This window comes from Aphis gossypii, chromosome 3 (assembly GCF_020184175.1).
Source record: "Aphis gossypii isolate Hap1 chromosome 3, ASM2018417v2, whole genome shotgun sequence".
Lineage (NCBI taxonomy): Eukaryota > Metazoa > Arthropoda > Insecta > Hemiptera > Aphididae > Aphis > Aphis gossypii.
In genome coordinates this window covers 10,174,911-10,246,999 of record NC_065532.1, presented here as the reverse complement: position 1 = coordinate 10,246,999, position 72,089 = coordinate 10,174,911, and the positions used below count along the sequence as shown (strand labels likewise).

Here is a 72,089-nt window from a genome sequence, read left to right as displayed (position 1 = left end):
ACGCCGTCACAATATTATTATAATATGTAGGTTAACTCAAACACTTACACTTTTACTCTCCTTTAAACTTTACTTTTTTACTTTTCAAAAGGCTTTAAAATGCAAGCTAAGTTTTTTTATTTTATCGATGTATAAGGTATAATATATATATTACACATATTATATACCTATATATATTGTGAATAAAATATGTTTAATATGACGAAATATTTTAATTTTAATCTTTTATTTGATTATTTTTATATTTTTACTTTATTTTAACTGTTTTAATAAAATATAAATATATTATTTTCATTTATTTATGTAATTTTGTTTTTAAGATTGGTAAAAAATAAAGTGTAAAAGTTGTCTGGTCCGTGGGTTTAATAATATATTTATCGTTTACACTCGTGTAGCTGGTTCTAAATAAACAAAATATGAATATTATTTAATTTCATGGATTTAATAATGTAAATGAGCTGAACAATTATTCATGTATAGCTAACGTAAAAAAAATATGTGATAAATTAAATCAGTGTTTCGTAAATAGGACAAATGTAAATTTTATTATGTTTTATTAACGGTCATACGATAACAACGAGAAACGCAATACAAATATAATATTATTGTTACAACATAAACAACTATGATAAAACACATATTTATTATAAACGATGCGAATATCATATTATATTATTGTTACTTGTTAAATTGTATGTATAAAATATAAAAATGTATTTATATTATAAAGCGTGTTGTGCGTATTATTTATTTATAAATAAAACGTGCCACTGCTGACGAGAAAAAATTACAATATTGTAAAAAACAAATGTGCTGTGTGTTACATACGAGTATATAACATGCATAATAATAACAATAAATAATAATACAACAATATAGTACTAAGGTATATTAGGCAAACGCAAATTGCATCTGCTGCTGCACCAAGCACCGCCGTTCTTATAATATTATTATTATGTACACATTTGTATCTACTCTGAACACCGAACACGTGGACATTATATTTTATTGTGCTGTACTGTTGTACTGAAATTATTATAATATGCATCACATATAACCTACGTACGTCATTATGCACTGTATACACACAGACCTCTTAATTGAGTTATTCACTGCAACTTTATTATAATATTATGCTTTTTATTGTATATAATATAATGTTATAATGGTGTCCGCACGGTGTTTATTAGATGTACGTGCGGTGCGTATAGGTATCCACCGACCTACCTAACACCTATATACCGACTACCAGCTATCTGGTTATTATTATTTTATTGTTCGTCGGAGGACGCGAGTCCGATGTCCGAGCGTGGCCAGTGTTTGCAACGGGGGACCAAGATTCGAAACGCATAGAGGTACACCGTGGTACACGGGGGTATTCTATTTTTTAGGTTCTTTTACATAAAGGGTTGGGAGACCGTGTCTAATAACCGTCGAAAATTTCTGTATAATATACACTTTTTTAGGGTAACGAAAAATCGTGAATCGGTATTAATGAACTATACATATATTAATAATAATAAAATATACTACACCGGACTTCGGAGGGTCAGTACAATATTTTACCGCACTCGATATATGTAAACGCACGTACTCTCGTTTTTTTCCTATACATATGCAGCATGTCTGCATATTCTTAAAAGGGGCAGATTAGTATTAATAGGGTGCAGTGAAAGGAGTACACTAAAAAAAATTTTTTAAATAAAACGTCAGCTGAAATGTATATACACAATATATATGTTCACAAAGACGTCGTATATTATATCTACGGTTGTAATTATGTATATGTATAATAATAATATTGTAATATTATATTTGTATGCAGCGTTTACGGTGAAAATTCTGAATGCAGATAGTATTATAAATATTACATTTTAAAGTAATTAATCGTGTATATACCTTTAAAATACCACAAAAAAACTATTACTTTTTAGAAATATGCTGTATTTGGAAATGATATTTAAAAAATAATTCTACAATCTACTTATTTCATAAATAATAAATTTCTATCAAAAATATATTAATTTCACTTTATGACTACAATATAAATTAAAAAATTAGAAAAATCCACACTGTTAGAGTACTATAGATTCCGAAACGTATTTCAAACAATAATTCCATGAACAATTAAAGAAGAATTATTGTAAAAACCTACGTAGTGTATTTGTATGTATAGGAATATAAATTAGTCAATACAATAAATACAAGAATTGACAGAACATTTTTAAAATTATTAAAGTAACTAATTTTTAAAACGGGCTAGTGTTAATTTACTTTTAAAAGAACCGTAAAAAATCATTTATCCATTCAATCGCAGTAATAATAATAATTTTAAGAACAACACCTATATCCTTGTTAACCAAAGTAACAACCGTAACTACAACAGACGGACATATCACGGTTGTAAGTTATCTAAGCTTATATCTAGCTACCCAAAAAGTTAATACAAATTGAAATAATGAAAATAAGCTATGAATGGTTTTATTTTGATACCAAATAAATAATAATAGTACGTAAATTATTAAATTTAATCCCAAAATCAATAGTTAACACTTACTGATATGATTATAAAATACGAATTTTGATGGTCAAAAACATGAGCTCTGGAGTTACTCTTTCACAAAATGCGCGATCAATAAAAACGAATATTAGGTACCTACTCGAAATAATATATCGTAGTACATGTGTTATCATTCTCCATACAATATGTAGGTACACTTGAATCTATACAAAAAAAAATTAAAAAATTAAAACAACTGTCACTATAGGACATATAGGTATCTCAATAGTCCATAAATATATATAATATACATTGAATAAATAGTATCTTAAATAATATATTTATATTTTTATTAAATGGTATCAGACATTTTGACATTCAGGAAATAATGGCAATTTCTAGTATAAAAAGGAAATTTTATCATAGTCTACCTTCTATATTACAATGTTATAATTTCCTAACGCGCGATAGCGACGTTATCAGATGAATCTGTTTGTCTTGCATTTTGTTTGACATCGAGTTATATATTTTGTGCCAAAGATATATATCTTATGTATTAAAATTCCTTCAAATTTTAGAAACAATCGTACATTGGCTGCTTCAAATGAAAAGACATTTTTGAAATTGAAACTCTAATGAAAACGTATTTACGAAATACTATTCCTGAAAAAAGTATATTAGCATTTTATTCAGTAAAATATTTAACAATTTTCTACTCATACACGAATATATAATCTATTACTATTCTAAGCTATGAAGTTTTAAAATTAAAAAAATTGTTGGATCCCAGAAAAAAGTTGAAAATACATCACTGGTTATCTATATATAATGTATGTATTACATACAGCACATACAGACGTACAATATTATATACAATTGTGGTACATTACATTTATAGTTATAAGATGTGTGTGCGTGTGTGAGTGCACACTTCATGCGTGGGTCGTCTAATTAAACGTGGCTTTATAATTTTTCCCCTCCAATAGCAAATGTGGTTCGAGATTTTGACGTGCGTCTCAAGTGGCCTGTATATTATATGCACCGGAGACCGGAGAATGAACATGTGGCCGTTTTAAAAATAAGACCAAAAAACACCCAGTCATGAGGGTCGGTTAATAATAGTCCAGTCGTGAAAAACTGGTGGTACATCGACGAAAGGTGTTTGCGCGTGTATGTATATGTATATATTGTCAAAGGGCCAACAGTTAATTTTAATTACGTTAAGGGTTCACTATTGTGTTATTATACGTGTACGCATACGAATATAGTGTACATTACGTTCACGTATGCGTGTATTATGTACCTATACCTATGTATAAAAAAGTGCAAAAATAGTCGTCGGTGTATTATTATTTATGTATAGTGTGGGTCATTATGTCATTGTTTAAAGTCTAACAAATAAATTAAATAACTGCAGCACGTACCTACTTATTGAACAAAGTTAATGGACTGAGCATATTAATATATTAAATATGTAGGTAGCCCATTCTTAAAACAATAGGAAAACTCAGGGGTATCTTCATAAAACTTTATTCGAGTATTGTACCTCACCCAAACGTGTTTCTAAAATTTTAATTAAATATTATTGTATAAGTTTAGCACATGTTATGTATATGTTGAATTTTATCATTATAATTATTATAATTTATTATATAGTATAATCCTTAAGTTTTAGAATTAATAATTAAATTTTCACTATTATCGTAACGTAAACCAATAATAATATTTATAAGATACTTGTGTTGTGATTTTATTAAATGCACATTTTCAATTGCAATATTCGACAGGGATTTATTCACATGGTGCGTGTGGGGATCTTATCTACGCATGACCTTATTTTTTATTGACGATCACAGGTAGGACTGGTCTTCTTGTTGAGGAGTTGTAAATAATTATGATTATTTTCAAGTGCATCGTGGTTTATATCAGTGTAAATGGTGTACCTACCTATTGGTTTAAAAATATTATTTATTATCATATTTTATTTTATATGATTATTTTCAAGGGTAGTTGGAGTGCTTAAAAAGTTTCAATATGTTTGGTGTTTTTGTCAATCGGAAACCGATGAATCTCGAGTCTCGACACACCTTATATAGAAGCCCTTTATCAAAAACAGAGTAATAACGTGTCGATTTTTTATTTTTTATTTTTTTATCATATACAAAAATGAGATATGATCGTATGCTTATAAAATTACTTTAGGAAGTTGAAACTATCGTGGAAAATTTAGAACAGCTAATGTTTTAACAAATAAAACCTTACAAGATTCTTCTAAGTCACTACCTAAATATATATAATATATATAAATATTTGCAACATATTTACAAATCCTTGAATCCTGAAATTTTAAGCTCTCATATTAGTCATAGGCTTATACTGCACCACATTGAGATTCCAGTAATCTAAGAATAAATTATATTTTACAAATATTATTTAGACCACTGAATGAACAATAAATTTAGTTTTATATCTTTTATTATACTCTATGTATAGCCGCATGAGTCATATATATTGAATCAATATAACAGTACATTAGATATACATCCTATATAAATGAAATAGAAGGTAGGTAGGTACTTTGTAGTCGTTTTATAAGATTTAAATTTTAACATACGAACGTGCATAGTACAAACGCACAACAGTCTTGGAAGACAGTGTGTGCAGTTCAGCATAGCAAAGACTAGGACGCTTATCGCGTGGCTATAAAATATGCGTATAATATGATATGTTTTTATCTTGAAAACTACACATGGATTTCAAAAATTATATCAGGCGTCAGTTTATACGAGTCTATATTATTAAATAGAGTGTAGTGTTACAAGTATATAATATTATAACAATGCGACCATGGCATGTGCCATTTCCATCAATGTTGTCGTTACGATCAGCTACATAGGTACTGCGTGTGCTATATACTATTATAAAGCAGTACAAAACAGGGGTGAAGAGTACATATAAGTGCATCGTACGTAATAATATTCTTTTGAAAACTCGTTATTGTATAATAATGGTCACGAACGTGGTGTGATCACAATTTGTAAGATAATTGTTATCCAGTATTCATATAAATTATAGTTGAATGTTCAATAAAATATAAAATTTATTTTATACAATGTACGAATGGTTCAGTACAAGATTCTCATGTTCTTCATATAATTTTAAAAATGCACCGGTTAGCCATATAGCCCGTGTAGGTTTGTTTTTAACGGAAGAAAAAAAATAATATTTTTAAAATAAAAGGACAATTTAAAAGAAAATAATTATCATGACAGAACCCATTATTACTAATTAATGTCACACAGCATTATTGTTATTACAAACGGTGAACAATATCATGAAGTAATGAGTTGGTAAAAAAAAAGTTGAAAAATAAAAAAATGATAAAGTAATGTTGATTGTTGAACAATAAAATTTTACGATACAACTATATAATATAAACCAACAATATCAAATGTATTTTTTTTTTACTAAAATATTTTCAATGAGTTGCAATAATATCCGATTGCCGTTTGACAACAGTTCTTTAAACAAAAAAAAAAAAAAATCATACCTACCAATGTCTACGTAGGTACTCAGCTATAGTAAAATAATAATATGATGAATGGATTTTCGCGATTGCGTTTCGTATGTCTGCTTACTATATAGTATATACATTGTACATAATAATAAAATTGCAAAGTGCAAACTGTATAATTAATTTTATCATTCATACTACACACTCTTGTCATCGTATTTACGTAAATGTGTATCTATTATATATACATCATATTATGGTATACGCAAAACACGAATATTTTGAATAACGATAATGTATACAGTTTGCTGGATGCAGTTTTTATCGTTATAATAATAACCATATGGTATATTATGTTTAGACGCATAATTAATTCCTAGTTATTTTCTAATGTGCACTTCCGATAGACACGGAAGTCCGACGCTTACAGTTCATTGTCTGTATACGTATTATAGAAAAAAAAAGGAAAATTATCATCCGAGTCAATGAACCGCATATCATCGGCTTATATAGTCATAATATATCGATTGTGTTTATATAATATGAGACCATTAAAACCATTTCGAGTGTGAACGCAAAGGCCCTCCAGTCTAGTGTTTATGTGTTTTCATGTACAAATCAATTATTATTAACCAATACGGTTTTATGACGGTAATCATAATACGGTAATCTCCTGTGGAGATCTGCTTTATTTTTGACTCGAGCAAAACATCTGTGTGTTTGCGTTCTTTTGCTTTTCTAATTTTAATATATGTATGTATATTATATCATATACCTACCATAAAATCAACAACGACCAGCTGCGTCGAGATAAAGGATTGGTAGTTTTATCTTTTAAAATAAATAAAAGTAATACAAATACATATAATAAGTATAGTATTTTAAATGTGCATTTATATCTGTAAAAGATTAGCTTAAAACCAATAAATTATTCATGGTTGTAAAATATATTTTAAAAAATCCTGTAATTTATTTTCACATTTAGTATATTTTACAAGTATAAAAGGATACAAAATATGGTACCATGGTTGATAAGCGAAGATTAAAACGTGCTTACTGCTTGATGAAGATATGTTTTATTTATTTGACTAGATATTCAAATATAAAATATTAGTAAGTACGTATTAATAACTCAACGGGAAATGGTATCAAACATTTCGACAACAAACAGTTATATTATTATATTATAGTAGGCTTGTACACTTAGTTACAAACTTTTATTTCATAAAAGCCTTGTTGACAATGTTGACATTAAACTTTTTAAGTAAAAACACAGGAATCGCTCTTACGTATTACTTTTTTTTAGTTGTTAATTTTTTTTTATAAAAATTATTTAAAAATATTAATGACAAAAAAATTATACGCACAATTTTTTTTTACAAAATTCGTCAAAATCACGAAAATTTGCAAATTATTTCGTAGCTTAAATTTCATAAATTGTTTACATTTATACCTAAGATTTGAAAATTTAAAAATTGAATACAAAGTTGTTCATTAATATTCAATAATGTAATCAACAAATATATAAGCACTTAATATATAAGGGCTTATATATTATATTTTAACGAAGAATAACGATTAAAAAATATTATTAGTGATCACCGCGAACTAGAAACGTTAAAGTGTATTATTATATTTTAAATACAAAATGTGACAAAGACGTTTCCAAAACATTTAGATTAATATTAACCTAACCACTGAAGTTTTCACATCATTCTACGGTAATGGTCATATTATAATAAAATTGTGATAATATATTGTCCTTATAATACTTGGTAATGTATTATTAAATGAACGATGAATGGAAGCATTTTTGAAATGTAGATAGTTTATCCAACATATCGATATAGAAACATATTGTAATCGAGAACAGCATTCATGTGTACGGAAACTCGTATAGATAAGATAGTATTATAAAGTATAAGGTTTTTGTACGCCATACCTGTTTTCCAAAGTGTATCGGTCAAGAATATGTCATCCGCTAGCTAGTTTCCGGTGTTCTTATATAGTCGATGGTGATGAAAAATAGTTCTCGAAAAGGCAGTTTGTATGATACATGTAGACTAGGTTTTTTATGTTATACGCAATGTGTAACTCTCAGCAGACTTCGTGTGATTATCTTAACCGACTGATTCACGATGCTTGTCTGTGGAGAAAATTGCAGGGCCAATGACTATATTAATAATAATATATTATATTGATCGAATCATCTTTGACGATATCACGCCAAAAATGATGTATACTAAAGTTATATATATATAGGTATTTACTACTATTTATATAATATATATAACTAAAATTTGAGAATAATGCACATTGAATACATTTACAAAAATGAATTAAAATATAAAAAAAAAATGTGAAATAAAATTATTATATTTTGTATCAAAGATGAATGGAATACAGTTTTAGGTAAGACATCATTGTATTAGATCAAAGGGAAAAAATTCAAAAATCATCAATATCCTAACTCTACTCATTATGTATAAACCATCTATTTCGTTTGTGACACTTATAAATTATAAGACTAATGACTTAAATATACTTGGTGCCTCAAACCTCTGAGCACTGAGGTGTTATAACATCTGCTTATTATTATAGCCACCTAGATGTTACTGGTCAGTGGTATAATTATACGGGTAACATCTGAGGAAGAAGAATTGAAGCCCCTCGAAATACTCACATAGGGAAAACGACGTTCATTTTCTCCTTTACAACTCTCTTCTGACATGGTCATTTCTTCGTGGTTTCATATACAATTATTATTAAAAATTAAAGTAAAAACGTATAGTTTGATTGCATTAGATAGTTTTAATACTGCACAATTCATTTACTCATTTATAAAATGAACCGTTTGAGATGTATTAACAAATATTTTTCAAGCAATTATGTCTTGAATAATATCATGTCTCTTGAACACTAGGTATAATCATGTTATAGATAAACATTATACTGTATGATCATATGTAATCATCGAGAAGCAGGAAATCGATATTTAAATAACCCTCGCAGAATTTTTTTGTCAGATAGAGAGCTTTGCCACCATAATTCAAGCCCTTGATTAGGCCCTAATGCATTACGTACACGCTATCGTTCTAGGGACCTGCAAACTATATACACTGTATACGCGACGAAACCGCCTACTGCCATCAGCCCGTATACGCATAGTCTCTAGGACAGAAAAGCCCAACGAACCGTGTAAAATGATACAGCCGACCGATCTCCGAGACCATCCGTCGAAAACGACAGATGCAGACCTCCCGTATATTATATATCTCTCTATAATAAGTGCGTATATTATATGAGCGTGGCGCGGGCGTATCTCTGCGCGTAATAATATTAAACATTCTCTTCGGGTAGGTTTTTCGTCCTCTCGCTCTCTCTCTCTCTCTCTCTTCACTCTTTCTCTCTCGTTTTTCTCTCCTTATAGTGCGCACGTAACAGATGCGATGCGATAAGATAACCGACGCATATTTTGTATACGTATAATATTATAATACAATACATATACATATATTATAGTATCCGTGATAAAACACGATTGGTGGCAGTGGAGGTGGTGGTTCAGGACCGGTCCCTGTCCGCGTCGTGTGTCGCGCGCGTTTGCATAATGCGCCCCAGATCGGTCGTCCCGATAACCCACGACGCGATCCGTCCACGAACCGGTGGCGTTCGATCGACGTGTTATATCTCAAATCATATAAATATGTGTGTACGACCCGTAGGTACGTTTATATTATAATATTATACTACATTATAATATAATATATACACAGGGTGTTCCGTAGGTCCGTGTCGTCTACTGGTCCGGAGTGTTGTCATATAATTATTTATGAGACGACTGAATATTTTCGATAATTCTCGGGTTTTCAGCAGTGCGGAGTATAGGTGATATAATAATATTATATTTTGATACATCTAAAAGTAAATCATAAATGTCATATTAACATTAAGTCATATGTAACCTATTATTATCATAATAAAACAAATTATCTCGGGATAATGCTTAATATTTGAGTTGAATATTTAGAATTTTGTGTACTACAATAATATAAGTTAGGTAGGTCGTTTGGCAGCAAAAACTAATTTTGAAAATATTGATGAACGATACGAGACAATTGGAACATTTGGAACACACTATACATGTATAATACCTACCTACACAACACCGCCGAACGTGTCGTCGCACAACCAATGAGACGATTTTCGGTACGATTTTCATATAATAAACGAGTATATATATATATATATATATAATAAACACCGTACAGCATTATAATATATTATTTTATAGACGTGAAAGGACTAAACAAATGCAGCGACGCACATATTAAAATCGAATAAAACACCCGTCGACGACACGACAGCATTATTATTTTGACGGACGATAATAATAATATAATATATCTTACAACAATATAATAATATTCCTTGGGAATGACGACGACGACAATAATAATAATACGTTTTCCTTCTGACTCGCTCGTCAACGATGATCCCCGACGATATCGAACGTAGATACTATACATTACACATCGTGGTGGTGCATAACCTACCTTATGAGGTATAACAGTTCTTTTGACCCGCCAATCATTGCTGATCGATACGCGACTATATACATTATTATACGGGACGGAGACCTGTGACTGTATAGATAGGGTTATTCTTCTCATTCTTCTGTTGCTGCTGCTTCTTCTTCTTCTCTTTCTCGTTAACGTTTATATTATGATTATTATTGTTATTGTCTCATTTACATTCGAATGGGGTACTTTTGTACACCAAAGCGTATATTATATGTGTGTATAGGAAAAGAAAACAGACAAATTCGGACAATCGTATCTCGCGCGCATGGGTATACAATGCATAATATAAATTTATATTATAATAAAAATGATAATATATACAGGCCGTTTGTGTACAGTATAGGTACGCCACATATGTATGTTTTATCGACGATAAATCATGACTTATACCGTGTGATGGGCATATAAAAGGCGCATACACACAACGTATATTCACGAAACGGTTTATCTCTATATACATAATATTATATTATTATAGACTAAAGCGCGTATCGCATCGTCCGACAAAAACGCGGGATTACAATTAAATGCATTATAATATACGATATTATAATAATGTAGAATAGTCATCTTTTCCTTTTGAATGTCGCCCGTCGCGATGATACGCCGATAAATACTCGAGTATTTGTGTGATTTATTGTATAGTATAAATACCTATAGTCTGTAACACGATTTTGCAAACGGTAAAGTTAAGAACAGAAGAAAAAACTGTAACTGTAACATAGATAACGACAAAGCACAATTAAATATTTTTGTCTTATCGAGAACTTGGAATGAAAAATTTGTGTTTATTTATTTATTTTTTGGTAATATGACGTATGGTATCGCTTTTCACAGGAAAAGAATATCCAACGACTCCAACGTACAGTTGTAGTAAGTCGTAACATATTATATACTACTCATGTCTTATATAAGTAATAAGTATCTTATCTTAGGAATGTTATCACGCAAAAATAGAGTTAAAATATAGACACTGTAATATACTATGTAATATATATAGTATTGTTTTAATGCAAATTTGTTGGGCCTGAATAATCGGACGACTAAATATCGACTAAGTAGGTATATCGTACACATATTCAGCTCATCGTTTTTAAGTTTTATAGTACACCGATTTCGATGTCGTCCACAATATATATATAATAGTTTCGTTACATAAAAAATAAAAAATCGATGTTCATTGAACGGGATTATTTCCAACATGAATACCACGTTATATATATGAATACAAATGGATTTTGATTGGGTTATAATAATGAGTCCAAACTCGTTGAATCAGCACCTCTTCTATACATGGCGAAGAAAATTGTCAAATCTTCATATTATATTATGGCGTGCTCAATTACCCAAATAATATTCAACACCCGTGTCCCACGTGGCCACGTGGGTGGCTATTGTATGTACACAAGTTACATATAAACAAATTAAATGCAATGACAAACACCGTTTGCGAAAATAATAGTCTGATTTATAATTCATTACAACGCCATTGTAAGAAATAATAAAACGCTGATAATTAAGGAAAATTACGGGACTCTGTCGTTGGGTGGCTGAGCATGGAGCAAATGGCAGCTGCCAGCAGACGTATATACTAGGAGGGTGGCGTTATATAATTGAAAATTGAATATCTACAAGAAAGCAATAATATAGCAAGACCGTACAGATTTTTATTATATAAATATTATTATCCGTTATCCGTGACCAATGTTATGACTTATTTTTTTTTGACGCTAATATCTATACCTTGCCGTCAATATTATGTTGACGATAAAAGATGCATATTCGCCTTCAATAAATCGAAATATATTATTTATTTTAATTTGAACGTAAAACGTGTCTATAACGTGTAAATAAGTATAATAATATAATATACCTTATTAGTCCTGTGTTTAGTTTCAAACTTTTTTGGTCTTGTAAACGTGTTTTCTCTTTTGTGATTCTCTCACTGTACCTATATAAACAACGATAAAAAATAAATGTTTTTGATTTTAAAAACAATATTATATTATTTTGCTTGACGTAATTTGTTTAGATCATCTAAATTAGATGACGCAGAAATGGGCCGCATAAAAGTTCAGTGCATTTTTCAATACAAGTTATAATATTTGTTTAGAAAATGTATTTGCGTCACATACTGTATATATTATATACCCAGTGCATAATATAATTTCTAAAAAGGTTTATTTTTTATACACACATTTAATCGATGTACCATGTTATATGTGGTTCAAATGGCAATCGCGATACGTTTGTTATTATTTTTAATAATCTTATCTGCGGAAGGTCTAAATGGCGTTTCGATGACTTATCGTGTTGATAATTTTTCAATGGATAGATAATATTGTAATATATTATTATACTACACATTTATAAATAGCCTCATACACTGAATACACATAACATCACGGTGGTCTCGTTCGAATTTGGCACACTCTAATAATATTATACTGCCGCTCGTTAAGGCGTTACTGATGGTTATTTTTTTTTTTTATCTCTAAATATAAAACATACACGCCTCATGTCGGCCGCAGCATTTTCTCTGTATATATATAATAATATATTATATTATATATAGACCTCCGGACCATATGGGTGTTATGCAAGACCGAATGGTTTGTCATTAATTATTTGTTCAACTATATCGTACTATCTCGATCTCGTATCGATATATGATGGCCCGTGATGTATAAAATTACACGGTAGTTCGTTTCATTAAATTAGACATCGTACTGCAGTAAAACGGACCGGAAAATGTAATGTAAACAGCGGCGGGTACAATTTCCAAAAAAAAAAAATATCGTCCAAACCATGTCCAAACGGCTGGTTTGATGATAATTATGCAAGATATATAAATTATAATGTAAAAATATAATACAAATAGTGCAGTCTTTCGAGCACGGGGCGAACGGCAGACACGTTTTTGGCACGCGTGCGCCTCGTAAAGGATCCCCTTTCCGATTATAATATTATTTACACGAGTTCCATTTACGTACTCTCGTACATACGCTAAACAGAAACCGGTGTTTAACTTGCACCGTCATGAATATTACTCGATATACCTTTCGTTTTCATATGTATTTATATGTATATACATACCTACTTTCGACGACTGTGTAATAATACAATATTGAATTATATTATACAAATATCATTAATGCGAGTTCGTTTCGTCGAAAATGTAATTATGCAACGAATTTATACGCAAGCATATTGTAATAATAATTATGACGTTTATTTCGTACAGTCGTTTTCACTATAGTCCACTAGTGTCTAGTGAACGTATAATAATTGTAATCGTTTAATTCAATAAAAATGATGCTGCGACAGTGCCACTTGTGCATATTGCATAGACATGCAATGCTTGAATAGTTGAATACTTGGTAAACGTATTATGCACCACATTATATATATATATATATATATATATATGGTATTGTTAGTGTATGAAATTGCAGCTTTCTTGTATACCTATACACAAAATAACAATCTCGTTATTAGAACTTAGTAGTTATTCTATAGAATAAAGAGCATTCTTAGTTAAAGTACTGTATAAATACAAAAATACTTTTTTTTAACTAGTTATTTTATGTAAAATACATAATATGTATTACATATAATAAAAGTTACAATATAATTTTTGTATATTGATAATTATTAAATGCGATATAATGTTTATTGTATTTTTTATAATTAACCGTCAAAATAGTTACATACATATCTAATATTTTATAATAATTTCAATAATAATTATTAATAACATTATAATATAGTATAAATATTGAATTTTAAAAAGTTTATCATGTTTTTTTGATTGAAATAATTTTGATGCCAATCAAACTCAATAATTCACTCTTAAAACATTTTTCACAAAAAATACATTCTAATTCAAATATAAGTAAGTACGTTTAAAACTAAGTAGTTTCATAAAATATTATTAATAGTGTATGAAATTATAAATTTAAAATTTGTGTTGAATTTAGACATTATTTAGAAAAAATTGGCACTCAGAATTCCAATTTCCAATCGTTATTTCTTTTAACATATGCATTATTATTGTCTATTTACATGCATTTTACAAAGTGATTGAAATTTTAATGACATCATAGGTCACAATAAACTTTTCTGTACATTTATATAAGTATACAGAATTTTTTGACCTGGAGTAAAATTGATTTAGTATGTATATCAAATTTTCAAAAAGTTAAAAAACCTAAGGTGAAAGCACTAGTTAGTAGTTTCTATTTTGTCTACTGTTTAATACTTAGATTAATGAGCATATAACATACGTAATGCTAACATAATACATAATGTAGAATGATATATATCAGGTATTGATTATAAAAGAGTATAGAAAAATTTTGTCCGATTTAAATGTCAACAACAGTTTGAAATTTTAACAGATTTATCAAAAATCATTTACAAATAAAATTGTAGGTATCAGCTACGGTTAGTTTATTTATTTATTCGCAAGACACTAAAGCGTACATCGTAACTTACAAGTGATGAGTCAATACATGTTATATTATTATGTAGATGAGTACCTATAGGTACTCTACATTTATGCGTGTTTATGAACCACGAGTTTGGTACATAAACCACGATGTACGTTTAAAATTAAAAATTTCGACAGATTCACTATTGTTTTCGTTCGGTGTATGGGACTATGCGAAGAGTCCCTCTAGCGACCCCCCTCCTACCGTCATTGAAGTCTATGCACGCGCGGCAGACGCGACGCTTGATTGGTCCACGAAATAATAATTTTCAAAATTACCTATGTAATCGTCGGGCGTCGGCCCAGGTGTTTGGTTTTCCATATATGCTCATGTCTATGTACGTATATAAATATTAAATATATAGTATACTGTCCGTGTATAATAATAATATACACTCGGCGGTGATTATCATCAGCTGTCAATCACAATTTCGATAATACCGATAATTATTTTTTATTATTCTATGAGTCCTATATATGGGTACCTATATATATATTATATTATTATAACAAAGCGTTTTATTGTTCGGTCCGGGCACGTGGTGGAAGTTAATAACACGACGATGTGTATATAAAAAAAAAATACATATAATGTACCTCACCTACCCTTTTTATTTCCGAGGGTTGGCACAAAAGAGTTATATGCCCACACCGCGCTATCTGGTCAATTATTAATTATTGTTTTTCCAAACGTATAATATGTTTTACCCGTATAGTATATGATTTTCGTTTTATACGTTTTTATTTTTTTTTTTTTGCGGTCACGTCGGAAGTGTACGCCCAATAAGTCGAGACTATCGAAACCTGCAGCTGGACTTTGCGGTTTACATAACACACACACATCACCAATCTCGTTTTGGACAAAACAATTTAATAATAATAGTATTGATGTTTGAAATGTATAATATGTGTATTATATATATAATAATAATATATTAACTCTATTGTTTGAAAGTGCACGTATGTATAACATATAGTAGCACCACGTTTATTATACATAACGATATTGTTTTGCGGTTTCCGGTAAATTACACCTTGACTGTTTTTTAACCGTAAGAGTGTGTTAAAGTGGTAAAAAAAAGGTAATTTTTATCGTATATAAACCCGTGATTTTGGTTTTTAAACTCAACCCCTTCGGTTTCAGTAGTTATCGTATACTAGCTACACATAATATAATAATAATATTTTATAATATATATATATATATAGTATAAGTATACTACAATCGGCTCAAAAAGAAATTTGGTAGCCACATCGGGGCGGATCAAGCGGAAACGGGATCACGGCTATTATATTTGTATTATTCGTTTCACGTAGGTGGGTAAACAATCGATGTATAGGTACTCTTAAAAATCCGTTTAGTTTATGTGTTTTATACAAATCCTTGCAGCTCAAAATGTATGCCTTTATATTTTAACCGTCATAATATAGCATATAAATTCGGTTATAGATTTTTATCAAACATAAATAAATATTATAATATAAGAGCTCTCCTATACGATATAATAATATTTTGAGTGTATATTATATAAGGTTTATGTTTGAGTTTTTATTCATTTTGTTGAATAGTTGAGAACATGTACCACATGCAATATATTATATTATGCCGAGTTTACACTACATTGAACGAAAAATCATTAGTAAATTTAATAATGCTTATTTTAATATATGTACAAATAATAATTATTTTTTTAGGAAAATCAATAAATAATACCAGTAGAATTAATTATAATTAATTTAAGAAAGACGTACATTGAATTAATAAACAGTTAATTAAATTTATAAAAAAGCATTGATTTTCGAGAAATAGAAGTCGGTTTATATGAAAAAATGTTTATTGTAACATTAAAAAATTTTTAAGTGTTGATTTTTATTCGTAGGATATAATATATAATCTATGCATATAAACGATGATTAGTCAAAACAAAGAATTAGTTTATACTTTTTAAAAATAATTTAAAGAAGACAGTTAATCTTTCAACGTACAGATAATATCTGTGTTCTATTGTATATTTTAATTATAACAAATTTTAATCATAAATTCATATAAATATGTTATATATCGCTGTATATTATACTTTAATAAATAAAAAAACCTTATAGTGTATAAATCCTATATGAACTATGTGTGACTGATACCTGATACAAGAATAATAAAATATAAATATATATGTATAAGTCAGAAGTAATACACACATATATATATATGTGTATAAGAAGTTAGAGAGGGTTAGGTTTCACGAACACTAAGTGTATTTGTGTTTTTATTTTCAAGCAGAAGTGTTTGTGTAAAATTATATTGTAAATAAACTCCCATCATAATCTAAAATGGTTTTTAAAAATATTTCTAACGATTGCATTATGTACAAGAACTAATAAGAGTGTAGGGTGAACTTGAATTGTTTTTAAAACGTTGACATAAAACACTTGACGCAATATGCACACCAAAAGGCTTTTGGCTAAACAAATTGTTTTCAAGAGTTATTTTTTTTTAACTCGAGAATCGAGATAGTCAACATAATATAAGTATTGTCAAATTTAACGAGAAGAGGGTAAAAAAACGCAAACAATACGATGTTAAATAATAGTTATAAAAAAAGCATTATTCTTAAAATAATATAATACATTTTTTTTATTTATTTATTATAAGCAGTCTAGTGCCAACTGCTATAACCAGATACATTTCATGACTTTGCATATCGATTAATTTTACTCGGAAAATATTTTAGATAAGATATCAATCAGATTCAAATAACCATTTCAGTACCTTACACAGTTTTATTTTACAAATTTCTGATTATAAATACGGACAATTATTTTTTTATTATAAAGTAAATCATTGCATTGTATTTCTTTAGAATTCGTTTTATAAACACATTAATATTGATAATTTATACAAAACTATACATAGGTAAAAGGTATTTATTACATTAAAACCATTATTTAGTATTTTAGTTAATGCTTAATAAGTTGTAAATAATAATTTATTTTATAAAGCTGCATTTTTACAACTATTATAAGGTTATTCAAAAGTAATCTATTTTTCATTAAATATGTCTAATACTTCAGCAACGTATTAAAAAGTAATTGAAATTTTTAAAACATATTGATTTTTAATACCTTATTTATGTAATTGTTTTTTAATCTTTCCATAGAGTTAAATTGAACTAGAATCGTTTAAATAAATACTAATTCGATGTGTTTTTCATTTATACTTTTTAGAAAATTATATTTTTAATTTTTAATTTTTTTCATAGAAAATGTGTTTGGTATTTTGAAAAATATGTATATACTATATAATAAATATATTAAGTATTTAGGTACATATGGTTCAATACTACTAAACTAATAACGTATATATACTACTAAGGTGCATTATATATATACGTTTTATAAAAAAAAAAACAGACACTATAGTATACAGTCTAAAATATAACATGACAAAATAAAATTACTTTTTTAATTCAAAAAAGTAATAGGATTGTGAATTTAATGCAAATGTTTGTATTGCTACACTATATAGAAATATTAGAGTTTTTTACATTATTCACGTTATTGTTACAAAATTATATTTTTGTATATTAATAGTTATATTATACCAACATAATTGACAAAACTTAAGTATTTAACTGAAACATATATAGATTTATATGTTAAAAAAACTGTCATTACATAATTTGCTTACTTAAAATAGTTTTTTTAAATCGCAATGAATTGTAGGACGCAAATTATTTTATTAGTATATCTATTTGTATAGTTTATTACTATACGTCATGTATTATAGAATCGACAATTGACCATGTAAACGAGGAGAAATTTCAAATTCTATTTATGTATAAATTATAATGTACTTATATATAAGTTATAATGAACGTGTTCACGTATATATAATATATATATATGCAGTACACGTGTTACCCGGATATAGGGTGTCCCGCCAGCGTTAAAACTTTTTTTAAAACGATAGCATTGCACGGAACTCCATCTGCAACAGTCGTTACCCCGCTGCCTCAATCATCCCATCCTGGATAGTCTTAAAAAGCCCCAACACTACTATACTTATTTAGACTACACGTGTACTCCCGCGGTATCCTTCAGTAGATTATATACCATCATATTATAATATATTACGATACGTTAATGTGTTTTAAATTAATGTTTATTGTTATAAATTGTATACAATATATTATATTATGGTGGTTGTCGAGTGGCAGTAAGCCGCAGTAAATAATGAATATACAAATTATAATAAACTACAATTCGTTGAACCAGTAATATATGACTATATATAATAGTATAATTACTCGATTTCAGTTGTATGGTGTTTCTAAAACAACTTTATAGTCACAATAACCATTTCATATTTTAATTTTTAATTTTTTCATAAAATATAATCGTTCATCATAATGATGGTTTCAATCTTAAAGTATATAGATAACTGAAAGTATGCAATAGGTTAAGTACGTAATTATATTTAAACCACAGCGTATATAATTATTGTTAACGTAAAATATACCACATGCATTAGTATTCATTATTTCAAAAACATTTTGTTTTACATAAACTGAAGTTATCACAACATTTTTGAAAGAAAAAAATGGTATTTTTCTCGTTAACACTTTTTAAATTTTATATATTTTTGAATGATAACCTATAATATATTTTTAATTTTATACTCCCCCAATAGTGTCATATATTTTGATGAGTAAAAATGCTGGTTTACTACTTCACTATAATAATATCTAAAACAGTATAAAATCGTTGGAATTTTAATTTTATGTACATCAACATTTTCTGAAAAATATTCTGCTTCGAAATATGTAATCAAAAATATTCTTACGCTATTATCATTAAAAAAAAAATAATAATTAAAACTTTAAATAACGATGAAATATTATTTTTTAATATTTTTAAAAACATTGATTTTTTTGAAATAACGAGTCTTATGTTAAAAAAAAATCATCACATCTAAATATATATACTATATAGCCTTAAATAAATGTACCATCGTATACATATAACCGGAGGTATTGTGATAGTCGCGAGAACCAAACTGATATACGATCGACCGCGGGTTCCTGCACCTGGATTATTATATATCCTGCAGCGGCCTGCGGTTACCTATATATTTGTTTACGCCCACAGTCATATAATCTTCTTGCACTGAATGAGATTTATGAGATCTACGAACGATTAATTTTTAATAATTGTTATACACGAACGTAATATATATATAGGTGCACTTATAGGTTAGGACGGTTAGGTCCAGGTGTAGCAGCAGTATACACATGGGCGCCTGTCTGCATCTGCAGATTTAATCTATGACGGGGTAGAATCATGACGTAAACAAACTAAACTAATGAATCTAAGAAAATAATTTACGTATAATATTATTCTTAATTACTAGAATTAAATGTTTTTTACTTAGTAAAATATTAAATCTAGCATTGTTCTCCATATAGAGGTGAAATATCTTATAGGAGACTGCGAAATAGCAAGATTATACGTATAAATAGTGGTATATACTTATCCACAATTCACAAATAACAATTATGATACCTATGATCTATAATAAAGTACCACGAATGACACAACATTGAGGATTTAAAAATGTATTTAATATATTAAATTCGGTTATAATACGAGTGTAAATTATCGACAAATTTCGGCTACTTTTAAAACTATTTGATTTACATTTGTAAATGATTTAAATTCAATATGTCTGTGGTAAGGGTTAACCATATAAATAACGATAGATAACGAGGAAAATGTTGGAATAATATTTTATACATATTGAAATCAAGTCACGACCCATCTGTCGCGGGATTTAGGACGGTGTCGTACCACCCTTTCAGAGTCTCAGACGTAAGTATAATATTAATAATGTATGTAGGTATATGGTATATAGGACATAGGTATACACATTACACAGTACGATAGTATTACGCGGGTAACTACGACTTATTATGTTACGGCAGCGTGTCGTTACCCTTGCACGCCCGTGATTCACCGACGAACGTCGCGATACAGACGGAACACAAAAACACGTGTCATAAATATTATTATAATAAAACTATATAATAGTAGCAATATGTATATTACCCGCACCGTGGCGTCTCGTATACAACAATTATGTTGCCTCAGTAAATTTAAATTATAATCGTATAATAATATGTAGGTAAGTATGTATTATATACGACCGATGCATTATTGCAAAACGACCGATTTGTAATCGTATGGTGCGGTATATATAATATGCTGTCATTGTAGGGCCGTTCTATTATAACGCACAGCATTTGTCCTTAATATCTAAGGCTTTAAACAATGAACTGTCCCTCTTTTCAGACCGCGATTTGTTAAAACGTTTTAAAACAACACTATCATTTAAAATTGTAATAATGTGTATAACAGTGTGATCACATTATAATTGCCTAAAAGCTCGATTGAATTTATAGTCAGTATAGGTACGTTGTTTACATGCATTATATACTATAGCTGATGCCGCACGGCGTTGCCTGCGTGACAAATTTATTAAACTATGCCAGTAAATTTACTATGACGTCTTAAACTCTGATAAATGTAAACTACACATATTATTATCAGTCATTTGAGTGTTCAAATATGAAATACGGGTTAAAACTATATACAATTATAATGACTATTATAGAGTATGTATACTATAACTTAAATTTATAAATTTATAAACATTATTCCGACCAAGAAATACCTTTTCCAATTTTTAGCCCTTTTTACAGCTTTTAACCTCCTTAATGGATGAATTTTTGAAAAATACATATGGCATAGACGCAACTTGGTTGCGTAGCTAGATATTTTTTCTTGGGTAGGCCCAACATTTTGATATACAGATTATCAATTAATATTGTTATTAAATAAAAAAGTAATAGAATATCGTACGTTATATATTAATCATCCGCATATTATATTTATGCATTTATTTTATATTTTAAAACTTATAGTACCTACCTACTTATATTTTTCATATATTATATTACACATTTACGATATACGATATAAAACATTTATTTTTGGAGAAAAGTGGGTAGGCCCGGGAATACTAGGCCTACCCGCCGCCTACGCCACTATACGCAACTAAAATAAAATACTTCGCCTAGTTATTATACAATTCTACTTGGGTGTATAAGTAACATAAATTATATATTATATACTATACACTTATACATATATAATACAAAAGTACTATGTATATTCCAGTGGATTGCTATTCGACATTTACGCCACACTTAAATCGATTGTCCAAAAGATTTTATGAAAAGAATAATATTCCAGAACATAAAGTACTGCAAGGATGACGGGCAGATAACATAAATTTGTTATATTTTATCGATCGTGAGAACATTAAAACCGTTTGCAGCACAGAGAATGACGTTCGAAACACAGATTATGGTTTTGAATAAACGTGTTCACCCGTGACATCGTATGTCCATAACCCACCGCCTAAACACGCCTAGCCACATAATAATGCGGAGCGTTTATTATTATTTTTTATTTTTTATTTTTTTTTTATTGCAATGCTGTTCATTGTAAAGTGAATAGTGAAATAATAGTAATAATAATAATAACAACAACAATATCAATAATGGACTACGACGACTACGATGAAAACGAAAACGACCAAAAGGTTGAACGGAAATTGCGACCCGTCTTAAAATACGTCACATCTCTATAGCTGGCCGGTCGTGCAATACTGTAATATTATTATAATAACTAATGACCGATCATCTTGTGAACGCCAAACTCGACGATGCGTGCGACCCGCGAAAACGCATCGTAGGCCGTAACGTTACTGTAGAAGTAGTAGTAGGAATAGTAAGTGTAGTAGTATTAGTAGTAGTATTAGTAGTAGTAGTAGTAGTAGTAGTAGTAGTAATAGTATTGTCGCCGTATTTATTATAATATACGGTAACGCGGACCGCGCGAAGCGGTTACACGGTGTGGCGGGGCGGCGGCGGTGTACGGCGGCTTGCAGAGCGCGCGTCGGTCGTCGATTTCCCGCGCAAAACCGGTCGGGGCAACACTGTGCGCCGGCCGCTTGCCCCGCCGGTCCGCCCCCGGGAACGATCGACACAGTCGAGCGCGCGCGCGACCGTTATCCAACCGACCGAATTTCAAATTCAAAATCGTCAACGACCGTCGAGCAGCAGCCGCCGTCTCGCCGTCGCAGTCCGCGCGAAAACCTTACAGCTCGTATTTTTTTTTCCTCTTCTTTCGAAAAAAATATTTTCCAACCGTCGCTTTTCGCCGCCGCCAACCCATCGACCGGCTCGCCGATACGTTCTCCGGCTCCCACGAAACAACAATCCGTCGAGCAATCATCGTCGTCGTCGTCGTCGTCGCCGCCGTCGCCGAGACGCGAACCAGCAAAACTTACAACACACTAGCAGCACACGCACGCACAGACTTACAGACAGCCATGGTGTTATCGGACGTCAACGGAAACGGTAAGAAATCGGCGGCCGAACGGTGGCTGAGACAGCGCAACGGGCAGCGGGCGTCGGCTGTTCGGTGCATATTCGGTCCGCCCGAGAAGCGGGCCCATCTCATGGTGATCATGCGAAACGAGGCGGAAATGGAACGGAAGCGGATCGAGTTCGCGGCCCGGTACGAGCCGGTGGGCATGTCGCCGAGCGAGCGGCGCAACTTTTTCGCGGGACTGATCAAATCACCGCCGACGTCGTCGCTACATCATCACTACAACAGCGGTAAGTACACTCGTTGGGCGTTGGGCACTGCGATAGTCGGCGCGATAATATGGCCGCCGCGCGATCGGAGCTACACAGACGTTGTTGCGCGTAATATCATTATCGATAATGTCGCGCGCGCCGAGTTACGGGCGCGTCGGCGGCGCCCGCCGTTATTTTCCGTTCGTACGGCGGGCGAGCAATCAAACGCGCGGGAAAAATCGGATCGCGCTCGTCGGCCGCGGTTCGCGACGACGCGGGTGTCGACCGAAAGGCACGCGATAATACGTGTTTTATTCGTGACGAACAATATTAATATTTTTTGCCGATCGACTTAAATAAAATCCACGACATTGTTCGCCCATACCCGTTCGGTGGTGTGATTTCGTTGGCATTTAGACGGAAAAAAAATTTTTATAAGACTGTTAAATTGCATCGACCGGCCGATAATAACATCCAAACAAAACGTTTTGACTAACAACAATCGAACGCGTACGAAAAAAAAAAATATTTTTCGGCCGCTCCAAACACGTGCTCTCGGTCCCTACACACCTGTTGCTGCGCATCGATCTGGTCCCTCCGAAAACCGTTTTGGTTTCTCGTCGTCTTTGTCGGTAAATTGCGGTATAAATGTTTTTTTTTTTGCGTTCAGACAGTATGTGTGTGCAAATAAGAAGCTCTCCTCACTATACAGTCCGCTAGGTTAGGTGTCGTCGTTGTCGTCGTATTACGTAAACGGTAAACACACATATCGCGCGTCGTTCGAGGTTAATGTATTATTTTTGTTATTAATATTAAAAGTATTTTATTAAACAAATAAGAGTACATTACATCCTACCGAGCGTGTGTGTGCAAGCACGCGCGAGATGAACTTTTGTCGACAAAATAATCGCGATAACCACAAATAATATAGAAAAAAAAATTGTCAATAAATCACACTCACAAAGCGCGTTAGCCGTGCGTATGTTTGAAGTTGGAAACGACAGGTCGAAAAAAAATTGTTTTAAAAATGGAGGGAGATTGCGGTTGTACTCGTCTAAACGAACCACGGGCGTCGCCGTCGGCCCCGCGGCAGGTCCGCGTACGCCGTACATCGGTGGTAGCATGTGTAAGGACTCTAAGGCGTACGAACGTATTTTGCCGCCAAAACCTCTACGGTAGTCGCCCGCCACATCTGCCCCGGCTCGGTAATCCGACATGATAATATATTATATTATAAATTATACATGTTGTATACAATACGATCTCCGTCGGGATCGAAGTAAAAAAAAAAAAAAAATCCTTTTTTTTATGATTTTAGGTTAGGTATAATAATGGTTGTGTGTGTGTGTTGGTAGGTCGGCGTCGACATGACGGTTGGGGGTGCGGCGGGGGCGAGGGTCGGTTGAAATTTTAAAATGCACGAGACGTGCGCCGCGCGTACAACGACGATCGATATATACGACCGGTATAATAACGCGCGTTTTTCATTCTTCGCGCTCGACCGAAATCGAACGTGACACTTTTGAAAACCGGTATTTTTTTCGAAAAAACGTACGGCGACGAGACGACGTGTCATCGTGTCCGTAAACGGACGGCTGGAGTTTTTTCTCTCCTAAACCTCTATTGCGTATAATACGACACGTTATACATCGTTATTTGTATCGTACACCCGGAACGTTTCCTCGACGTTGGAATAACATTAAAAAGAGCACGCCGTTCATGACGTGCGTCGTGTCCGCGGTGCACGCGCACGTAGTTTTATTTTTCGAAAAAACCGCCGAACGACTCGTCCGGAGAGATCCAAGGCCTTCGTCGCCGGCGGAGGGGTGGGTGGTGACGATGAGCAATATTATATACGCGTAAGCAGCGAGTCGGCCGCGAAAGCGAAAGAAACGTTTGACGACGCGGTGACAAAAAATTGGCGGGAAACGTGTCCGTGGCACGCGCTGTGCGCGCAAAAAAAAACCGAACGCGAATACGTCGAAGGAATAAAAAGGCGGACGACGAAAGGGGAAAACAGCGGAGAAAAAAAAAATTTATTTCGAATACGAAACGAGTTTTGGACGGCGCACGGCCAAAAAACACTGATCGGCCGACCAGAGCGGTGTGTCCCTGTCGCGTCGCCGATATCACACGCGTCCGCGCGCGGAGAATGTCTCCGCCAAGGCCGTTTAAAATGTAATGCGCCGGCGACACGGCAGCTACCGTTTCGTCGGTGCGCGCGCGCTCGTAAATATAAATTGGGCGGGAAAAACTCGACGTACGCTCGCGTAGAATATTATTATGTTTTATGATCGGTCGTCGTTTATACACCACCTTCTCCACGCCGATCGACGCTGCTCGTAATAAAGCGTATTATTATTACTATTATTTTCGACGAGTTTTTTTTTTCCTACCTGCCGCCGACCTACGCCTCCCCCTCACCGTGTACTGCGCGCACCGTCTCATCTAGATTACGGTGAGCGCGAGCGAGAGAGAGAGACGGAACGCGTGCGCGCGCGCGTATAATGTTTGAATTATCGTTTTTTTTTTTCACGAATTTCGGTTTTTTTTTTTTTCATTTTGTTCGACGAGATAAAAAAAATTAAAAAAAAAAAACGTCGACCGGTTTACGTTTTATGGAAAACGAAAATAATATAAAACATTATTATCATATTAATATGTGCTCTTACCGATGTATGCATATTAATAATTTATTACTACGAACGTTACGCCGACGACGACGACGACGACGATTGTCGTCGCGGTGACGAAACAAACTGTTTGGTTTCAACGCAATCGAAATACTCGATCAGCGGCGGATTTCCTCGTATCGCGTACGACTGCCATTATAATAATGTATTGATTAAAAAAAAAAAAAAAATTATGTACATTATTATATTATTTTACGATAATAATATAATAATTATTATTATGTGATACTGTTATCGAGCAGTTTACTCTCCTCTCTTCGGTACGCGACTCGATGTGGTGTTGCAACGCGCACGTGATAACATATTTTTTATTATTCCGTTTGCGCGTCGTCGTCGTCGTCGTTATCTGCAGCAGCCGCGGCCATTCTCCGCCGATTATTATTATTTATTACGTCTAATATATATATTTTTGACATGTATTACAGTACAATATACTAATATTAATTATAAGTTATAACTTATAACTGTGTTATACTTGGATCGTGTACAATTTTTTTCACGATGATACGCTTTTTTCCGGTTGTAACACGTTGTCGTTTTCCAGATAAACACTCCGATTTGGGTTCTCGGAATCGGGCGGTCGACGACGACGACCTATCGGTCTGTTGTGTATTATTGTTACTTTTTTTTTATCATAGACAAAATAATAATTGGTCGTTTAACCTTGAAAAACAATAATACAACATAATGGCCTGTTTTGAACCGCGGTCTTTGTAGCTTGTTCTAGAAAACGTTCGTTTCCGCGCTCCGCCGTCCTCTTGCCTATATTATAACATTTTGTCACCGTGCGCACCATTAAAATTTCGACCGACCGTCATTGCGACTCGCGAGTTTGTAATATGTACATTAATAATATAGTTTTCGCTTCACTCTTTCTCTACAACCATTTGACATTATCATTCCGATTTCAGGCCTAATTTCCATAAGTTTTTTTCGACATAATTACACCGCGTTGTCGTAATTACACGCACAATTTGTCCGACTCGCTCGCCTGAAATCTAATGTAAGTCGTACGTCGTGTATTTGGAATAATATTATACTAAATATTCTTATCGTCTTGTGACGCAATCAATATTGTCGATGATCGTTCGCGATCGTAGTATAATATGCACCCAACAATAAAAGTAGGATACGAGGAAACCGGCCGCCGGACCTGAATGCCGAATTATTCGTTTCGATGGGTTTCTTTTGTCTTCGCATACAATCGCATTTGAACAGTTATCGCGGTGTCTTCTCTTATTGGCTGGGCAAAACGAAAAAAAAGTAGACAAAAGGTTATAGCCGTCATAAAGGTCTAGGTCACAGATAAACGTTTTATTGTTGCGCCGATGCTGCGCCTAACAACTGCTCCGTTTCCTTTCGTCGAATTCAGTAGGTATATCGTTTAAGGTCCCTCCTAATCCGTTAGATACTTGGGTGTAATATAATATGTTTATGATATACATATCATATTATATTATGTGCGAATGTAAAACGTGATGCGATTCCAAAGAGTAAAATCAATCGTGTACCCTTTGAGAGGGTTTGGTGGTTAGGGGAAAAGTGGTTGCGAGACAATATTTTATTTTAACTGTCCCGTACTAGAAAGACGTACCACGTCTGCGAATTGATGTACAATATATCCATCCCCGATAATGCGTTTCGTTCAGAAACACAATAGTGAAATGCATGTCGTTCCCTATACAGTATACACTGCAAGTGTAGTGTGTGTGTATTAGATGAAACACACACACACGTTTGAGCATATAACCTGTTGCCACAGAGGACAAAAGATTAAAAAAAAATAATAAATAAGTAAACATCCATATCCTTCTCACAAGGATTTAGTTGGAGAAAAAAAATTTGCAGATGGTGAACGCGTACACACACACACACGCACACACCGTACAACAGGTGGTTAATTTGCAGTCGAGCAGCTGCCGCTGCCGCGGAGGACGTTAAAAACGAGTAGATTTTTTTTCTCGCCCACCGTTTCTTTTCCGTCGTGTGTTACGCGTGCACTACACATATATATCATGATACGTAATATACAGTGTGTTTCCTGCGTTTGCGGATGTGCTCACCGCAGAACACGCGTCATTAGGATTAGGTCATCTCTGCGATTCTTGGTACATTGCACACGCGTATAGTTTTTCATATTTCCGTTGTCATATTTTTAAATTCTGTGTCCGTTCGGTTTCGTTTAATAAGTTCATATCACACAACTATGTAATTCTCTATAGGCACACAAACTTAATTCAATAAATATAATAATAATTTATAACTTTTTGTATTATATTATGTACCTAGGTATACAACGAGCGTTAAATAAGAATGGTTTGTCACCATAGCTAGCTTTGCAAGTTGTTTTTCAGGGATTATGTTTGAGTGTTTAAGTCTTCGGGTTTGTTTAATCAGGTGCACTCAACGATGCATTTATTGTTATGTATTGAATTTTAAATGGTTTTTTTTCTATTTGTTTTGTCGTTAGTTTTTTACACTTGAAATTTTTATAATAAGACGATCAATTTTGTAAATTTTGTTAGTTTCTTCAATTTTTGTCTTCTTTGGTGCAATGTTGCAACAAAATTTATCAATTGCTGTACTCAACACTGGGTATATTGAGAAAATGATATGTATGGAAAAGTGTTTAAGTCACTGTCGCCGTGTAATAATACTTATAACTTATAGGTTATTACTGCATATATGTATATACGTATAGATCGTTTTTGACGATTGAAAAAACATTATGAAATTATGTATAAAATAATATTATTAGTATATTATAGTAATAGTAGATACACGATATCAATGAATAATTTATAGTTTTATATTATGTATAAGTTGACTTTATGTCCCGGGATCTATATAACTAACCTAACTGTACTATGTACCTAATACTACCTATATACCGATATAACATACAAGTGTTTGTTTCACTGTTAAAATTTAACATACCTGCATATCGGAGCCGTTGTTAAAGGTTTTTCATATTAGTCATATTTAAACATTAACGTTTTGATGATGTGTTTTATTTTTTTAATAATTTCTCTAGGCATCAGAAAAAATTTGGTTTCTTGTAAAATAAGTAATTTATACACTAAATATATAACTACATTACTGTGACTAAATATTAAATGCGTAGTGAATTAAGGCAGTTTAATTTTTTGTTATGAAGTTCTGTCAATAGAAAAGCAATAGATAAATTTATAGTCTTCATAAATTTTGTTATAATATATTAATCATAATTGTGTGTAAATAATTGTGTTCTTTTTTCTTGCATTATTATTATAACATCTAACTGAATGTTAAGAAAAGTGGTATCATGTACACGGTATAATATTATTTTTAATGTATTTAAAAATGTATATATAATGTTCAAAACGTCAACAAGCCGTGTGCATCGTAATAACAATAACTCTTGTAACAACATAATATCAGTATATCACGCACATTTTTTTCTCTCCATATTATCTATATACGTAAATACGATTTTATATATTATTATTATTATTATTATACGCATTATTATAATAATGTTTTACAATTATAATAACTTCTTATCGAAAAAGAGCAGAGATAAACCAATATATGCATAAGCACACACACACACATATATATATATATAATAACTTAATAATTTAATATACGTATCATAAGAGAAAAAAATTATTCCCTACATAAAACTATATTATATAATTTACTACTATATATTAATATCTTTAGACTATACGGTAAAACGTCCCAAGTCCAAAGTACGTAATATTTCAATAACGGGGAATCGCCGTAAACATGTATCGTAAATACATCAGATTGTTTGGACGTTTAAATCGCACGAACTACGCTACAATTATTGTAATGTCAAGGTTTAAGCCGTCTAAAAATTAAAATGAACCAACAACGTGCTCTAACGCGGAAACTGCCAATTTTGTGGTTTATCAACGATTTCACCATCGTAAAAGTAACACGTTGTAACTTACGGTACCCAATAAATGAAATAAAGCTGTTTATAAAAGATAAATTATAATAATAATAATATGATAAACTACTATATAGGCCGACTAGTACATTGCGCAACCGATGTCATCGACATGGTTGTCATCTGCTCAGTGATATATATTTTGCTATATATTATTATTACCATCGTGAATTATTCTGCATTATGATAATATAAAAATTATTGATAATCTCAACAATAAATATATATTTTTATGGTTCCATATTATATTACACATGTCATAAACTATAATATAACATATCCCTAGCACGGCTGTAACATTGATGATTTTTAAACTCTAAATCTGTGTCATCCGCTGTTGTAATTGTTATTAGAAAATAAAATGGAGTCGTAAATTTAGATGCGTTAGATGCTTAGATGCGGTGAACGACACATATTATTTATTTATTTATCGTTCGCGTTTATGAAGTGGTTTAAACCATGACTCGCAGCCGCCGCCGCCGCCTCACTTTTATTTAACTAGGTTTTGGTGGTGTCCTAAGTCCAAATAAGTATGTAGTGCACATATTTATCATTCGCAAATATTTAAATCTTGTTATCTATTATTATTTATTAATAATAATTTTAAAACTGTCGGACGAAAAATCGGTTTATTGTCTTCGCCAATATAATAATAGTTTGTACTAAGTTCGGAAATTGTAAACACCGACGAAATAATATAATGTTCTTCTACGCGCGGATGGCTTGTAAATTATTTAATTGTATAAAGAAGGATCGTTCACAGTTCACAATCCATCAAACTAGATAATAAATGCTCTAGAAATATAAATTACTTTAATTTGTTTGATCCGTTGAAACTATAGTCCAAAGATTAAAGCGTGCGTATTGTAATTATCTTTTTATCCACTATTTGTCGAAAATGTTCGTCGCGTTATTATAAATAATTAAATTTGAAAAACAAACAAGTCCTATGTTTGTACAAAGTTTTATAAAATTAGTGCTGACTATCGTATTACAAAATGTCTCCATAACATAATATGTTTAAAATAAATTGTTGTTCTTAATTAAATGTAATGTAATTTTTGATTTCAGAACATAATACAAAAAATTCGAAAGCCGATAACCGCAATTACCACTACCAACAGCAGCAGCAGCAACATCATCATCACTATTATCAGCAACAAAAGCAGCAAAAGAACAATAGTTTCAATCAACCACCCGACGACGAAAGAAATTGACTACGAAATTGACTATCTATTGTACGAGGGGGGACGTATCATAAAATCGTAATCGATATTATAATATATTGTGTAACATTGTACCTAAATCGCAACGATCTCTAACCCCAAAACTCGTACAAATTTACAGAAAAGACCATTTGTCCGTTTCCTTCTACATCTGTCTACGTTATAAATCGTCTCATTTGTTACACGAAATCCGCGGGTAATTAAGGTTTTTGGGTGTATAATCGGGTTCTTATTATAATTAAAAGTATATTCATTTTTTATTTCATTTTCGTTCCGTTCAAAGTGTTTATGGCATACGGTTGTTTCGCGCCTGTAAACTACCACTTTGTACCTATATTTTAATACCTATAATATATTGTTTAGACTTATTGAAACTTGACGCTCACTACAGATCCACAACGAAATTTTTGTAATACTACACATATTATTTTTTTTATTATTACATTATATTGTTTACGTATTGTTGTCCTGGTTTTACACCAATACTTCTATACATATTGTGACGCTCGGGTGTGCATGTAAAATAAATATTATGTTATATTACTGCGAGTATTAAGCAAAAAAGGGAAAACATTCGACCCATGAATATTTTTACAATTTAACAATCGTCTTAGTAGTGAGTGTGTAACAACGTACGTAATAATTATTTGCTCCCTGCATCTACACGAACTCAGATAGAAGAGGTCAATAAAACTATAACAAACAACTCGGTTCAACTATAGATTCGAATAATAATCGTAAAATCATTTAATTTTATTACGTTGTACTCCTTTTTTTTTATCGTCTCGTCTTCGTGTACTGTCATCGCTAGGCCAAAAACGCTGAGAGTTTACTTATATATTTAATTTATATAATTTTTTTAAACTCTTATACCCCCTTTTTCTCTCTTTTAAAATGTATTCATCACCAGATACTCAATCGCAGCTATATATATATGTGTATATATATATTAGCTGTTAAAGAAATATTATATGCAATATAAATGCTAGTCTAATTTGTTATGGTGAGAAAAAAATATTTATGCGTTATTAAAGTAATGTATATTATACATATACATTAATGAGATTATTATATATTTATTTACAAATATTATTATTATTATTATTATTATTATTTAATTATTATATATTTTTTTTTCTAATCGATGAATTAGCGATTTTAATATGCATTTATTTATATAGATACCTATTATTATTTTATGTGGTTATTTACTTGATATATTAATATCATATACAGCCATAATGGACATTTTTTATTAGACATGAACACTTGTATTTATGACACAATAACTATTATTACTATTATTTTTATTATTTTAATTTTGACTATTTTAATTATATAAATTATTATAAAACTTAGACCGATATTAACGATATATTTAAATTGTAAGTAGTATATATTTATAGAAAGTAGTGTGTAGAAAAAGAATATAACACGCGGAAAGTGTCATTGAGAATTATATTATTATATTATATTACATACGTTGGTGTTTGACGACAAAATATATAACAACTTTTTGTGTTTTTAATTGTTCATTTTGTTAATACTACATTATTACTTAGTTACAATACGCTGTACTAACGTCGGAGACGTTTTCCTAGAGAGAATACTAGAGTAGTTTTCCCGCCAAAAGTTGTTCGCCGTACTGACGTTTTTTTTCGATTGTGTGACCGTGTGACACACAAGTCGCGCTTATGAAAAAGATAAAAAACAGTGTTATACATGTGTGTGTGTAGTTAACGGAGGGTCGGATGCATTTCCGCGAGTATAAAGAATAAGAGACTGTAAGAAAAAGAAGAAGCAGCAGCGGGTACGCGGCGTGCGAGGCTCATGGCTCAACGTGTGTACACAAAAGAAAAAACACCTTCACGCCCGTATTTTATCATTTTTATTATTATTATTTTTTTTTTACGTCAAAGGAGGAAGTGCGGACGCGTCGTGTATATACTAGGTGTATATACACGTGCAGTGCACGTTTGTGAAAATAATAATAAACGTATAAGTTAAAGAAGTATATAAAACGACTACAATGGGTCGCCTTCTCTATCCGTGTGCATTCGGGGAGATGACAAAACACATGACGTTCGCATCCGGTCGTACGCGCGCCCGTTATGTATGTGTGTGTGTGTACTGTGTAATACATGCCAGCCGTTGACGGTAAGTCACACGGTGTGTGTTTGTATTTAGGTATTATAGACTGGGCGCACGTATCCGGTTTTGCGGTTTGCGATGACATCGTCGACTTCAACCGTACGACGTCCGCCGCGAAATAAATCTTCGTCGTCGCGTCCCATTAATTATAATCAAAAAATAATATTACCCCAAGTTCCCCTCGTGTACGTCGCACACGTGTGTGGTACCTACTCCTACCGGTGTGCGTGTCAGTCGTACGTAGCCGCACTACACATTTCGGTCGCTGCGAATCGTATTTAGGACACGACTTTCAGCTATAACATTATAATATTTGTACACCGAATACGTCATACGTGCGATATGTCGTCTATATCATTACTTTTGAATGATCTTATATTATAATTTTAAACTGTGAGTTGCCGCATATAGGGCTTGCGGACGGAACTATGACAATACGCGTCTAGCTCTAGAAAAATGCGCTTGTAATACATATAGTAAATATTAGATCGTTACGCATTACAATAACAATATCCAATTATTAATATAATCTTATATAGCCTTGTATGAGTGTATATAATTTTCATGTATTAGAAATTCAAATTTCAAACTTTGTAAAAATTAAAACCGGTAAAAGACGTTATAATATTTGTATCTACTGCAATATTATGGTATTGTGCAACAGCTGTATGAATTTCAAAGTGTGTATTTTTTGTCAACCTGTTTAATTACAGAACGGGAGAAACTTAAATAAAAGTCGTTTTCACCTTATAGTTGTATTTGGCTATGCAGTCTCAAATTATAATATATTACACTATTACGCTAATATCTCAGTCCAATTCGTTTAAAAGAACTATCTCCTGGGCGTTGTATAAGTAAATATTAACATTGGCAACATTATTTAATATGTTTGATATTGATTATGTTTGTTCAAATTAACACTTATATTTAAATTATGTACATTATTGAATTGGTACCTATATTCTGAATATTATTCGTTTTACAATCGTCTATAATATATATATAAACTGAAATTGCGTTATTTAATAAATTACTTAAAACAATAAGAAATAACATTCATATAATTGGAATATATAAAGACAAATATTTTAAAACAATAGACATAGATCGAATGACAAGCAAAAAAACGATTATCGTCTGAGAACACATTACTTATATAATATATCTACGTGTATCTAGTGGTTATTCGTTAACTGTGGTATAAGCAAGGCAAGACTATAGTGACATAATATTCGATGGGGAGGGTTGTTATCTCAAACCCAATCATACTATTCAGCGAGTTGGCGAGAGCAGAACTATGGATGCAAATAGCGAGGTTTTATATATTAGTATATGTTCTGTATAAATAACTATAAGAGTTAAGATGCGTTTTTCCTATACACATTCAAACAGCTTCATTCTATAGATAGGTACCGACTATACATTTTAATTATGTCTCATACCGATGCTAGACACACTAGACACTATAAATTTAAGTAAAAGGAAAAAACTTATTTATACAGTTTGAAGTAGCTGATAACAAGACAGTACACAAGTATGCTAATAATGTAAGTACAACGTTTGATACATTTCAGGTTTTTGTACGTGCTCTGTATAAACGTACGTTACGTGACACAGATTACATTAAATTTGTAAAAAAAAGTTCAAGTCTTAATTTCTACTAGTTTAGGAATGAAAACACGCGCTGTACTTACGTAATCTTCGGAAGACGGAAGGTATGTTTTGTCGGATCAGAAGTATTGATTGTTCGTGCATTGACAAGTTTCACAGTGATTTCTTCACGAGTTTACAACGACAAGACCGATCGAGATCGAGAATCAGACGAAATGACGAATGCATGATGGACGCGTCGGGTTTTTCCGTATTTTAAGACTGAGCGATAGAAAATATTATGATTGGTGATTACTACTTGTCTATAATCTGTCCGCCAGTACCGCGGTTTAATAATTCTATACATAGGTACATGTTTCGGTCGAGCTTATACCGCGGTCGTACGCATGTTTATAAGACTTCTCCGGATATTAACCGCCAAAACAGCCGTGGCATTACAATAACTTATAGTATTTTCGATTTGACAAAATAGTGTGCACTGAAATTCCACTGGTACTGAACGAGTGTTGCACCCTTAGATCATATGATCTAAGGTTGCACCACACTTGCACTAGTTTTTTACAAATCGAATACATTTTTATGTTATCATGGAAAACAAAATATAATCGACATGGAAAGAAAGAAAATTCTAAATAGGAGCGCCGGATTTTGTATTATTATTCACTGCATTAATATTTTATTGAAATTTAAAATTATTTCACATTTTTTTTTTTTAAATATATTTTGTCAGCTGAAAGGTACTTCCTACAATAGTTTCTAGAATGTCGTCCAATTCTGATGTTGAAACATTTGACGTAAGTAGTTTTCATATAGGCCCAAATTGAATTAGAGACTTACCGTGAAAATCTTGGTGGGCCGTGTAAAAATTGGTTTGGTAGCTAAAAATTGGACCGTTATTATTTCCAAAAAAATAAATCTAGTATTTTTAGGTAGTGGAATAATAATATAGAATGTTATAATATAAATCAAAATGATAAATAGGAAATTAGATAATAATGTTCCCTGTTATCGAGAAAAACGGTTCATATTTATATAATGCACTCATTGCACTGACAAAATCGGTGGTGCAAATAATGCGCACTGAGTGCACACCAGTGTTGTCAGTGCAATTAAATCGAATACAAAACACCGCACCAGTTCTCTGAATATTGGTTAAATCGAATACATTTTTGCACTGAGTGCAAAAAGTGCGTCAAATCGAAAACGCTATTATTGACAATTATTCAACTTCGAACGGTTCGTTTTTATTATTTATTTATTGCTGCCGTGTAACTCGTAATAATTATTCTTTATATAATCCTCGGGATTTCCTAAAAACACGTTCTATATTGCGTTTCTCTGTATACATAGTTGTAATTAATGTTATTCGTATATTATAAATTATAATATTGTAGTATTAATCATATTTATATATCACAATGTTATTATTATTCCACTCAATCCACTCCATATGGTTAACCTGGTTAAGGTAAGTATCATCTTATATATGTATGTAAAGTAATTGTTATTAACATGGTATATTATATTCAAACGACAGATTTGATTATTTTGAAATACATTTATAAAGGCACCTGGATAATGAATATGGGTACTTGTCGTTTGTGAAAAGGGGTGATAAAGAAGGTACTCATAGCTGATGTTGTTGAATAAAAAACCGTAGACAATTTTTATTATTATCGAGTTTACCACGTCACTGCGCGTGTCTTATAAAGAATTAACACCACAATAGAAATTACGTAATATGTAGACGAGCCTATAAACATTAATCATAATATCTAATATTTTAAATGTACTACTATATCTCGTATGCGTAACGTCGATATCATTACACGTATTATGTAGGGATATTTAAATAAAATAAAAGTATGAATTAGTATTAATAATAATATATCACTAACATAAAGTAGAGTTCTTGTATAAATAACGATTAGCGTTCTATCTGTTAGAATTATACATAATATTATATTAGGTCGGTACAATTTATTTATTTTTTTATATCCAAGTTACTATATAATATTATACGACATAATATGTGTTTTGTATTAAATTTTTGATTTTCTGCAGAATGAATAAAAAAATTAAGTAAAGTATTAATTTAATAATTTTTTATCATAGTATTGTACTATTACTTTTTATTTCAAGGACTATGGAGTAACAGGCAACAGTAGATAATAATTTACGTACATAACTTTTAGGGTTTACTGTTTTTTATTATTCACTCCGTTATTAGGCATATTTTCACATTATAATATAGAGTACATACTACGGTACATTTATATCATACAATGATGTTTATTTAATACTTACAGAATTAGTAAAATGGAACACATAGTATTATAATTGTATTACAAATTATATAATATAAGTATAGGTATAAGTTAAAATCTATATTAATATTTAAAATAAAATCCGTAAAACACATAGACAACACATATAATTTTAGATAAAAATATAATTTAGATTACAAACCAACATATTTGATTATGAATTATTTGATGATTGTCTATAAATGCCTATCATAATTACATATATGTATATATAAATGCATAAACGTATAATGTGTGTACATGTACATTTATCATATAATATAAGTGACATAATACTTAAGTTTTGTCATTGATCACGATTCGCTTAAAAACAATATAAATATTTATAATGTTTTCAACATGATATCATTATATCAATTTTTTATTCATAATCATACATGGTAAAATATGGGAATATGGGATATTGCCGAGACTTATATATTATGCACATGAACGTTGTGGTCTTTATTACCAATGAATATACCTTGAGCGTATTTATATAATGTTGAATGGTATATTTTTCGCGTGTATAATACATTTTTAATTAATCTGATCGTCTAACATCACATGAAGACAAGTTTACTGGAATTTATAAATTTTCATTTTTTTTTCGTTATATAGGTACGTTTAAATTGTAAATGATCACAAATACATACATTATAGTACATATTATAATTCATACATTATAAATAATATATATAATATATCTGTGGCTAGATGCAAAACGGCTTATATTATTTTCATGTTAAAGCTTACAAAAAACCGTCTCATCAACATTTTTTAGATAATTTTAAGAAAAATTATAAAATAAATAAATACTATAACTGTATAGTATAGTTGTATTAAACAAAACCCAAAACCATGGTTTTGAAATGAATAAACATTTTTACTAATTTAGGACATTTTCATCCCGCGATTAAACTTGTTGATCAGATTTGCATCTATTTTTTATTATTAATCGTACTACTTTTTATTATAGAACCATAGTTACAAAATAGCGTGTTATATTATAAAAATTATTATTTTTAATTCTGTGGTATGTTTTATACATACGAATCTTGAAATTGTTAATACTACACATTTCGTACATTTGTACTATATAAAATCTCTTCTTTCTACCTATCCTATGTTTTGGCTTATAAATTTTGCAAATAAGGAATCCACTAACTTTAGCATTTACAGTTTTAGTTTTAGTGTTTAAAATTTAAATTATTTCCATATAATTTGAAATGTATACAATTTATCATTGCTCTTGATTCCGTTTAAATGTACATTATATAGACATACCTATAGTGCAACAGTGCATATGGGTAACATTTTTAAAGAGTTTTTAGAAATATGTATTTGGTTTGATTAGGTTTACGCTAAAACGCCAGCAAAAAGAATTTTAACATCTAAAATAAAATTGAAAAAATTGAAAAAATTGTAGGTATTTAAATTAATAGCAATGCGACTTAATTCAAAAACACGACTATTATTGCAACCGTCGAAATAAAACTTAAACTGATTCGAAATTAAATTAGTACTACAAGTTAATAATATATTATTTAGACAATATCTAACCTAGTAATAGGGTTGACCATACTTTTCATTAGTATTAATAGAATAATTTATGTTTGCTGTAGCAGATTCTGCAGATACAAAACTAATATTGTATAATTATATAATAGAATTGAAAAATTCGTGAACTTTGTTGGTAGAAAACAAGTATTTAGATTAATATTTTGGAATTTGAGTTTGCAACCAGATATTTAAAATAAAACTGAAATAGATTTCAAACCAAGAGGATGTCAGTGCATCAAAATTTGTTTTTCTCTCTGAGCCACATAAACAACATACCTAACAATTTTACATTAATTTGTATCATAGAACCAATCTTATGTTGTTAGTGTATAATAATAATTAATGGTATAATAAAATAATCTGTTGGCTGTTATCAAATTTAAAGTTATGGACATTATTTGTGTCTTGTTGTTTGTCCATTTGTTTGTAATATTCAATTTGTTTGCAATGTTTATGGACATTTTTAAATTGTAATATTTTACATAGGTACGTAGGTACTCGCATGATAACAAGAATAAAATTTCAAATATTTAATTAGCTATGTTATTTACTTTAGAACGAACTACAAAAAATATTGGGTATTGTTAGTCGGATTTGATTTAAAATTTTATTCCTCCACCCAAAATGTATTTTTATTATTTGGAAATAAATCCAATGTGGCAATGTGAAACGCATCAAAGACATTGAGCACACTTATAAATTCCAGAAAAACAGCTGAAATAGAAAAGTTAATTAGTGGACAGATGTAAAAGTTGAATGATTGCCAAATTATGTCGAGTTAATAGGATTTGTAAATAATATACATCGTAATAAACGTGCAGTACAACATTCATTTTTTTATCAATATTCATTTCAATTACTTGTATCTTTGACTTGGTTTATTTCGATTTAGAGTTATGAGTTATGACTATTATCATATATACCTATTTTCATAAAATACGGAAAATACAGCTCATAAATTATTCTATTGTATACATGGACCCGCGACTTTAGCAACACGTTTGACCAGCCAGACCTAGCTATAGGTGTTCTGGGCTTTATCTATAAAGAAACTAGAACTGAAAGTGTTAATTTCAACACGGTTTTGTAATATCACGATGAAAGTTCATCGAAACCAATTATTCGTATATGTCACCCGAAAACTATCCGATACCGATTCGGTAACGGGTGGTAACCAACTCGTATAGGCGTTCACGTGTGATAATTTACGGGGTGTAACTCGTTTATTTGACATTATCGCATTTGTAAAATAGACGAGTTACACTCTGTATACCGTCTAAGTATGGGGTGAAAAAAAATTACACAATATTATATACTTAAAATAGATGATAATATTATATACACTTCACGAAACGATGTAAAACCGGCGAAAGAGGCCCAAGGCCAACAATAATAATATATATAACGTCATATGGGCAATAATAATAATAATCGTATTATTATTATTATTATTATCATTTATCAAACGGCTATGAATCATCGTCTCCGCGTGCGGCGGCGGCGATGGCGACGACGCGAGGGGTTCGTCGCACGGGTGCAGTCGAGGTGGATTAATCCACATCGAACTATATAGGTAAGCATTAATGTACAGTGTACGTGCTCGCACGGGCGACGATCGATGACGATAATAATAATGGATCGGCGCAGAATAACACTGCAACGCGCGTATTATGAGTGCGTGTATAACTATATACATCATGATGAGTCACCGGGACGAGTCGGCGTGCGGCGAGGGGAATCTGTCCAGTTCCTTTCGTATGGCCTCGATGAGCGGCACGGCGGGGTCCTGGGGGGACAGGTTGGCGTCCGAGCTGATGAACTCGGCGCGCACGGCCGGCCGGTGGAACGGGCCGGCGCTCAGCGGCCGCGGCACGAACACCGACTGGTCCGAACCGGCCCACGCCTCGCCCGGCGACAGCGCCCAGCACGGGCTCCCGGCCGCCGGCGGTCCCGCGAATTGGTCGTCGTCCGCGGCCCGGCCGCTCGAGTCCGCCGACGTCTTTGGCCGGCCGGTCGGGCGTCCGCTCGACGTGGCCGAACACCTGTAACGTAACACGTGATATTATTATTACGCATAATGTCGCTATTATAATATTTTGTTTCGCGTCATATTTTGCGTACGACGTAGTTCATCGATACGCGCTTACAGTAATGGATTTATTCAAATTGAATAATTTTTTTTTTTTACGTAATTTATAACCGTAATTTCTAACGCTTTGTTGGTCGTCTACCGACCGAGGGCGTGTGTCCTGTTTGGGATAAGAAATCTCCTTTATTGACACGCTCGATTGAGTAAACTACTTTTTCAAAAATGCTAATACGTTTAAACGATTAGATTATAATATATAATATATTTGGACGAGTAGATTTTGAGTTATTCGACTTTTCGAGTTAAATTTATGCTAAAGATAATGGGTTTGGATATGATATGGGAGCTGCTGCAATGGTTTGAAAACTATATAATCATATTTAATATTATAACCTCTATCGACTTTTTATTATTTGTATAAAATAAAAACGGGCAGAATGTAATAAATTCTAGATTAGAATATTATATTACACTATTTTATAGATATTTGTATTCTAAGGACTATTAACATTAGTATTTATATTTTAATAACTATCAGAGATTATTAGTTCGAACACTTATTTTATATTAAAAAGATTATCTTTTGAAAAGTTTCCTGTTACAAGTTTTCTTATAAAATGATTTTTATCGTTACACTTTTACTTTTTTGAAAGATAACAGTAATTTTTAATTTCATACATATTAAATTCGTAACAGAATCTTTTCGAGTATTTCAATGTATGTGTTTAAATTTTAGTAGTACTAATAATAAATTAATAAGTAGAAGGTAAGACTCGGATTTTAAAGCATAATAAACAACTAAAAAAGCACACGATTGTTTTTAAAAAGTGAAAAAGAAGTATATTTATTTTTTAAAAAAGCAAAAAAAATATGTCTAAAAATTAACATGAACTAGTTATAAAAATTAATAAAAAAATTTGAAAAATTAATTTAAATTAAAAAAAAGAATTAATTATACCATGCATTTCTCTAGATTTGCGAAAGTAAAACTGACTATATAGTCCAACAGAATATTTATATACATATAGAAAACGAATTTACTACACCCACTGAATTGATCGGTGCATACTTCATACAAAAGTTACAATATTAAATCTTAAACTTTGAAATGGTCAATATCGATATTATAGGCATACTGACCGTATAGGTACTGCTTGCTATATGTAGATTGATAATCTATACATTTAATAAACAATTCGATAACGAAAACAATAATAATTCAATACCTATAACGCATTCTGGGTTTTTACGTTTCTTATTAACTTAATTTTTTATTATTACTATAGTAGCATAAATGCATAATAAACAAATAAAAAATTCTACACCTGAAATAACTGAAAAACGCTAAAAGAGTTATTTTTAAACCTACAAAAAAGCCAAAATAAATTGGTTTATTTGGAATCAGAACGACGTAGAACGAATTTATTTATAAAAATTAGAATTCTATCTCATATATAAAAAAAAGAAACGTATGCTTTAAAATCCGAGCCCTAATAGTAAGTATTTATACTTTTAATAACCAAGAAAGAATTTGTAGATTTCTATTCAAGAGAAAGGGTGATCTTTAGTCTCTATAGCTCACCTCTCTCGTTTCCGACCCTGTATGTTCGCATTACACTCACCTAAATGGAGCTGATTTTGATCTCTGTTCATGATTACTTATTGACGGGTTACTTTCATCGCTGTTCAAACTCGAGTTTCGACTACCGAATAACGTGAACGCATCGTCAAGTAATTCGTGAAATTTTTGACGCATTTTTGTGACGTTAGTGTCCATGGCGTTGAAAGCGTCAAAGCTCGAACACGAATCATCATCTTGTTCGTCTAAAATTGTTTAAAAATGTTATTAAATCATATTATAACAACGTTAAATTATATTCATGATTATATGCATGATACATTTCTTTTTTTTCATTGAACTTACTACTTTTCATTTTCATTTGTTTACAGTGTAAATCCCAAACTATAGGTCCAACCACTCCAGGATCTTGGCCACTAATACTTTCGTGTCTTGACATAGTACGTGTATTTTTATTTTCACTTACTTTAAATCCATCCAATACATCTGTTAACGGCCCAGGTATCGAGTCTCTAAAAAAAAAAAATACATACATATTGACAAATATACCAACACTACATCAATTAAATTAATAATTTTCGATTAGATTGATACATCTAGTCATAGAATTTTTTTATGACTGTTTTTTATTTCTAACTATTTGCCAATAGATATGAAAAGAAATATTTTTAATGATAACAATAATATAAAAAAAAAGTATAAATTATGTTTTATATTATGAATTAAGTCAGTGTTTATGGTTATGATTCTTCAAATCTATAAGAAAAATGTGTATATATATATTTTTTTTTATTATTATTTATTTTGTAATATAGTTTAATACAATCATATAAGTACTTTTTACACTGTGACTCCCTACAGCACCACAAGTTTAAAGGTGTAAGTAATTTTTATTATTTCTTTTAATACTGTGTATAATTTTGTGTTAAATCAAATAATAAAATACCTAGTCATATTTTTTTAAAACAATATATCAATGATTTTTATTGCAGTTATCAACAACCCTATATAATACTCGCAGCTGTTACCAATGAATTCATTTCTATTGTTATTGTATTAAGTTATTTAATATTCAATTGAAAAATAAATAGTTGTTGAGCAACTGGCTTGCACAAAATTATAATGATATACGAAGAAAATAAGCCGAATCATGCAATTATACCATATAACTTAATTACATATGTACAAAATGATATTAAAATATATCAAACAAATAACTATTAAATTTATTTTTGTTTGATGAACTTTCCTCGTAGTGAGTTAAACATAATATACGACAAAATAAGAGTAATAAGACTATACAAAATACGACTGTATGGTTATATAATAAATAATAATTATTTTATTCTGAGTGTTAATAGATAATACAAAGTAGGTAGGTACTAATCATGGTTTACATTTTATTTAAATCTTATTTCGACATAGTTCATTATATAATAATATTTATGATTTATTTGAAAATATAAATTCGAATGCTTATCAGTAGTCTACTTAGCTATAATATTCTGACGATAAATAAACAAAAACGATTAAACCTACACTAATTTAACTGCATCAAAAAAAGTTGAAATAATGTTAGATAAAATATTTTTTCTTAAATTTAAATTCTTCTGTTGTACTGTCTATTTTAAAGAATATAAATACAAATTACAAACTCACTGTAACCAGTTCATTTACACAACCAAGCTGTAATTCTGTTGTCTGGACTCTATATATAGAGTGTCTGTGCACAGACTGTGATGGACACCTACTTTAGTTACCGTATGTAGATTAATAATTAATTGAATAGGTATTAACATATTATATACCTACTCTTAATTTTAAGACCACGTCTACATAATATAGGTACTTGATATTTTAATGATTTTTACAGTTTTACAACTTTTTATGATACGTCTGCGTGGAGTAGCCGTCTAAACTGTATTAACAGTAGTAATGGCCCAATATAAAAATAAATTAATATGTGAATATTTGATTTCTATGTATAAAACAACTATCGTATCCGCATATACTGTGTAATGTTATTTATGACGTTCAATAAATTATAATTTAAAAAATTAAGTTGACCAGACAGACGGTTTATAAAGGATATATAGTTGCGGCCACATAATATTATTATTATATTAGCAGAATTATATTTACAAATGACTATAATCTACGTCTGTACATGTATGTGAGACGTATAGCTTATTGAAAAACTGTAGCAATAAAAAAACCAAATACGTAACAAAGATAAGTAAATATAATATATTATAAAGGATAATTTTTACTAGAAATAAAACTTCATAAAATAATGATGGCATTCCATTCACTCTAATAAAATAGCAACATATTTTTACTTAAAATGACATGAACATTTTAAACGTAATTGAAATAAAAACGTATATTTAATGTATTTTTTATGCTACAGTTTAATGTCAAATTAAAAAATTAAATTAATGAAATTTTTATTACATTATTATTCGATAGATGTGGATACAAAAAATGCTTTCAAACAGTAGCATTTACTAATTTAATATTAATTGTATTTTAATTCAATTTAAAAATGAATTTTAATGTAATAATAATTTTAGATTCTTTGTTATAAACATTAAACATAAATAAAATAATTCAAGTCGTAATTAAACACTAATCAATTTATAATGGTAAGCATTCTTTAATTGGATACGAATTTAGGATTGAAATTTAAAAAAAAAAACTATTTTAAACGGATATACATAATACTTAAAATATAATTTAAATTAATATTGTCTGTACCGAAATCTATGATTTGACGAAATACTGAAAATAGGTAAAATAATATTTGGATAATTGGGATGGTCGTTGGTGTAAAATATCCAAGATTTGGATATTAATTGTACAAGATACCTACAATATTACTTATTTATACTTATTTCATATTTGTTACACAAATAATTGATTTTGATTGAGCGAGTTCAAATTTTATCCCAAAAATAATTTTTATATTATAATCATCATTACTCTGCACTATTATACATGTCCTTAATTTTTATTATAATAATATAATTAATATAGGTATATTTATGTTTTTTTTACTAATTTAATGTAACAACTAAGAATAACATTCGGGTAAATGTAAATAAACTTTTTTAATTTTCAATTACAATTATTATTGTAGCTTTTTTCCGTTTAGTAAATGCATATCAACAAGTAAATAAGTACAATTTAAATATAAAATGTAAGTTTTATAATTTTAAATAAAGTTATTAATAATTTAATAACACTAAAACAAACGTAGTTCTAAATGACTTTGTTTTTATAAGTCCGCCTAGTTAAAACTTTTATTTACTCCTAATTATTTTATATAAGAACATGATCATGCGATAATGTTGCGTGAAGTTATTAATTCGTGTATGGATCACATTTGTTGTAAGTATTATAACGTTTTTTTTATCATGTGGTATAATTCTATAGGCAATGATTATTCATAAAAAAAAAAATACCACTCATGAAATAAAACAATAAATTATCATCTGTTGTTATTAAATTATTACTGTGTAATCCGTCCATAAGACTTACGGTTGATCATATTAGTATAATATTACTTCTGAGATGATTCACCCCGGGATACCAGGATCGTATCTATCAAACTACCTAACCGTTTAGTTTTTTTTTTTTTTATCATGTTAGTTTCATCTCAATGGCTACTTATTTCTCACTAAAATAAAACGCCCCGGGAATATTTTCACGTTGAGATAAAATCGTTCAACCCGTCTTTAAGGTGTTCGTCAAGTTTTAAATTATTAGATTTTTCTAATGAATAAACATTTTCAGTAAATATTATAATACATACAAATTACACTCATACTTGATCTTTGTTTTGTTTTTTGTATAGATACCATTTTTACACGAGAAAATATATCAATTATTCTTTCTTTGGATTATTTTTATTTAAAAATATTTTTTTTTTTGGAGTAGAAACATTATTTTATTCCATACTAAATATTGACTTACTAACTTTTGAAATTTATTAACTGCCTGCATCGAAAGCAATGAATTTGAAATTTTATTTCTATTTCTCGGCTTTGGTTCGGGCGTGTGAAGAGCACCGATATCTTCAGTAGACGTAGCTTCTGTTTTTACCTAAAAAATAGTAAATATATGTCGTCTTAAAATGTTTAGCAATAGGTACATTGGAAAATAAATAAATACATCGTGGTGAGGCGTTTGATCTTCACAGAACGCCATATTAGTCTTGTCGGAGCTAATGCTATTTTTTCTTCTTTTTTTCTTATGAGCAACGACTACGCCAGTTACGATTACCAGCACAATTATACATGTTGCGGTGACGAAAATCCAAATCTCGCCATAACTTATACCACGCACTCTTTGAAACTGTAATCCGTCCAGGTAAGCTGTAGGTATAAGAATACCAGGTTTTGAATTTTGAAAACTCTTGAAATATATTCGTTTAAATAGATATACTATGATGTTTTACTTACGGCGGGCTTTAATTTTTACAGCATATCCCAAATGATCCGCAGCTTCCCGGGTCGTGACAAGGCTCATGTCACGTACTGCCGTCGCAGCAGACACAGGATGGTCATTTACGCTAACAAAATAAACCAAATCCAATTTATTCAATACGGATAGAACGTCTACTTTGACTTTAATTGGTTTTTCGTTTGTATCCCATCTTCGATTTCGATCTGAGTTCACTTCGTCTCCGGTCCAATTCGAGTTTAGTCCGAGATGCCGAGCCTGTTGTCTGAAGGATGAACAAAATTATAGTAATTATATTATAGTTGATATATTACACGAATCGAACTTAATCGACTGTGATTCTACGGACAACTAATTCGAATATACGTATTTGAAGTAAGTATAGGATATTATTTTATTGATCAAACGTTCGCTTCGTAACAATGCATTATCGAAACTTCGTTTCATATCTGGTGTCAATCGGTAATCAACCACTATATGACTAAAAATTGAATCATTTCTATTTTTTACATATATTTTAGGTCATTGTAACTGCTCTATAACTATTGTTTATGCGACTTATATGACTAATTTCTATAGATCACGAAACATTTTAAAACTATAATACGTATATATATATAGATAATAATAATAATTATAATTGTATTCAGCCTATAACTTTTTGGAGTACACATAGTTACGATTATTATGGAAAATTATGCTGAATGTTCCTACTCTCATGGTGTAATACCATTGAATAAACAATTAATTAACATCCGTATCGAACATTTTTAAATATGTGCCTACCTGACAAAAAAAAACATATTGTTTCCGAAAATTAGAATCTATAAATTATATATACATATCAATTATGTGTGTGTTTTTTTATGGCATTCTTAAATTGGGATAAAATATTTGATTCGATTTAAAACTATCTCGTGTAAATTCAACTGAAAAAATAATTTTATTAGTCTTGATGAATAAAACGGTTTGTTCAGTCAAAGTTAATAACTAGTATTTGAATAATCATACTATAGCTTATGATTATCTCAACTGTTTTGAGTTTCACATACGTTTAATTATTGTTTTATGTAGGTACATCACCACTCGCGGTATTCCTATTGTCCGCGCGTAATGCGTATTAACGGATGCTGTACGTGTTAACAACTTTCATATATTTTAGTATGTTCTATTTTTAAAGAGTGTGCGTAATAAATAATTTAAATATGACGTATAATACCTAGTAAAAGCAATCGTGTAAAGGATGGCCAATTTTTCTTTTATGATTGGTATGGAAATATGAACATCCGTTGGCGAGTCGAAATTTAATTCTGTTACTATCCAATATTCTTTGTTTGGTATTTCGGCAGTTTGTGGAATGTCAATAACCCCAAGATGTGGCGTAATAGAAGTCGTCGGTTGAATGTTACAATCTTGCCCGCCTATACAATCCTCGGGATTTTCCTAAAATATTACATTTCATTAATTTATGTGTTTATTATAATACAATGGTCACCGTAAACCAAAGTCAATTAATTTACTGAATAAGACGGGATTTTTTTGGTAGTCGATTTTGGTGTCGGTTCATTCGAACCATCTCCGGAACCGGACCACAAAAATATTTTCAAATTTGTATAGTTGTGCATGGAGTCTATTAAATTATCTGAAAATAATAAATAAGTATTTAATGTAATTATATATTTTTTCAAAAATGTATCATGATTTCAATTTTAACAACATTGAAATATGTTAATAATAATAAAAAAAAATAAACAATATCGCTATAATACAATATATTAAGTACTCTATTTTATTTCGATTGTAAAAGAATTATAATTTTCTAAAACTCTACCATACTTTATACATTAATTATGTAGATAGGTACTATTTTATCTTTTACATTATAAACCAGTGCATTTTTATCTACGTTATGAATAAATAATGGTGATACAAATTATTAGCATATTACTAAAACGTTCACTCACCTTCTTCTTGTTCAACGCTCTGTAAATTGCAGCTAGTTAACATTATTATGTACACCAAACCTAACCACCTTATATCCATGTATACATTCCAAGACAATTGTTTGCATTTGGACAGGCAGTCTCATCAACCTCCATTGTATTATCCAGGATTGAGTATTTTGCAGGAAACGTTCGGTTTGATTGACATTTCATCCATTTATACATAGTAAAAATGAAACAAGTATACCAGTATATGCGCGTGCGCGTGTGTGTGCAATGCGTGAAGTAGAGTATCCATGGGCAACACACCCAAATAATAATAATTATTGTGCATATAGGAAATAGACTTCCGCACGACTGTAGTATATAGTTTAGTCGCTAGACAGTATGTTCTGTACGCATAACATTATAAATGAAAACCGTGTGAATCAGTGGTGATTAAAACCAATGTCGATATACATCATAATATATACAGGGTTATTTACCAAGCACGTTTACTCACCCTCCTCCTTTTACCTCTGATAATGAATTAATCCATACTCCGATTTTTGGAAATTTAAATATATACCTATACTTAATTATAGAATATATTTTCATTTACTTGAAGTTTTTTTCATACAATTTAAGGATTGTCTAATGGCCATGTAAAATTTTATTATTATTTTTTTTTAATTATAGATTTACCCCGATTGTTAAGTAGGATATTATTTGATAATGTTGATGCATCTAAATCTAAATTTGAAAAAGTAGTTGTTGAGTTATTTAACTTCGTGTATTAATGATAGTGAGTCCATGATTTTGGTTTCGAAAAATCCGGTAGCTATGACTGTTATGATAACATATATGATGACACTTCAATAATTAATATTTATCAACGAATGTCGAATTATAATAAATACTAGATCAGATCTTTTTTTATATTTTTGTAAAACAATTTTTATGGACATTTTAATAACTCGATAGCTACTTGCTTGTTTTTTGGCAAAGATACACCGACATTTTCATAAAAAAAAAAAACATTTTCATTTATTTAGCAATTTACAATAAAGAGTTCTCATTTAAAAAATGAAATCAATTTTCAGTGCAAACATACTCGATAAATCACTTACTCAATATTTATACATTTAGCTTAAATATTTATCAATGTGTATATAAGGGGGATAAAAATATTAAAACATTTAAATTATGAATGTGTATGTATTGCATATATTGTATTAAACTATTCACTAACTATATTAATAATCTAGAAATAATTAAAACTGCTATTGTAATTGTAATATAATTATCTATATCAAACCAAATGTAAGCAATACTTTCTATATTTTACAAACATTTATAATATTTTTGTAAATAAATAGAATTTAATCGTATTATATAAATTGGTTATAGGTACTAACCTTAATACAAAAAACAACCATGTCAATTTTAATTTCTAACCTATCACCTATAAAAGTACTTAATTATTTATTAAATTAATAATTAATTAAACTATTATAACATATTTAAAAAAAAAATTCTAAAAAATATGTTTGTAATGTCAAAAAAAAGATGCAAAAACAATTAAACAGCATATTATGCTGTACAATGTATACATATTAACCGATGAATATACTATTTAGTCCAAAATTATAAAAAGTCATAGCTTTTTTTTAAAAAAACCTAGTTGTATCTCAAACTATCGATTTAATACTTTTTACAAACACAATATTGTATATCCTACTTCTAATATTTCAAAAATATAGTCAGAAACATAATAACTATAATAAAATCATTTGAATTATTATAACAAATATAATTTGAAAAATTCATATTATACTAGTTCCTTAGTTCATATACAATATATATCCATAATTTTAGTTACTTAAACAGATTAAAATTTAAAAATGTTAAATGGTTTTATGAACTAAAACATAAACAACTAAGTAGGTATAATAATACAATTGATAAATTATAATCATTATAAAAAATATATGTATAACGCTGCAAGTTAATGTGTAAAAGAAATAATTACATTTATATATAATGGACATAAATTTCTTATAAAACCACACAATTATCATTTATTTATTGATACGCAATCCATATCGGTGAATTATTTAATTCTTCAATATACTATTAATTTTAATACCTACTGAAATTATGTTTTTTGGGAAGTAAATGGTACGCTGCACTGCTAACGTTTCCATATATTTAAGCAAATCGACATATTATTGTGAAGCTGTTTAAATTAATATACATAGTCAATTCAAAAGCGATTTTTTAACACGTTGTACCATACATTATAAAATATTCGACTACTAAATTATTAAATCTTGTGGTAGGTTTTACCTACCTATAGAAAATATATGATAAACTCTGTATGTTTGAAAGGTCATGTACACTATAACGTCATTTGAGTAACTGATAAAATTCGTCTGATTAGGTAAAATATAAAAGATCTTAATTGTAAGGTTAACTGTTTGGTACAATTTACAGACATTTTAGTGTAACAGTGTATAGGTACTACCATTAATCATTATATTCTTTAACTATTGTTTCTTTCTTCTAGTATATTATTATCATACGAGTTAATGATTTTACATGATACATTAAATTTTAAAAATTTTAACTTATATAATAATATACCTAACTGATATGTATTAACAATAGTATAAATATTGCGTATTTATTTTCTTATTAAAAAAAGTATATGGATAATAAACGAACAACAAAATAAGGATAACTTACTTGATACTTCTACTACCTACTTGTGATGAATTTATGTGCCCAAATCAATTAATTTATATTTATAGAAATTCAAATTAATCATAATAAAATCATAAATGCGATTACATATACCTTAAGTTAATTTTTATTATTTAATTCAATAGCATAGTACGTTTAAACATTTTTGAAAACAAGCATCTACAGGTCTATACTCGTATTATATACCATCATACCGAGCCGCCCTTTTATCACTTTTATCGCATATCCCAATCTTCCTTAAAATGAGAAAATATTTTAAAAGTAAAGTAAAAACCACTAAATGAATTATCTAAAATCTATAGGTACATTATAATAAATCTTCTCTTATGAAGTAAATTACTTCAAATGATTCATAACTTTAAAAGTCTAGACTCTAGATGATAGATACTCAATTCGAAAATTTTAAATAGCTAAGTTATACTATAAAACAAAAAGATTTCTAATAGTATATATTAAGTTTATCTTATTTAGATAAACTAAATTAAGAAGATATGTTAGAAATTACAATGATGTTCATATTTTAATGTAATAAATTCACACTTTTAAGTTTTTATTTTTTTTGTTATTGTAATACTAATAAAAATTTCTTTGATTTATAATGAAACGTTTTTAAAAATATTCAGTGTTTAAGAAATGCTAATACAAAATAATAAATAAAGTTATTAAATGTATATACGTACAATGAATAGGCGGTCTTTTTTAGATTAAAACCATTTGGCATTCCTATTACAATTATTGCAATAAAGTAATACTCATAAAGTCACGCGACGTCAAAATCGTGCCTGCTATTTTCAATAAATGTTTTCTATGATACTGCAGCTAGGCATTTTCAAAAACATAAAGCAATAAAATCGAAATCAATATTTCTTAAGTACTTTATCCTGTCAAACGTCTGTTGACGGTGGCCTATTTTTTTTATTAGTAAGAGACAAATAATAGATAAATTTAAAAATGTATTGTTTTAAAGTTATGTTTGTGATAAAAGTCATTTATTTTAAAAATATATTATACGCTGCACAAATAAACGATGCTTAAATCGTTAATCATTTATTATTGTATTCGATTGACACCGTACGATAAAATAGTTCTTGATTATTTAAACATGCTTAAGTTAATAATGTTTGTATTAACTACTGCAACGACTTAATAAATCATTCCACGGGCAGATTGAAGTTTCAAAAATTTTGGATGAATAATATAAAACAATATAAAGATTAACTATTATAAGCTTATAATAGTGTTTAATAATATAAAAAAAAAGAAATTTCAGAAGGCATTTTAGTGGTTTATAAATTGATTTATCTAAATTATTCACGTGCATTTGATGTAAATTTATGTGTTACTATTATATTATTTATAAACTAAAGATACATATATTGTAGTTAAATTTCAGGTTTCTCCGTACAAAAAAAGTCTAAAAATACAATCTTGTTGGAATAACGTTTTTTCTGTTTATTAATTATTTATTTCGATATTTTATATATTTTCCAGTCAAATGTTTAGATATTAATTATTTTATTCATCTTAGGTTAATACTAAGTGTAAACTGTAAAGATTACGATTTTTATTTGACAATATTCTAAATATTCTACTTAAATGAATAAGGTTTTAGGATTCTTTTTTTTTCTAAAAAAAACTGATAAAACATTTTCTGCTGTATAGTAGGTTTCGAATGTATAGTTTTGATCCTCGTTGAGTTGGTTACTATATAACAAATTAGTTAAATTATTTGAATTCAATGATAAATTTATAAATCATTTGTCGTTCCACTCAAAAACTAATATATTATCCATTATACTATAATTTGTGTGGGTTTACATTTTTTTTTAATCTAATAATATAGGGGAGAGGTTAGTGAAGGACAATGTGTGTGTAGTGTGTTAACCACGATTTAATTCAAAAGAAACGTATAAATTCATTATTATTTCATTAAAGTATACTACATTTTTGGACTCTAATATCGAATACTTCGTTGATTATTAAAATCAATTAATTCACAATCATTTTATTATATCAAAATAGAAATATTATAGTATGAAAAATAATTAAAGATATTATCCTCGTAATTTAAAATCGCGTTTTAATACCCAAGACCTAAATGCTTAACGACTCTCTCGTCTAGTGTATATTTAATGTTTAAATAATTTTAAAATAGGTTATATCGAGTGTACTATTAAATATCTGCAGAAAAGAATTAAAAATATATATATAAAGTAATTGCTAAATGCTAATTGAGTTAAGATTTAGTCACAATAAAAAATGTATTATTTTTATCGTTTATTATACATTGTTAATATACTTTAGAATACCGAAAATGTATAATTATTTTATTATTATTTCAAAGGATTTTAAAGCATAATAAGCAACTAAAAAAGCACACGATTGTTTTGAAAAAGCAAAAAAACATGACTGAAAATGTACACAAACTAGTTATAAAAACGAATAAAAAAATTTGAAAAATTAATTACCACGAATTCTCTAAATTTTCAGTAGTGAAACTGCCTTTATATTATCCGACAGACTATTTTTATGCATAGAAAACGACTCTCTACATCCACTGAAGTGATCGGTGCATACTTCATACAAGATGTTTCAAATTATAAAACACTAAATCTTAAATTTTGAAATGGTCGATATCGTTGTTATAGGCATACTGACCGTATAGTTACTGCTTGCTATAATATGTAGATTGATAATCTATACACTTAATAAACAAGCCGATAACGAAAACAATAATAATCCAATACCTATATAACGAATTCTTGGTTTTAACGTTTCTTATTAATTCATATTTTTGTTATTGCTACTATAGTAGCATAAGAAACATACAAAAATTCTACACCTGAAATAACTGAAAAAAGCAAAAAAAAAAAATTAACATAAAAAAAAAACCGAAAAAGCAAAAATAAATTGGTTTACTTTGAATCAGAATGACGTGAAACGAATTTAATCATAAAAATTAGATTTCTAGCTCATATATAAAAAAAGAAACATAGTATATGTTTTAAAATCCAAGCCCTAATTATTATCGTATAGATTGAAGCACCTACCTTGAATATTCTGGATATTCTTACAAATAAATGTTTTAATTAAATCGTTCTATATTTTCGTTAAAATATTTTAAAACTGAAAAGATAACCCTCAGTAATAATGCTCAAGTAATGCTTATGTTGCCTATTGATCGTATAATTATTTTTTCATATTTACACAATTATGATAAATTTGATACTCGTGTAATAATTAAATGTAGGTACTTTCGACCTAAATAAATAGCTATACCGCTTTAGTCGATATTTAGTACATATTATAAATACCAGGCAATAAATAGATTTGTATAAGCCTACGACTATAAAAACCAACACGCCATATGAGAATCGTTTTTTTTTTCATAAACTTTAGCTTTATATATAGTCATAACGATGAGTGGTTATTACGTCTACTTTGGTCTGTATACGATCAACTGTTATATAATAGGCATATTATAGTTAAAATACTTTCAGAGGATAGCGGAATAACATGAAATTATTCAATAAATACTTAACTTTTATAGGTACTATTCACATTGCGATTTCTTAATAAAAATATAAAACTTATACAATACTAGTACTTAACTAGCTTTTAGGACATATTGACATAAAGTAAATTTGATTTTATACGATTAATCTATTATAAAATTATATTTTAATTAATAATTTTTAAATTCTAAGCAGAGCGATGCATGAATTAGTTTTACAATTGTGTTTATATTTTTATTTTATTATTAAAATTTTTTATTTTATGTGTGTTGGAAGTCACTTATTAGTTATTATAATAGAAAAAACGTTCTGATCTTCAACTTCAAAAGCGGTTCTGATCGCATATTATATGTAGTTGATATTTTGGGATTTGGTTACTTTAAAAGTATACATTTTCGAAAAATTAATACGAGTTCAATAGATAATCGAGAAAAACGAAAAAAAATTAGTTTCCTGTATACTTTTGAGACCACGGCATCCGACTAGTTTTTAACTATCTAATATTTATAGGTATGTCTGAATTTTTAAATTATATAATATATTATGTATGAATTTCAATATCTGTACATAATATATAGGTTAAAAAACATACTACGTATAAATGTATAATGTCGTATAATCATTCTCATTTGGATAAAATGGGCAAACCCCTTCATTTCCTTTACGTGTTTGCAGTAGCAAAGTAAAAGTATTTTTTTGAGACTTGGGACTCTAGAATTCGTAGATAGTAAAAGTCAGTAAATAATAAAAAACTCATTAAAAATATAGATATATTAAAAAGTGCATATATTAGGAACTAATTTTTGTAAGGACTTCGTATGACTTAAACAAGTCGCACTTCTGTCCCGAGCTTAAATTTAGGCTTTTAGATATTTTTAGATTTTAAAAAAAAAGAAACACTAACCTGCACCTTTGCGTATGCACGCCGAAACTGAACTAAAACAATAACATTAGAACATGTAAGGTACTGTACTTACGATAAGGAACAATAAAAAAAAATGAAATTAATCGGAAGAGTGGAATTCAGTAACGATAAGTAACGACAATAAAAACAAAATAACGCGTAGTACTATAGTAGAATATTGTAATAATACTTTGACCCGAAATATTTCAAATAACCGATATGTTGTTTCAATAATTCAACCGATTTTCAATGTTTTAATATACTGTTCTAGACATTTTGTTTCAACAACGCGGTTGTATCAATTATTCGTGTTCCTAATAATAAACGGCATTTACTTACCTTTTTTAAGTATGGCCATGAGATGTATCAAAACATACATACTGTATTTAAAAAAAAATAATAGTTCACACTGCTACTGAGAGTTTTTGTGTTGTACTAAAATGTGTAGTAAAAAAAATAAAAATAAAGTAGTATGCCCCAATGTCTTCAATTGTTCGACAAATATATAAAACAAAATTTTTTTCGAAACTAAATAACATAATACATCCTGAATTTCGGGATGCATATTTGTTTAAAAATTATATTTAAAAGTCTTTTGTAAGTAATCAACTGTAACTCCTCGTGTAAAACATAACAATATCATACAATTTAACTGATTTTTTTAAAATTAATTTTCATTTATAATTTTTTATTTTGAAAAGTGAATACTTAAATACAATACTTAATGTAATGATCCTATAAGAATAATTAGAATTTATTATCGAACCGCAATGATTGTATACCACATATTTCAATATTATCCAATCTATAACAAATATGTATACATTATATGTAAATTTGTTTATGAAGTAAATATACATAACTTAATACACATTCAGATGCTATATCACAATTTGAAACCATTAATCTGAATACGTCATTATAAAAAAAAAACTAAATCAATATACCTATCATAAATAATAATATTATTGAATTGAGCTAGTTAGGTATTACACGTCGATTAAACATTTTTTATTTATAATATTATTTTGTTGATCTACGCCGCGATGTAGCTAAATTGCCTATACGTTGCGCCGAATAAGTCGGTCACGCATGTATTATCATACAAAATAATACAATCGCATAAGAAAAAACAGAGGTACAGTTTTTTAATTGATAATCTGATCTTGTCTTACAAAGGTTAAATACTAACATTTTTTCGTCAATTTAAACTTTTTTTTAATATTTACAATGATTGTATTAAATATAATATTAGTTGTTCTTAACAATAGAGTATTATTTACCTGTAACCCTTAGCAGTAATATTGGGTGTAGAACTTGATAAAATCAAGTCATCGGATCATCTATAAGTACCATGACTGTCTTGAATATCTTGCTCTTTTCAAGTCGAGAGGGTGAAGTATGTCCGGGCCACGAACTTGATATATATATTCATTGTAATAATAATCTGTTATAATCGGAGGACGATAATAGATTTTTTCAGTGTTTGGGGCAGGAGAAGAGTCTGATTTCTTTTGTGACACACTGACCATCGTCGGATCATGGAGCAATGTGTAACGTTTGAGCGGTGAATCCGGACTGGTCAGAACGAAAAAAAACTTCAAGTCCAAAACTTTGTAGCCTCGCTAGCTTCAACTTTACATTGCTTCTCATCCACACTCACACACACAAACACACACACACATTTTTATTTAATAATTATATTCATATAACTATATGAGCATTTCCACGTCTGTTACAATATTATAGGTATTTATTAGCTTATCGGCCAATAATATATTCGATTTATTTTTCAATGTATCTAATTCAAACAGCAATAGTTTATCGGTCGTCAGGTGGCTGGGACAGCTTGATTTTTAAGACTTGCTTCGCACTGACGTAATTGAAATTTAAATAATAAAAATTCTTTATTACTTTTATTGTACATTATAATAGTACAATGTGATGTTAAAACGTTATGTCGTCTACATAATATGTAGAATAATATATTACTATTTTACAATATATTATACAATACGTAGATATTCAGTAAAAAATGTTCCGTATTTGTGTTAACATTAAATTTGTAAAGTAACTATATTTATTGTAACACTAGTCCGTGTTAAGTACCTACCTAAATTTGTATATTAAATAAAATACTAATAATAAATCATTATTATTATTATTATTGTGTTGTATTTACTTACTTCGCCTTTAAAATATGGATAATTGTTAATATGTACTTAATTTATAAGATATCACATGTTTGATAATAATATTTATTTTACAACTTATAATTCCTAGAATTATCTATAGTAGACGGTAAAGTATTCCATTATTGAATAAGAATAATTAATTGGCAGGAATTTTATAAATGTGTGCATAATTTTGGTCAGGAGCATACTATAGGCAACTCATCGTTGATATGAGATTTCCTTATCAATAACACTGTCTCTATCGCTTACACTACGCACGTATTATATAATAAACAACGTCAACCACATAGACTCAAAAAGTGTACAATAACAATATACCATCCGTACTGTGAATTATATTTTACATTCTTCTGTTTTTGCTGATTACATGTTCATATTTTTTGCCGACATCATCCGATTATTGGCTGACAAACAACGAAATAAATAAAATGGAAAATTTATCTAAACCTACATTAAGAATACTATATGAACATTGCGTGAACTGGGTCGGTACACACCTAGAACGAATAACAGAGATAGAAGCTTCAATAAAATGTATATCGTACTTTTTAGCCGGTATTTATTTATTTATTTATTTTTTTATAAATCATGTAATCCATTATTCACTATAGCTTAGCGCATGATTGCAGGTCGAAGCAACAACTCGACGTTACTCTCCGAACTTATATATTCCATATCCAACTTCATGATGTTATTTAACGATCAAATCATACTAAGTGCCACCAAATCTAGTAATTTATTAACAGTCAGTGATAAAGGGAAGAAAAAAATATTTAGCAATGAAAATATCAAGTGTTTCATTACCATTGTGGATTTTATTGAAGTGTTCGAATTTGCTATAAAACCATGTGGCAACAAAAAAGCATGGATTATAATTCTACTCCTGCAGACTGCGAAGTAATTATTCGACTATAAAGCATATTATTTTTTATTTACCTTTTTGAAGTAGTTTAGTTGAGGTCTTAAACTATATATCTAATATGGCCTTATAATAGTTATAGGTTTTTCTAGATGCTCAGTTCTTAACTGTGCAGTTTATCTCATTGAAATTATATTATATATATTTTTGTATACGTTTAACTAACGTTTTTACCACTGCGATTTCGAATTTTACAGATGCGTGGCAGGCCTGTACCTTTTGCATGTGCAAAAGCTAATACTCGAATCGCCCCCTACAAAATTGTTCGATCTAAAATCTTATCGACTCAACGGCATTCCCGTCAGCACTCTTAGTTACGAACACATCGTGGCGGAGGTACAACGCACAACACATGCTTATTATATTAGTATCATCATTGGTCGTTGTGGTAGTCTGACTTAAGCCAGGTTCTACTCCCGTACAACTTAATTAATCATTACCCACTTCAGTTGTCCATCTGAGCTTATTATAATTATAACCAGAACTATGATGAATAACCTAATAATATTCATTTTCATACCCTTAATTGGTTTTTTTATATATACTTATACTTATACTTGTAATCCAACTGATTTTTATAAACCAATATTAGTTAGTAAAATAAACTAATTTAAATTTTAAAAAAAATACTCTGAAACTATTTACATGGTAATAGTGAAGATTTTAAATAATATATTATTTATTATTTCAGACGATGTATATAATAGAACCAATTATTCTCTTGGGCAGTATGTTTGTTTTTGGTGAGAAATCATTTATACCTTCGTCGATTTCCTTAACAATTAAATATATCAGGTAATCATAAATCGTTGTGTAAACTCATAAGCAACACTTACAAACATATTAATTAAGCAAAATTTTTCAATTGAAATTATTATTTTCTATGTTTTAGTCTGCAGAGCTTAAAGGCTTTGGAAAATCTAACACCTCAACAACGTTTGGTGTTGTCAAATCGATCATCCTGCTGGGTCACACTATTTTACCAAAATATCATTCTTTTGTCTATTAAAATGTTCGTAACTTTTTCTTTTGTAAAGTGAATACTTAAATACAATGTTCAATGCAATGAACCAATGAGAGTAAATATACGTCATTTGATACACATTCTGATGCTATGTCACAATTTGAAACCATTAATCTGAATACGTCATTATAAAAAAAAAACTAAATCAATATACCTATCATAAATAATAATATTATTGAATTGAGCTAGTTAGGTATTACACGTCGATTAAACATTTTTTATTTATAATATTATTTTGTTGATCTACGCCGCGATGTAGCTAAATTGCCTATACGTTGCGCCGAATAAGTCGGTCACGCATGTATTATCATACAAAATAATACAATCGCATAAGAAAAAACAGAGGTACAGTTTTTTAATTGATAATCTGATCTTGTCTTACAAAGGTTAAATACTAACATTTTTTCGTCAATTTAAACTTTTTTTAATATTTACAATGATTGTATTAAATATAATATTAGTTGTTCTTAACAATAGAGTATTATTTACCTGTAACCCTTAGCAGTAATATTGGGTGTAGAACTTGATAAAATCAAGTCATCGGATCATCTATAAGTACCATGACTGTCTTGAATATCTTGCTCTTTTCAAGTCGAGAGGGTGAAGTATGTCCGGGCCACGAACTTGATATATATATTCATTGTAATAATAATCTGTTATAATCGGAGGACGATAATAGATTTTTTCAGTGTTTGGGGCAGGAGAAGAGTCTGATTTCTTTTGTGACACACTGACCATCGTCGGATCATGGAGCAATGTGTAACGTTTGAGCGGTGAATCCGGACTGGTCAGAACGAAAAAAAACTTCAAGTCCAAAACTTTGTAGCCTCGCTAGCTTCAACTTTACATTGCTTCTCATCCACACTCACACACACAAACACACACACACATTTTTATTTAATAATTATATTCATATAACTATATGAGCATTTCCACGTCTGTTACAATATTATAGGTATTTATTAGCTTATCGGCCAATAATATATTCGATTTATTTTTCAATGTATCTAATTCAAACAGCAATAGTTTATCGGTCGTCAGGTGGCTGGGACAGCTTGATTTTTAAGACTTGCTTCGCACTGACGTAATTGAAATTTAAATAATAAAAATTCTTTATTACTTTTATTGTACATTATAATAGTACAATGTGATGTTAAAACGTTATGTCGTCTACATAATATGTAGAATAATATATTACTATTTTACAATATATTATACAATACGTAGATATTCAGTAAAAAATGTTCCGTATTTGTGTTAACATTAAATTTGTAAAGTAACTATATTTATTGTAACACTAGTCCGTGTTAAGTACCTACCTAAATTTGTATATTAAATAAAATACTAATAATAAATCATTATTATTATTATTATTGTGTTGTATTTACTTACTTCGCCTTTAAAATATGGATAATTGTTAATATGTACTTAATTTATAAGATATCACATGTTTGATAATAATATTTATTTTACAACTTATAATTCCTAGAATTATCTATAGTAGACGGTAAAGTATTCCATTATTGAATAAGAATAATTAATTGGCAGGAATTTTATAAATGTGTGCATAATTTTGGTCAGGAGCATACTATAGGCAACTCATCGTTGATATGAGATTTCCTTATCAATAACACTGTCTCTATCGCTTACACTACGCACGTATTATATAATAAACAACGTCAACCACATAGACTCAAAAAGTGTACAATAACAATATACCATCCGTACTGTGAATTATATTTTACATTCTTCTGTTTTGCTGATTACATGTTCATATTTTTTGCCGACATCATCCGATTATTGGCTGACAAACAACGAAATAAATAAAATGGAAAATTTATCTAAACCTACATTAAGAATACTATATGAACATTGCGTGAACTGGGTCGGTACACACCTAGAACGAATAACAGAGATAGAAGCTTCAATAAAATGTATATCGTACTTTTTAGCCGGTATTTATTTATTTATTTATTTTTTTATAAATCATGTAATCCAATTATTCACTATAGCTTAGCGCATGATTGCAGGTCGAAGCAACAACTCGACGTTACTCTCCGAACTTATATATTCCATATCCAACTTCATGATGTTATTTAACGATCAAATCATACTAAGTGCCACCAAATCTAGTAATTTATTAACAGTCAGTGATAAAGGGAAGAAAAAAATATTTAGCAATGAAAATATCAAGTGTTTCATTACCATTGTGGATTTTATTGAAGTGTTCGAATTTGCTATAAAACCATGTGGCAACAAAAAAGCATGGATTATAATTCTACTCCTGCAGACTGCGAAGTAATTATTCGACTATAAAGCATATTATTTTTTATTTACCTTTTTGAAGTAGTTTAGTTGAGGTCTTAAACTATATATCTAATATGGCCTTATAATAGTTATAGGTTTTTCTAGATGCTCAGTTCTTAACTGTGCAGTTTATCTCATTGAAATTATATTATATATATTTTTGTATACGTTTAACTAACGTTTTTACCACTGCGATTTCGAATTTTACAGATGCGTGGCAGGCCTGTACCTTTTGCATGTGCAAAAGCTAATACTCGAATCGCCCCCTACAAAATTGTTCGATCTAAAATCTTATCGACTCAACGGCATTCCCGTCAGCACTCTTAGTTACGAACACATCGTGGCGGAGGTACAACGCACAACACATGCTTATTATATTAGTATCATCATTGGTCGTTGTGGTAGTCTGACTTAAGCCAGGTTCTACTCCCGTACAACTTAATTAATCATTACCCACTTCAGTTGTCCATCTGAGCTTATTATAATTATAACCAGAACTATGATGAATAACCTAATAATATTCATTTTCATACCCTTAATTGGTTTTTTTATATATACTTATACTTATACTTGTAATCCAACTGATTTTTATAAACCAATATTAGTTAGTAAAATAAACTAATTTAAATTTTAAAAAAAATACTCTGAAACTATTTACATGGTAATAGTGAAGATTTTAAATAATATATTATTTATTATTTCAGACGATGTATATAATAGAACCAATTATTCTCTTGGGCAGTATGTTTGTTTTTGGTGAGAAATCATTTATACCTTCGTCGATTTCCTTAACAATTAAATATATCAGGTAATCATAAATCGTTGTGTAAACTCATAAGCAACACTTACAAACATATTAATTAAGCAAAATTTTTCAATTGAAATTATTATTTTCTATGTTTTAGTCTGCAGAGCTTAAAGGCTTTGGAAAATCTAACACCTCAACAACGTTTGGTGTTGTCAAATCGATCATCCTGCTGGGTCACACTATTTTACCAAAATATCATTCTTTTGTCTATTAAAATTGTTCGTAACTTTTTCTTTTGTAAAGTGAATACTTAAATACAATGTTCAATGCAATGAACCAATGAGAGTAAATATACGTCATTTGATACACATTCTGATGCTATGTCACAATTTGAAACCATTAATCTGAATATGTCATTATAGAAAAAAAGAACAAAATCATTATACCTATTATAAATAATAATATTATTGAATTCAGTTAGTTATTACACGTCGATTAAACATTTTTTATTTATAATATTATTTTGTTGATCTACGCCGCAATGTAGCTAAATTGCCTATACGTTGCGCCGAATAAGCCGGTCAGACATGTATTGAAGGGTGGGCCGTGGGCGGGAATAACATGCTATGTAGAAATTCGGAAATTGTTCAGCAACAACTAAATACGAAAAAAAGTATATGTATATTTGTATTATGTTTCTAAGTTTGTACTCGATGATTCTGTACGATAAAAGCATTCTGGAAATTATTCGATTCTTAAAATACATCGGGAATGCTTCATAGCACATTATTCCCGCCCACCGTTCTATTATCAAAAAATATAATATAATCGCATAAGAAATATTAACATGTTTTTGTAAATTTGATTTTTTTTTTTTTTTTAATATTTACAATCATTGTATTAAATACAATGTTGATTTTTCTTAACAATAGAGTATTATTTTATATTTACTTTTATTCCTTAGCAGTAATATTGGGTATCGAACTTGATAAAATTAAGTCAGATCATCTAAGTACCATAACTGTCTTGAATGCACTGCTCCTTTCAAATCGAGAGGATGAGGTATGTCCGGACCACGAACTTGATATATTTATTGTGGTGTTCGTTTATAAAATCCATGTTTGCGTGTATTAGTATGTACCCAAACGACCAAACATAATCCGTAGGTCTCGACATGTCGTTGTCCGCCTGATAATGAACAACGAACATGGCCAGTGTCTCTTTTTTCACGGATCTTCGTTTTAAAATATTTTCATTTCAACGAATGCTCGTTTCTTGTTTCATGTCGATGATTACTAATTTCGTTGGTCGTTATTTACGTTTGAATGATAGATACAATCTAATTATAATTTTCTTATCTATTTATTGTACTATACTATCTAACGCATCATTTGCATGATTATGCGGTTAGAAACGGTTCATGGGTTCCAGTTATTGATATAATGTAAAAGCTGATGAACATCATCAATTATACATAATATGTGTACACGTATTTAGTTATTTAGGATTATTGTTTTGTAGCTTTCTGAGATATATTATATTATTATTTGTACGAATGAATGGATATTGTTTAAATACTTTTCAAAGCAATTGAGAAACAGATAAAACTTTATGAGAATAACAGAGTAGATACTTACAACACAAATCCAATTGCGTGTTATGGCAGTCGTGAAAAACCATAATGCGTCTATGGTTAAATATTTCCATCATTTCTAACCGATTTGTTCTGAGGAAATCATTGATAAGGACATAAATCTTAACTCTTCAATTATTAAAATATTTATTTAGATAGATAGTAAATTCAAATACCTCATTGTGACGCAAATATGGTAAATACTCTATAAAATACGATGATTATTTTATTTATACACAAATAAAATAGCTTATTTTAAAATACGTTAGACATGTTTTATAAATTATGTAAATCCATATTGTAATATTGGTCGTCCGTGGTGCGAATGACAACAACTTAGATATCACATGTTTGATAATAATATTTATTTTACAACTTATAAACCATAGTGCCATCTAGAGTAGACGGTAAAATATTTCATTATTGAATAACAATATAATTATTTGGCTAGGATTTTTATGTGTGCATAATTTCGGTCAGGGGTATACAATAGGCAACTCATCGTACAAATCGGCCATCGTTGATATGACATTTCCTTATCAATAACTGGCTCTATCGCTAACTTCACGCACGTACCATATAATCAACAACGTCAACCACAAAGATTCAAAAAATGTACAATAACAATATACAATCCGTACTGTGAATTATATTTTACATTCTTTTGTTTTTGCTGATTACATATTCACATTTTTTGCCGACAGTATCGGCTGACGAACAACCACATTAATAAAATGGAGAATTTATCTATACCTACATTAAGAGTACTATATAAACATTACGTGAACTGGGTCAGTGCACATCCAGAACGAACAACAGATCTTGAAGCTTCAATAAAATGGATATCGTACTTTTTAGCCGGTATTTTTTATTTTGTTTATAAATCGTGTAATCCAATTATTCACTATAGCTTAGCGCATGATTGCAGGTCGAATCAACAACTCGACGTTACTGTCCGAGCTTATATACTCCATGTCCAACTTCATGATGTTATTTAACGATCAAATCATACTAAGTACTGCCAAATCTAGTAACTTAAAAACAGTCAGTGATAAAGGGAAGAAAAAAATATTTAGCTCTGAAAATATCAAGCGTTTCATTACCACTGTGGATTATATTGAAGTGTTCATAGAAGTATCTGCTAAAAAATTATGGGGCGACAGAGGACGATGGATTATAATTGTACTCCTACAGACTGCAAAGTAATTATTCGACTCTAAAGCATATTCTTTTTTATTTACCTTTTTGAAGTAGTTTAGTTGAGGTCTTAAACTATATATCTAATACGGCCTTATGATAGTTGTAGATTTCTGTAGATGCTGAGTTCTTAGCTGTGCAGTTCATCTCGTTGAAATTATTTAATCTTTCTTCTTAGATAATTCTAAATTGAATTTGTATAGGTAAAAAAAATTTTTAAAGATTCAACCAGTTTTATTAATTACATAGATATTAAGATTACAACTATACGTTTTTATAGTTTATCACAATATTAAGAATATTAAAAAATATTTGATTTATATTTAAAAATATATATATATATAATATATGTGTATATATTTCAAATAACAAATGATACATAAAATAAACATAGAAACATAAATTTATAAACAGAATTATACACCCTTAGATGCATTGATATATAATTTTTAATATTATAATTATTTTGATTTTTCACCGCCAACACTCATGAATGAAAGATATGTATTCCAAGCTAATGACACTATTTGTACTGTTAAAACCCTGTATTGTTGAGGAACAATGGAGAAATTAAATGTCTGTACAGCTGGCCAAATCTATAAAAAAAAGAAAATAGATAGGTAATAGAATAAGATATTAAAAAAAAAAAAAATTGCATTAAAAGTATTTACCAAATAACTAGTAAGCATAACTTTCACATAGTTGTCTTCTAATTTATTTTGTATTTGTGGCCATTCGTCACCACTAAACACTCTGCTCATTATCATTACAGCTCCATTAATAATTGGTGATGCAATTGTTTGATCAACTATTATCTTTTTAGCTATTATTGGTATGGTGTTTTTAGTTCCAAATCTGTCCAACGATTTATACCACATAGTAAGTGTTGGTCCTACGGCGCACCCAATAGATGCATAGCGAATAGTACGTAACCAATCGATTTCATCGGGTTTACGCTTTTCTACTGCGCTCTGAGCCATTAAATCCCCAAAACCAAACAATAAACCTAAAATATATAATGAAAATAATAATTATATTTATACACAGTGTTACACTGGTTACATACCTGTTTGAACGAGGTTGGTCCGTATTGGGTATGTGTGGCTGTAAAATCTGTACCATTTTAAAAAAGATGCCATTTGTAGTGTTCGTCGTTGACTGTGATTTGTATTCTACCAATACAAAGACTGATTACTGTTGGTTTTCACCGCTTTATGTTTGGTTTTATCTATGGCTTATTTGCTTTCGATTTTAATGGCCTGAATCACCTGTGCAGATCAAAGTTAAACGTTTATAGTTTTCCAATTTTTTTTTTTTTTCAGTCGATTCGTTAGTCAATTAAAACGGTGTTTGGATATATAGTAGATTATTACCACATGGTCACCATAAATTTTAATTCGATAATTTGCTTATTAATCAAAATTCAATATTCACGGAGTTGTTAATAATTGTATCTTAAACTGTTCTGATAGCTACTTGTTAGTCGTTACTTCTCAGTTGTTGTAACCGGTTGATTAAATTGTTTCGTCTTATCTAAAACGTTGTCAGCGCGTACCGTGTACAGAGCGTTCCGAATAAGATTGGTAAATTACTGTTTGGAACACAAAACAACACTGTTCGGTTATGATTAAGATGGTCACGTCACGTGGGATGGCTATTGATTATTATTTATTATAATATTTTAAAATGTTAAATGTTGTCTTGATTTCGTTTAAAAAATATATTATTTTTGAAGGATTCTCATCCTGTTATTCGTACACTGTACGATTTCACCGTGTAGGTAGTCGTTGTGGTACCAAATCGTAACCGTAGATAGGCGTACATCAGTCACTGATGTATGATATATCTACCAAATGTTTTGAATAATCGTTTTTGTATTTTCTACTCGATGATTAGGTATATTCATTCCTACACTCACGCCTAGCATGTTATTCAATTTATGCGCACACCTACTACATACATATTATATTATAAAATACTTCTTAGCCTGTTGGAATTATTAACGAATAACTTTCATAAAAATGTCGAAAATGGTTTAAAATTGACCGTATATTTTACTTTAGAATTTAGACCCACAATAATTGTTATATTTGTCTTGCAGTTCATAATCTGTTTGGTATTGACACGTTATTTAAAATATATTACATAATAGTATTTTTGTTACGGTACCTATCAGCTGTAATCTGCTATTTTCAAATCATTCCCGTCTGGCGGTCTCGTATAAAGTTCGAACTTAACCGACTTATCTATTGTTATTTAAATACATATGTCTTACCATAGTGTGTGTGTGTGCGTGTGTGTGCTAAAGCACCGCGAGCCGTAGACACGTATCGAGAGTTGTTGCTTGTTGGTGTTCAAACACTTCACTCTCTCCTCAAAAAAAAAAAAAAAAATGTTTTATAAAAACATATTATAATTTTCCTTTTTTAACACCTCATTCATCCCTCAAATGGTTTTTCGACTTTCCTTGTCTGCTCGATAGACGCAAGTAGCTCTTCTGTTTTGGATATTTTGATTCGTAGTTCGCACTAAAAAACATATAGCTCAATTAATGCCAAATACTATATTATAATTGTATTGCTGTTACCATAACAGCTTTTGATTATTGTTTCGTTGTAAAATATCATTAGAAACATCGAAACAATACGGTAATTATTATTTATTTTGGCGAGATACACATTTTATAATTAAATCAAATTGTTAAAAAAATACAGAAAAATGTTCCACATCGGAACAGTTGAATATTGTGTCTTTGCATGTCGTGCTGTACATAATAAATATAATATTAATTGTTAACTCGTGTGCTAAAAATATTTTATTTTTGTATACGTTTTACTAACGCTTTTGCCGCGGCGATTTCGAATTTTACAGATGCATGGCACGCATGTACCTGTTGCACGTGCACAAGCTTCACATACTCGAATCGCCCCCTATACAGCCTTTGGACCGAAAATCTGTGGGACTCAAATGTAACGACTCTGTCGACGATGTCATAACGCTACCGTCGGGACGGACCATTCGCAAACTGGATCACGGTAAATACGATATAAAATACGCCGTTGACGAGTAGTATTATTATTTCTTACCTATGTATAATGCGTATTTGCGTTCGGTCTCGATCCGATTCGGATCGACGTGATCGATGACGTTTTTTCAATTGTCAATACTTTACCGATTTTCTTTTCAATTTTCAGCACCTCCGATGAACCGACGCACGTGGGAAGCCCCTCCGAGAGCGGACAAGCTCAACGGCGTTCCCGGCAGGACTCTTAGTGACAAACACATCGTGGCGGAGGTACAACGCACAACACATGATTATTATATTAGGATCATCATTGGTCGTTATGGTAGTCTGGCGTAAGCCGGATTCTATTCCCGTACAATTTAATTAATCATTACCCACTTCAGTTGTCTGTCTGGGTTTTTATTATAACTATAACCAGAGCTGTGTTTTTAATGCACTAAAAATGCATGAAATATGCATAGACTATTGTGCATTCGAGAATAGGAAATATGCAAAAACATGCAAAATTATATGAAATTAATTCACGATTGTATGTATGGCCCAAAAGGTACCAATGAATGATAAGTGTTTAATTTTAAAATAATATTTTAATTAATATAACAAAATAATAACCTGGAGTGGGTTCTATGGAAAAACTTTAACTATAAATTATAAAATATAAAGCCTCTTAAAAAAAAGTGGGATCCAGTGTTATAGACCTTATCTCTTGATATTATTTTATTTCCATGCATGTATAAAATCAATAATATTGAGAATAATAATAAAAGTAAGACTAATTAATTCACTCTGCTGTGTTATAGGTGTAGCTTATAACTGAAGGGTACTTTCTTTATTGCAATTTAGTCGAAAGTAGCACTTAAATTAATTAATATGCATGGTTGAAATTAATTCATATTTTAGTTTAATAAAGCTTAAACCTTGTATGAATAACCTAATAATATTAATTTTTATACTCTAAATTGGTTTTTTTTTTTTATATACTTATAAATGTAATCCAGCTGATTTTTATAAATCATTATTAATTAGTATAACAAATTAATTTAAATTTAAAAAAAAATACCCTGAAACTATTTACTTAGTAAAAGTGAAGATTTGAAATATTTTATTATTTTTTATTTTAGACAATGTATATAATGAAACCAATTATTCACTTGGGCAGTATGTGTGTTTTTGGTCAGAAATCATGGAAGCCTTGGTTGATTTCCATAACAATTGAATATATTAGGTAATAGTTGTATAAACTCATAAGCGACACTTACAAATATTTGAATTAAGCAACATGTTTCGATTGTAATTATTATTTTTCTATGTTTTAGTCTGCAGAGATTAAAGTCTATAGAAAATTTAACACCTCAACAACGTTTGGTGTTGTCAAAACGATCATTGAACTTGGCTATGTATATGGTGAGATCACCATTCTTCGAGAACTATTCAGAAAAACATATCCGTTTATTCTTACAGTGGTTTGTTAACTCTGTGCCGTTGGTTGGTCCACTAATGCGCCCTTTCCTAGAATACATGAAACAATGGCAGGAAACATATTTTTACCTTTGGTCTGTCTAACTCGTTATTGGGGAAATCATGTTATTCGGTTTTACACATTTTTATAAATTTAAAAAAAATAAAACAATGTTTAGGGGGTGATTACTATTGATCTTTTTTTTTTATTATTGGTATATTTGTTTTGGTATGAGTTGTTGTATACGGTGATTTTTTTTATATATATATAAACTATAATATAAATGTTTTGTGTAGGAAACGCTCAATTACAATGTAATTTATTCATTTAAGTTTTGTAATTATTTACTATTTGTATTATATAGGTACTTACTATTTTCATTGACAGGGTTTAAGTGCTTTATATAATATTTTAACTATTTAGTAAAACTAGAAAAGAAAATGTATTAGTTAAGATAATTTATTGAATTTTTTCATTTAATTAAAGGAGGTAAGAAAATCAATCTCATTATAACTTTATGATGTGATATTATATACCTGACTGTTATTTACTATGGACCAATTAAACATAAACATTCCAATATTTTCCTATTAATTTAGTTATTTTAAAGGTATATTATTGCAAATCGGTAATTAAAATAAATAATAAGTATATCTTAATTTATGGTGGGATTTATATAGATATAAGTATAATTTAATATAAGTTATATAATTATAAAATATAGTAGATAAATTAGAAGTATACTTGATTTTCGTTTTAATAAGTGTTAAAATTTACCGAGCACATGAATTATGTGCGTAATATATAATATAAAGTAAGACTTGAATTTTAAATATACTTTGTGAAATATTCTATAATTTCAACCATTGTGTATAAGAGTGAATAATATGAACATAGATTATAAACAATGATTGAATTGAAGGAGGACGATGCCTTACTCGTGTTAAAAATAATGTTTATTTATGTGTACTCTTCCTAATTATATCTTAAATCAATAAGGTGTTTAAATATTCAGATGTGCCCATTTTTTTATACTTGCATTAC

The 72,089-nt window shown here is 29.9% G+C and overlaps 5 protein-coding genes and 1 long non-coding RNA gene across 9 annotated transcripts; 4 read left to right on the top strand and 2 right to left on the bottom strand.

The window, feature by feature from the left end:
• Window positions 1–23,144: 23,144 nt before the first annotated feature.
• Window positions 23,145–33,196, top strand: LOC114126511 (myb-like protein I). Its single transcript, XM_027990470.2, has 2 exons — window positions 23,145–23,830; window positions 31,514–33,196. The coding sequence occupies exons 1-2, from the start codon at window positions 23,542–23,544 to the stop codon at window positions 31,657–31,659; spliced, it is 435 nt and encodes a 144-aa protein (XP_027846271.1). The 5' UTR covers window positions 23,145–23,541; the 3' UTR covers window positions 31,660–33,196.
• A 7,418-nt stretch (window positions 33,197–40,614) lies between these two features.
• Window positions 40,615–50,376, bottom strand: LOC114126503 (uncharacterized). The gene is made up of 9 exons (XM_027990457.2): window positions 49,396–50,376; window positions 48,952–49,073; window positions 48,651–48,874; window positions 47,431–47,696; window positions 47,141–47,343; window positions 46,947–47,071; window positions 43,313–43,479; window positions 43,011–43,212; window positions 40,615–41,341 (listed from the first exon to the last, which is right to left on the bottom strand). Exons 1-9 carry the CDS (start codon window positions 49,472–49,474, stop codon window positions 41,005–41,007), a joined length of 1,725 nt encoding a protein of 574 aa, XP_027846258.1. The 5' UTR covers window positions 49,475–50,376; the 3' UTR covers window positions 40,615–41,004.
• Window positions 42,350–44,192, top strand: LOC126551245 (uncharacterized). The gene is made up of 3 exons (XR_007605114.1): window positions 42,350–42,884; window positions 43,339–43,407; window positions 43,960–44,192. It is a non-coding gene; the product is annotated as an uncharacterized LOC126551245 (long non-coding RNA).
• An 8,623-nt stretch (window positions 50,377–58,999) lies between the features above and the next one.
• On the top strand, window positions 59,000–64,100 carry LOC114126505 (peroxisomal membrane protein PEX16-like). Of its 3 annotated transcripts, none has more exons than XM_050202751.1 (5): window positions 59,000–59,288; window positions 59,363–59,630; window positions 59,850–59,988; window positions 60,344–60,447; window positions 63,889–64,100. In XM_050202751.1, the coding sequence occupies exons 1-5, from the start codon at window positions 59,162–59,164 to the stop codon at window positions 64,043–64,045; spliced, it is 795 nt and encodes a 264-aa protein (XP_050058708.1). In that variant the 5' UTR covers window positions 59,000–59,161; the 3' UTR covers window positions 64,046–64,100. The 3 variants fall into 3 exon arrangements, with proteins under 3 accessions (XP_050058708.1, XP_050058709.1, XP_027846260.1); XM_050202752.1 differs by lacking the exon at window positions 60,344–60,447 and adding an exon at window positions 63,688–63,791 and having other exon boundaries at window positions 59,001–59,288; XM_027990459.2 differs by lacking the exons at window positions 59,000–59,288; window positions 59,363–59,630; window positions 59,850–59,988; window positions 60,344–60,447 and adding exons at window positions 62,438–62,631; window positions 62,707–62,974; window positions 63,194–63,332; window positions 63,688–63,791.
• A 1,849-nt stretch (window positions 64,101–65,949) lies between these two features.
• On the top strand, window positions 65,950–71,627 carry LOC114126504 (peroxisomal membrane protein PEX16-like). The gene is made up of 6 exons (XM_027990458.2): window positions 65,950–66,225; window positions 66,293–66,566; window positions 69,433–69,596; window positions 69,756–69,856; window positions 70,708–70,811; window positions 70,903–71,627. The coding sequence occupies exons 1-6, from the start codon at window positions 66,099–66,101 to the stop codon at window positions 71,147–71,149; spliced, it is 1,017 nt and encodes a 338-aa protein (XP_027846259.1). The 5' UTR covers window positions 65,950–66,098; the 3' UTR covers window positions 71,150–71,627.
• LOC114126508 (mpv17-like protein 2) lies at window positions 66,775–69,129 on the bottom strand. 2 transcript variants are annotated; one of them, XM_050202753.1, is made up of 5 exons: window positions 68,837–69,129; window positions 67,935–68,152; window positions 67,628–67,829; window positions 67,233–67,567; window positions 66,775–67,157 (listed from the first exon to the last, which is right to left on the bottom strand). In XM_050202753.1, exons 3-5 carry the CDS (start codon window positions 67,698–67,700, stop codon window positions 67,023–67,025), a joined length of 543 nt encoding a protein of 180 aa, XP_050058710.1. In that variant the 5' UTR covers window positions 67,701–67,829; window positions 67,935–68,152; window positions 68,837–69,129; the 3' UTR covers window positions 66,775–67,022. The 2 variants fall into 2 exon arrangements, with proteins under 2 accessions (XP_050058710.1, XP_027846262.1); XM_027990461.2 differs by lacking the exon at window positions 67,935–68,152.
• Window positions 71,628–72,089: the final 462 nt, after the last annotated feature.

What these genes read in the sequence shown, in the direction of transcription:
- LOC114126511 (XM_027990470.2), top strand. Translation starts at nt 23,542, where the DNA reads ATGGTGTTATCGGACGTCAACGGAAACGGTAAGAAATCGGCGGCCGAA. An exon ending in ACATCATCACTACAACAGCG is followed by an intron (nt 23,831 to 31,513) that starts GTAAGTACACTC and finishes TTTTGATTTCAG; the next exon opens with AACATAATACAAAAAATTCG.
- LOC114126503 (XM_027990457.2), bottom strand. Translation starts at nt 49,474, where the DNA reads ATGGATATAAGGTGGTTAGGTTTGGTGTACATAATAATGTTAACTAGC. An exon ending in GCAGTTAATAAATTTCAAAA is followed by an intron (nt 43,480 to 46,946) that starts GTTAGTAAGTCA and finishes TTTTTTTTTTAG; the next exon opens with AGACTCGATACCTGGGCCGT. An exon ending in TCAAAATCAGCTCCATTTAG is followed by an intron (nt 41,342 to 43,010) that starts GTGAGTGTAATG and finishes GTTACGTTACAG; the next exon opens with GTGTTCGGCCACGTCGAGCG.
- LOC114126505 (XM_050202751.1), top strand. Translation starts at nt 59,162, where the DNA reads ATGGAAAATTTATCTAAACCTACATTAAGAATACTATATGAACATTGC. An exon ending in TATATCGTACTTTTTAGCCG is followed by an intron (nt 59,289 to 59,362) that starts GTATTTATTTAT and finishes GCATGATTGCAG; the next exon opens with GTCGAAGCAACAACTCGACG. An exon ending in TTAACAATTAAATATATCAG is followed by an intron (nt 60,448 to 63,888) that starts GTAATCATAAAT and finishes TCTATGTTTTAG; the next exon opens with TCTGCAGAGCTTAAAGGCTT.
- LOC114126504 (XM_027990458.2), top strand. Translation starts at nt 66,099, where the DNA reads ATGGAGAATTTATCTATACCTACATTAAGAGTACTATATAAACATTAC. An exon ending in GTACTCCTACAGACTGCAAA is followed by an intron (nt 66,567 to 69,432) that starts GTAATTATTCGA and finishes CGAATTTTACAG; the next exon opens with ATGCATGGCACGCATGTACC. An exon ending in ATAACAATTGAATATATTAG is followed by an intron (nt 70,812 to 70,902) that starts GTAATAGTTGTA and finishes TCTATGTTTTAG; the next exon opens with TCTGCAGAGATTAAAGTCTA.
- LOC114126508 (XM_050202753.1), bottom strand. Translation starts at nt 67,700, where the DNA reads ATGGCATCTTTTTTAAAATGGTACAGATTTTACAGCCACACATACCCA. An exon ending in GACCAACCTCGTTCAAACAG is followed by an intron (nt 67,568 to 67,627) that starts GTATGTAACCAG and finishes TATATATTTTAG; the next exon opens with GTTTATTGTTTGGTTTTGGG. An exon ending in TTATGCTTACTAGTTATTTG is followed by an intron (nt 67,158 to 67,232) that starts GTAAATACTTTT and finishes TTTTTTTTATAG; the next exon opens with ATTTGGCCAGCTGTACAGAC.